Source organism: Setaria viridis, chromosome 9 (genome assembly GCF_005286985.2).
Source record: "Setaria viridis chromosome 9, Setaria_viridis_v4.0, whole genome shotgun sequence".
NCBI classification, from domain to species: Eukaryota; Viridiplantae; Streptophyta; class Magnoliopsida; order Poales; family Poaceae; genus Setaria; species Setaria viridis.
The window spans coordinates 27,922,202-27,993,121 of record NC_048271.2 but is presented as its reverse complement, the minus strand read 5'-3'; the positions used below and the strand labels follow the sequence as shown (position 1 = coordinate 27,993,121).

General features: G+C 47.4%; 3 protein-coding genes and 1 long non-coding RNA gene across 7 annotated transcripts in view; 3 read left to right on the top strand and 1 right to left on the bottom strand.

Moving 5' to 3' along the window:
- Nucleotides 1–10,579: 10,579 nt before the first annotated feature.
- LOC117838987 (uncharacterized) lies at nt 10,580–13,386 on the top strand. 2 transcript variants are annotated; one of them, XR_004636761.2, is made up of 4 exons: nt 10,580–11,000; nt 11,100–11,150; nt 11,239–11,283; nt 11,851–13,386. It is a non-coding gene; the product is annotated as an uncharacterized lncRNA (long non-coding RNA). The 2 variants fall into 2 exon arrangements; XR_004636760.2 differs by having other exon boundaries at nt 10,581–11,000; nt 11,229–11,283.
- A 35,787-nt stretch (nt 13,387–49,173) lies between these two features.
- LOC117837583 (pentatricopeptide repeat-containing protein MRL1, chloroplastic) lies at nt 49,174–62,577 on the bottom strand. Of its 3 annotated transcripts, XM_034717284.2 has the most exons (20): nt 62,202–62,571; nt 61,649–62,057; nt 61,436–61,512; nt 61,091–61,329; nt 60,887–60,950; nt 60,025–60,169; nt 59,815–59,930; nt 59,605–59,733; nt 59,269–59,460; nt 59,010–59,174; nt 58,778–58,918; nt 58,483–58,582; nt 57,497–57,605; nt 57,328–57,419; nt 56,994–57,084; nt 51,177–51,408; nt 51,001–51,093; nt 50,467–50,515; nt 49,831–49,924; nt 49,174–49,634 (listed from the first exon to the last, which is right to left on the bottom strand). In XM_034717284.2, the coding sequence occupies exons 1-20, from the start codon at nt 62,514–62,516 to the stop codon at nt 49,403–49,405; spliced, it is 3,084 nt and encodes a 1,027-aa protein (XP_034573175.1). In that variant the 5' UTR covers nt 62,517–62,571; the 3' UTR covers nt 49,174–49,402. The 3 variants fall into 3 exon arrangements, with proteins under 3 accessions (XP_034573175.1, XP_034573174.1, XP_034573178.1); XM_034717283.2 differs by having other exon boundaries at nt 61,091–61,313; nt 61,436–62,057; XM_034717287.2 differs by lacking the exons at nt 49,174–49,634; nt 49,831–49,924; nt 50,467–50,515; nt 51,001–51,093; nt 51,177–51,408 and adding an exon at nt 54,627–56,800 and having other exon boundaries at nt 61,091–61,313; nt 61,436–62,057; nt 62,202–62,577.
- On the top strand, nt 51,966–52,762 carry LOC140221259 (uncharacterized). Its single transcript, XM_072290583.1, has one exon. It carries the CDS (start codon nt 51,970–51,972, stop codon nt 52,456–52,458), a length of 489 nt encoding a protein of 162 aa, XP_072146684.1. The 5' UTR covers nt 51,966–51,969; the 3' UTR covers nt 52,459–52,762.
- Nucleotides 62,578–69,749: 7,172 nt separating the features above from the next.
- The window catches only part of LOC117840228 (GCN5-related N-acetyltransferase 9), a 1,414-nt gene continuing 243 nt past the window's right edge, over nt 69,750–70,920 (top strand). The window contains exons 1-3 of the mRNA XM_034720696.2: nt 69,750–69,930; nt 70,488–70,620; nt 70,695–70,733. Coding sequence (XP_034576587.2) covers nt 69,839–69,930; nt 70,488–70,620; nt 70,695–70,733 — 264 coding nt within the window. The 5' untranslated portion in view covers nt 69,750–69,838. The remainder of the gene's footprint in view (nt 69,931–70,487; nt 70,621–70,694; nt 70,734–70,920) is intronic.

The window sequence follows — 70,920 nt, the reverse complement described above, 5'->3', positions numbered from 1 at the left end:
ATCATGTGGGCAGAGTCAGAAGTTGTCAGACTCATTGATCACGGGCGCATAGTAACTCTTGGGCAGGTAGTAGTTGCAGCTTTCGGCTATAAATAGATCCATGTGGATGTCGACCCAAACCAAGTTTCTAAGTAGCAATGGATTGCCTTCGGTTGCTTGTGTTTGAGTGTAGAGAGCCATCAAAGAGTGCACCGGTGCTAGAAGATTCCTCGTAGATTGAGTCCACCTTCCCTCCACAGACTCCTGCGCTCGTAGGGATAGCCGTGATGCTAGAAGAATCCTCGTAGGAGGTTTCATCGCGCACCTCATCTTGCAGCTCGTGATCTAGTGGAGTACGTGCTGCAACTCGTGGGTGATAGGTGATGAGTGCCGCGGTCTTTATCCCGCTCTCTTAGAGGTGGAGGTGTGGCCGTAGAGTGGATTGGCTCCGCAAGGCTAGCAAAAGAGCAGCCTTGGTTCCCTCTAGGCGCGTCGCGCGGGATTCATCGTTGCCGTTGTCAAGGTAGTGGCGATGCAAGAGTTCCTGGCGTTGCCTTGGGCAGAGGACCTAGATATGGCTACGTTTTGCGCAGCTTCCTTGCGTGTAGGCCCTTCCCATTGTAGTCGGCAAACCTGAGTGGCCTTGTGATATAGTAAAAGCCTTAGGCTTAAATGCAGCCCGCCAGTAGGCAGTTGCTTGTAGTCTTTGTGTATTCCGAGTACTTATACTAATATGTAACCTGATGATGTATCTTCGGTTCTAAGTAAAGAATTACTTTACGGAATTTTTGTACCAGGGCAATGATCCTTGTTGAGTTGATAATTCTTGAGTCAAGAGTAATGTATTTTGAAGTCATGAAAAGAGCTAATAGCTCGAGTAGTCATCATGAGTTGTTGCCTTGAAGCGAGTACTCGGATGTTGCTATGGGTAATAATGACAAAGGTGTTCTATATTACAAGAGTTTGGTACTTGTAATACTACTCACCTCACAGAAGCAACGACACTACTTCTAGCAACACAACATCTCCGTTGTCACAGACTTCCCCTTGGGAGAAATTCTCTACAATTGGAATGCAACAGGAAGAATCTCCAAGTGGGCGGTAGAACTCAGAGCATTGTCCTCTGATTTCAAGTCGAGAACTACCATCAAGTCACACGCACTAGTTGATTTCATGGCAAAATGGCGGGAAAATCAAGTACCAATGCCGGCAGAGCGCCCAAAACATTGGGTCATGTACTTTCACAGATCACTCAAGCTCGACAGTGCCGATGCAAGAGCACTCTTAATCTCTCCCAAAGGCAAACAACTCAAATATGTCTTGCAAATCTTCTGGGAGGTATCCAATAATGAAGCTGAATATGAAGCGCTTCTGCATGGGCTTCGCCTGGCAGTCACGTTGGAAATCAAGTGATTGTTGGTCTACGGCAACTCACTGGTGGTAATCAATCAAGTTAATGATGAGTGGGATAGCCACAAGGACAACATGGATGCGTACTGCCTAGAAGTACGCAAGCTAGAGAACAAGTTCTCTGATTTGGAGTTCCACCCCATGGCTCGTGACAACAATGTAGCCACGGACATCCTATCTAAGCTTGGATCTGCTCGTGCTCAAGTTGTAGCTAGGGTCTTCGTCAATGAACTACACAAGCCATCCATAGAGGAGCCGCTGCCATCAAAAACCACTGATCGAGGTCACGATGTAGACTGGAGAACCCCTTCATCGACTACATCAAGGAGCACTAGTTACCTCCAGACAAGACAGAAGCAGAACAAGTCTCACGATGCGGTAAAAATTATGTTCTAGTCGGGGACAAGCTCTACAGAAAAGGCGCATCATCAGGAGTACTCATAAAGTGTGTCTCACAATAATATGGCAAGGACATACTTGAGGAAATTCACAAAGGCATCTGCGGCAACCACGCATCCTCAAGAACGATTGTGGGCAAGGCTTTTAAAGTAGGGTTTTATTGGTCTACAGCTCTCACTAATGCCGAAGAACTAGTCCGCTGATGCCAAGGGTGTCAATTCTTCGCCAAGCAACAACACATCCCTACCTACAAGCTGATCACCATACCACCCTCTTGGCCCTTCGCATGCTTGGGGCTAGACATGTGCACCTTGTGCGCAGACACTCATGACTACCGTACAAGTAGTTATCAGGGTAGTTCAGGAGATGCACTAAACAAAATACACACATAGTCAACAGAAACAAAATTTGCAGCAAGACTTCAAATAACTTACATTTCATTCATATCATGTTTATATTACAATGATCTAATGTTTACTTTTTTACACAAAATTACTCAAGGTCTAATTGACTGGCAACTTCCTTAGCGACAGGGGCCACCTCTTGCAGGTACTGCTGAAACTACTCATTAGAACAGTCTTGTGCTATCCCCTCCGCAACTGGAGTCAGGTCCGCTTGTGGGTAGAAGGACTTCACAATAGCCAGCAGCTGCTTCAAGACCGACTCTGCTATCTTTTGGATGTAGCTGGTAATTTTGGTAGGCACCTCCTTGAGTACTTCTGACAGAGGGTGGGGCTCTACACCTTCAGCAGGGGGCTCCACCATATCGGCTATGGGCTGAGCGGCTTCAGTTAGCTCCCTCAGAGCAAGCTTGGTAGCCTCTAGCTCAGCCTCGTTCTCCCAGAAGGTCTTCATGGCATTCACCAAGTTGACTTCTTCATCAGCGCGCATCTTTCGCTCCTTCTCGACAAAGAACGGGGCTCTACACCTTCAGCAGGGGGCTCCACCATATCGGCTATGGGCTAAGCGGCTTCAGTTAGCTCCTTCAGAGCAAGCTTGGTGGCCTCTAGCTCAGCCTTGTGCTCCCGGAAGGTCTTCATGGCGTTCACCAAGTCGACTTCTCCGTTAGCACGCATCTTTCGCTCCTTCTCGACAAAGAGCAGGGCTCCACACCTTCAGCAGGGGGCTCCACCATATCGGCTATGGGCTGAGTGGCTTCAGTTAGCTCTTTCAAAGCAAGCTTGGTGGCCTCTAGCTCAGCCTCGTGCTCCCAGAGGGTCTTCATGGCATTCACCAAGTTGACTTCTCCATCAGCACGCATCTTTTGCTCCTTCTCCAGGCGGTGCTCCAAGTTCTCATACAAAGCAAATAATGTATCATGTTGCTACGTCACCCTGTAGTAGGAGTTCTGCCAATTAGTGGCTCGACCTTGGAGATCTTCCTTGGTTTTCCTAAGCACTACAGGAACAACACAAAACACAATACATTATCGTCAAGTGTAATCAGTACTCGAAAACCAGATAGGGAAGACAAGTTATCTTTCAGTTGATGCTTCAAAGCCTTGTTGCACTTTCGGAGGTGATCTTTCTCTTCAGCGGCTTGCTAGACAATGTTGCGATACTCGGCGGATTGGCCGTCGTACTTCATTAGTAGCTGGAAGGAGTACTCCCGCTCCTTGGCAAGTTCCCACGCGAGTGCCTAAGCTCACTTTGCTGTATCTCCATAACCCTAGAGCATCTCAAACTTCTGGTGGGAGCGTTTGATTAAATCCTACAAAACTGAGCAAGTACTCGTGTCAAGATACGAGTACTAATTTCAAGTTGTGGACGAAGCAGAAGGAAGCTTACCATTGCATATTCGTCTACACGGCGGAACATCTCTATCATCATGGCCTCCCTCTCTATGGTGAGCAACGGGTCAGTGATGAGTTAGATATCTTCCAGATTCACCCCCTCAACTACCCATGTTTCCACGTGCTCTTCGGTGATTGTTGCACCAAGTGGAACCAAGGTGCGGCTGGACGACGGACCCGCCTCAGAAGGCGAGTTGGAGGCCAACACTTGAAGGACTCCAACAACTTCAGCCTCTACCGCTGGCTCGGGGGCTACAAGGGTAGCCACGATGCTAGAGGTCGTCACCTCCGCCGTGTCGGTCTCTATCTCTGGCTCGAGGGCTACAAAAGTAGCCACGACACCGGAGGTAGTCGCTACTATGGCTTCGGCTACTGGCAGCTTGGGGGCTGGTACTAAAGCATCGCTTAGTGAAGAAATTACATCTTGCATTAATGTGGAAACAAGGGATATAGCACATGGAGTTATTGCTGGTGCAGGCTGCTCTTCTGGTGGCAAACTTGTTGGCTTTGGGATGATGTCTTGGACCAAGTCGCTACTGCCATTGGTTGTAGACTTCGGGCTCGAGCCTCCAATTTCTACGCTGGTGGATTTCCTGAAAAAGATAAGTATCAAAAGACACGCTACAAGGCAATATAAACTCACAATCAGTACTCGAATGAAGTTCCAATACTTACTTTGAGGATCTCTTTATTTTCAATGAAGGCTCCCCCGCCAAGCGCATGGGCTTGATAGTTGGTGACGGCTTCTTCGGTGTGGCTTGTTGGATTGCATTCTGGTCCTCACCAGACTTGGTCACTGTCTCCGCCTCTCGGGTTGGTTGTGCGCCGATGGGGTTGACGCTAGCAACAGGAGGTTCTTCGTCATCCTCGATCTTGATGAGCTCCTCGATCGCTGGCAGCTGCTGCTGCACAACTTCTGTAGTCGTCCTCTCCACCTCAGTTAACTCCCTGACTACCTACAATCCACCAATGTCGTATTGAGTAGACATGGCAGTAAGGAATTCACTTACTAGCATTTGATCCTCAGGATCTTGTCCTTCTTCGAAGGTGATTACTGGAAGAGGCACGTCCTCAGCGGTGAGAGGCTTCTTCACTTCTTCGGCGGTGGCACTAGACCAGCCTCCAGATCATCCTTAATCGCACGCTTGGATGACCTGGAGGAAGACCCAGCCTTGTCTGAAGGTCGAGCCTTGATCACAAAATCCTCAGCAGCCTTAGAGTCAGAACTGCTGAAGGAAGAGAATCCCTCTTATTCCTCCTCCTCAACTACACCCTGTACACTTGCAGTCGTGTTTACACATCGAGCGGCGTCAGAGCCATCTGATCTGGGAGGAGGAGGAGCGGAGCAGAACAAAATGTACATCTTCCTGCATGAAGAAGATAAGTCAGCATGTCAACAGAGATAAAAATCAGTACTCAAGGGCTATGGCCACGGGTACTTACACTTTTTGGCGGGTTGGCGGTGCAGAACTCTCGCACATTAGTTGGAATCTCGCTCTCATGCTTGAACAGGCACCTCAATCGCGCCATGACTTCATCCACGATGAGGTCTTCTGATGACATCCGGGATGGATCATTGAGGCCAGAGTAGTCGTACCCCCATGTACACCGCAATTGCAGGGGTTGAATCTGCCTCTTCATAAAACTAAAGGCTACCCCAACTCCTGTCAGTCCTTGCCGCTTGAGTCTAGCTATCTTCTCCAGGAGATCGGGTAGCTGCAAGCTATCTCCGTGGGTAGGATCATCCAACCACCTGTTGTTCCAAATCGGGCGGTGTCCTGTGACCTTGGGAAGCTTAGGCTCGTGGTTGCCGATGTAGCACCACCTTTCCTTCCACATGGAGTGCAAGTCCATCAACTCATAATCCAAGTATAAGCCCTTCGCCTTCTCCCGCATTTGGATCCCAGCCCCGTCGACTACTTTTGTATGCTCCATCTTGGGTTGGGGCTTGACTCGGAAGATTTTGTGGAACAATTGGAAGTGGGGCTGGATCCCCAAGAAAGCTTCACATAGATGAACAGAAATTGCAATATGCAGAATACTATTGGGGTTGAGGTGAACAAGTTCCAGCTTGTAGTACTCTAGTAGTCCGCGGAAGAAATCCGATGTAGGCAAAGCTAAACCATGTTCAATGAAGTGGGTAAATATTACCATCTCGTTAGTATATGTCTCCATTGGCTAGGGATTGTCGTATGCAGCCCTCAAGTTAATGACGTCTTGCCCTTGGAGAAGATTGGCTGCCACCAATGCCTTGATGTCCGCCTCCTTTAGCACAGATTTCTTCCAGGCACATGCGAGCAATGGCGGGGCCGTTTGGTCAGTCTTGCCATATTTGGGAGCCGGCGGCTGGATCTCTTTCTTCTTCTTCCCGCCTTCTACCGCTTTGCTTGAAGTCACTTTCTTCCCCATCCGTGCGCCACGAGGGTCTTCTTTGCATGCGCTCGGGGGCTTAGCGGTGGGGGATGGTTGCCCTCGAGCTTGAGGATCGGGGCGGCGGCGCTAGGGCTATAGTGCAGAAGTTGAAAGAGCAGATAGAACAGGTGAAATGGAAGGGAAGTTTTCCTCCGTTATTTATAATCATAGCGCAGTTAAAATAGTAGTGAGATTACCGGGTACATTCCGTTTTTAAAACGCCCAACGATTTCGCACCTGGCTAACGGTTTCTAATATTTTTAGAAGAGATGAGGTTACTGTTGGCGAACGGTCACGTTAACTAGTGGTTGACCCTTATACCCAAACTAGTCGTGTAACGGCTCAAGGGCTGTGTGCCATGTGCCCATCAGCTAAAAAGGTTTTTTCTTTGGGTTTTAAGGAAAAAGAGATGCAAAATTACAGATTGACCCTCAGCCTGATTCTTCGATTCAACCTAAGGCTCGAGGGCTACTCCATATGGAGTGCGACTTTCGTCACACTTCCATATAAAATTCAAGATGGAAGATTCAAGACCAAGTTAAATAAGGCTGGAGCACATTCTAGCAACATGGCAGTGCTCGAGTACGTTTGAAGACTCAACCTAATGGAGTACTCGAAGAGCACCAAAAACTAGTCGAAGAAGCCTACAAAGGTACTCGGAACTGCTGTATTTGACTAAAAAGTACTCAAGGGCTTGTCGTACATACATCTATGGACCCACCAGAAGGTTTGGATAGTCCTAGATGCAGGGCTGGACACGGAGACGTGTCAGACATGGAGACTACAGTGCAAGACGGCGTGGTCTATGTGGCAAGACAGGAACTAGTTAAGGATTAGGAAACTACTCGTAGCAATTAGAGTAGGACTCACTAGTCGAATCCGACTAGTATTCTTGTAAACAACTGACCTGTAACCCTGCCCCCAGCAATATAAGGCGAGGCAGAGACCCTCTCCAAAGTAATTCAATACAACCAACACACAGGACGTAGGCTATTACGCAATCTAGCGGCCTGAACCTGTCTACATTGTGTGTTCGAGTTCACCTTTGAGTTCCTAATCTCGGCGAGCCCCACGCACTAAACACTACCTCGAGCACCCCCCTCAGTAGATTGCCAGGTCTAAACACTGATAGCTGGCGTGCCAGCTAGGGGCACTTGTTGAGAATCCACTGGCGAACTCGATGGCCCAAGTCATCATCAAGCCCACCATCCCGTTCGAAGCGGGCGCGGCATTCATCTTCAACTCCTAGGTTTGCATCGCAGATGACGCTGGAAGCTTCCACCACCACATCGTGCCGGCCCTGGAGAAGAAGCAGCACACCATCAACCTCTAGCGCCAAGCATTGGAGGATCTGGTCAGGAAATTCGGCAAATTTTTAATTTCTGACCTAGTCAAAGGCTGGGGGATGAGTCCGAGTACAACTCGACTTCTCCCGCTAGTCGGATTGGTTTTCATGAGCCGACACTTAAGCCATCGTGCGAATCAGTCTACGACTCAAGTCCATTCTCGTTCGGACTCCGAAACACGGGTGCTATCTACCAAGCTACCATGTCCAGATCTCAATTCAACTCGGATTGGATTAAGGATCTCGACTACTACTCGGATCCAGATAAGGAGACTCCATTATCAGATCCACAACAGAGCCTGGTGATTACATCAAATCCACAAGGCAAATTTGTCTATTGGCCCAACATGAAGACACCTACTCTTGCCAGGGATGATGAGTCACGCCTTGTCACCTATCTTGATACCCTCCCACACCATGAGGGAACCCCTCTATCGTCCATCTACGAAGAAGACGGCTCCATAGAGGTCATCACGTCAAGTTCAGGAAGCTATTCTCCAGAGCGAGAACTCTTCGCCCTCGTTGCTGCACAAGAAGGCGAGGATGAAGAGCAACCAGAGAGAAATTTGCAGCATGAACGTCACCTAGATAATGTCTCACAGGATGAGCTCACCGCCAACGTAGTCAGAGAAGAAACGAAAGCCTCTTCAAAGTAATTCAATCCAATTGACACACAGGCCGTAGGGTATTACACAATGTAGCGGCCTAAACCTGTCTAAATCGTGTGTTTGCGTTTACCTTTGAGTTCCTGATCTCGACGAGCCCCACTAACCAAAACACTACCTCGGACACCCTCCCGGTAGATTGCCGGGTCTAAACACCGACAACATTGTCTACTTCGATCTCGACAACATTGTTCAGCTAAAGGGGCTCTCCAGCAACTTCGCCTCCATCCTCAATGACATCGTTCAGCTCGAGGGGCTTGACATCGGCATCATTATCGACTACAGCTCCGTCGCTACTTCGGCTCAAGAAGTTTGTCAACATCATCGGCATAGCCATCGACTTCGTCTTCGCTGCTACCTCAACATTAAGGAGCCTCGGTTTACGTCACCTTCATCACTACTTCGACAACATGCAAAGTTCCATTACCATCTTCACCACAAGCACCGACCAAGAGGGGCTATGGCGGGATCATGGAGAACCAATTCACCCCGCGATTCGAGTCTTGCCCAGCGCATGTGAGCTAAGATTCGAAGGCATTGATGGCTTCGGCGAGATAAAGGCAGCAACTCTCTGCTTCTTCTATTTTAATTACATCAAGAGCGATTAAAGATGGAATAACTCCTTCAACTATATCGACTGCATGGAAGAAGCGTGTTCTGCTTCATCTACCCTCGCTACTTCGACCGCATTTGTTAAAGCTGAAGCCAAAAGGCGAAGCTGCGAGGCCGAATTTGAGATATAGAAGACGTCTAGTGAAGCAAGGTCCAGTAATGAAGTAGATGTGCTGGGGGGCATGTCCTCATGGCCGAAGTGAAAATTGTAGCTAGGCTTTTCCCCATAAATCAGCTACTTCGCTTTGTTGTACCAGCCAAACCAAAGTAGCCGAGGGACTATTGTTGGGGAAAAGGGTTTCGCATGGCACCCCCACCTTTCATCTCACTAGTTTTTGATTGTTTTAGCATGTTTAAGTAAGAATGCTGACTTGAGTAAATGACCCAGCCCATGAGTATAAAAGGCGGCCCATGTAAGGGTCGGAAGGTCTAGTTGTAAATTTTGTACCAACTAGGAGTTTGGGAGCTAATTGCCACCCCCATCCTCCTCTACATAAAGGACCCATGGGGTATTGATGAGGGGATTCCCTTGGGTGCACTCCACACTTCCCTCCAAGTTGTGACTCCATCTATCTGTTATATATCTCTTTCCCTGTCTGGTGGAGGCAAATCCCCAACAGTGAGGCCGTAGCGCTGCTGTAGGCTCTCAAAATCGGACTTGCTCGCTTGTGGCTGCGGCGTGGCGTGGCTCGCGTGCAAAGAGAAGGGGGCAGGAAACGTGCAGCCTAGCAGCGCGGAGGGGCTTGCCGGGTGGTGAGGAGCGAGCTACCTCGCAGCGCTTTGAGATTGGAAGGGTCCTATGCTCATTTATTACGAGCATCTTTAGCAACGTCCTTTCCCCAATCCCAACTACCGTATTCGAAAAACCAATCCTCTTTTATCTTTCCATTTTTCCAATAATTATTGGGACAAACCAATAATCCCCCCATTTCTATCAAAATAAAAGGGGAGTTGTGACTTTCCCAATACGGTAGTCGGATTGGGATAACATTATTGGGGAACTGCAAAAACAATTCTCCCAAAAATAATGAATGAGATATTGGGATATCCCAATCAAATAGTTATTGAAAAAAGATTTATGGAAACTGATGGAGATTGCTCTAATGTCTCTTTGGTCCCAATTCCCACCCACCGCTAACAATGCACCGTGTCACACATGCGAGCGAGACACTAATGGATTGTTCATCAATATAATGTTTAGAATTGACTTATATCATATCCCAGCCCCTCCCACTACATTGCACGCCCAGAACAATTTGCATTTACATTGAAGTTAAGCATTCGCAACTTAATTTATATTGGCATAACCATGCAAGTAGTACTTTTGCATTTATTCCAACAAATGAACTTACATTATTTATTTGAATAAATGAAGTTGCATGCATGCAACTACTACCAACTACTACCAGCTCCCTACTTCTTCTTCCTTCCTCCCTATTAATATCTTGTAACTAACAAGTAACCATTCCATATTTAAACTATGTTATCAACAAGGTTATGACTCTAAGGGGGTGTTTGGATACGAGGTGTTAAACTTTAACAGTGTCACGTCGGATGTTCGGATGCTAATTAGAAGAACTAAACATGAGCTAATTATAAAACCAATTGCAGAACCCTATGCTAATTCGCGAGACGAATCTATTAAGCCTAATTAATCCATCATTGGCAAATGGTTACTGTAGCACCACATTGTGAAATCATGGACTAATTAGGCTTAATAGATTCGTCTCGTGAATTACACTCCATCTGTGCAATTAGTTTTATAATTAGCCTATATTTAATACTCCTAATTAACATCCAAACATCCGATATGACGGGTTTAAACTTTAACACCTTATTGCCCTAATACGGCCGGCCGTATTTTTATCCTCGAAACGGCCGGTGCGATCCAGCGTCCATCGGAGCATCCTGCTGCTGTCATTCACCCTATGGCGGGACCCACGCTTAACGCACCGACAAAGTTCCTCTCGTCTCGTCTCCTCTCGTCTATCCAGCTCTCTCTCTCTCTCTCCTCTCTCTCTCTCTCTCGTCATTTCTCCTCCGCCATCAGCTTCTCTCGCGCCTAGGGTTTCACCTGCGTCAGGTAGCTTGGGCCCGCGCCTCGTGCGCCGTCGGTGAGGCGGCTTGAACCCGCACCCATCACCGTGCGGGAGGAGTCTCGAATCTACTCGGTGACACGCACGCCAGGCACCGGCAGATCGCGACGAGACCTCGGCGAGGGCGGCGCGCCGGCGGCTCACCCCGCGAGGTCCAGCATGGTTACCGGCGAGGATGGCGCTCCGGTGAGCTCCGTGACCGGCATCTCCCTCAGTGGATCTGCGTCATCCTCAGCAAGGGGGAGGCAGGACCCAGCACTTCCCATGGGGACGAGTCATTTTCTTAGGAGGTGCGCCCATTCATTTAGCCTTCTTCCTCTAATCTCACCTCTTCCCATGGTGATTTGGCCTGCATAGATCCACTAATCTCCAATTTTATTTGGGTATAGAAGCAGATGAAAGAAGGAATGGGGGGAAGGGAGGCGGCGGCGCACATGAAGGTGAGTTCTCGTTTTGCCCCCTTTTGTGATTCGATCCATATGCACGGTTAAAAATCAATTTAATCTTCTATTTTCGAGGTTGATGCAGTGTTAGTCAAAACTACGTGAGCAGGCAGAGACATGGGATACGGAGGTGAAGTCACATTCATCTAATTTTTAATTGATTTCCACCCTTTTGCTCACAAAATCCCTATAGATCTGAGGTTTTCTCATATTTGTTTGTTTTGTCCTGTGAAGGTGATTCTTATTCGGGAATTTTTTTAGATTGAAATCAGTGCATTGTGTGTGTTCAATTTAGTATTTTACCGAGGGCTTTGGACAACTGATACTTGTCAGGGCATCTCACATATCTATAAAAATCATGCAAGTCTATTATCTGTGTGGGGTTTTCCGTGTTCTTTGATTGGACTGTGCTCATGCTTGTTAGGAATTTCACACCATATACTGAAATACATGTGAGTCTGATATCTATAATCTGTTCTGTGAGGGTTGATGTATTTAGTTGCACTCACATTTTATTTTATTTTGCATATTATCCCTGTCGATGGTGGCCTAGCCAAACCTTGCTATATCTGAATTAAATCTTTCTTTAAGAAAAATGGAAAGACAGGCTTTTTTACCATCATGTACATGTACGATTCTAAATGCAGTATTGTTTTAGCTTGCTTTTTGCTTATCAGTTCCTCACCTAGCACTGCAGGTGCTCATTTCTGATTCAGAAGCCTTGGCACATCTTTGGTTGAACCGTGGGCCGAGCTACTCCATCATGTTCAACAGAAAAGGGGGCTACTCTCATGTTATAGCTTCACCGACATCATTTGAGAAGAATACACTTCCACATGCTGCAGCTCTTCTTGATGTATCCCCTGTTACTGATGTCACTGCAATAAAGGAGCCACAAGTCTGTGGGGTTTGATCTGCTTTTTACCACATCTTTTTTTACATTTTATTCAGCATATGGGAGTTGCTTTCATGTGTACACACGTGGTTTTGGAATTTGGATTGGTCCATTTTATATGTTTTAGGCAACTTACTGTACTTAGATAAGCAAAGTATTGTTATCAGTTAGGCAAAGTACTGTTATTAGTCAGGCAAAATATGTTTTAGTCATATTATTACTGTTCTTCATTTTATTCCATAGTAGCAGTTGGTTCCTATGTTGTTTAGGCTAACATAACCTTCTTGGTAGGCAAAGTATTATCATTTGAGATTATTTGAGGAGTCCTTCATGTTTTGTCAATAGATTTTATTAATGGTTCAAGTGTGGCGAATAAAATCTATGGATTCGCACGTTTACTGCCATGCTATTCTTCAAAAGAGCATTTCTGTATATTTCCACATTTATTTCCTTGCTACAGTACATTCAAGCACTCATGACATGTTTTAGTTCTTAAGATTGTTGGATTCTTGTAAGCTTGGTGTTATGCAATGTTTTAGTTCAAGCTAAATCTTTACTTGCTTTTGGCTACTGTTTCAAACATGTGTTGCCCGGCTGTACTAATTAAGTGCTTGCTAATTAAGTGCTTGGGTTATTTGCATCCTCAATAGTTTAACTCTTTAAGCTTTGTATCTGATGCATGTCTGATTAGTGCTAGCTGCAGGAGCACAGTAGTTATACTTTTGAGGTATACTGTAAACTTAGTGGTATTTGTTGTTGACAACAAACTGCTAGGTACTATTTTTATGCCACATTAGTTACCAACGAGTAACTCCATGGTAAGCACTTTTTGTAACATGACTTATTGACTTGCTTATTGCTGGGATTTTTATTTTTAGGCAATTTATACTAGATCAACAAGCAATTCATTCATTTTAGCATAGCATTTTCTGTTTTGGTTTGAGCATTTTTGTGTACTTTCATGTTTTTCTATTTTTGCTTACTGAATCAATTTTGTAAGCAACTCACGTGTTTAATGAGTGTTTAATGAGCTTGTATTTTTTCTACTGGTTTAATTGCAGTTTCATTTTGTTCATCAGATCATCACTCGGGAGCAGCAAAGTTGCAGCTCAACATCGATTTGATCGTGCGCAGCTCAGTAGTAGTTGCAGTAGCTCCAATCTTTAGTTTAATTATGACAACAGTGGAGCAATCATGATTTTGTAAGCTGGTATTTTTAAAACATTGTGAATGTTTTAGAATTTCACCGGTGAAAATGCCTTAGTATATATTCTAGTTTGCTTACAATTTTCAAAGATTTGCTTTATGAGATGTCAAAAGTTGTCTTTTTTGTCGCAACCGTTGAGTTGAACTGGCATTATTAAGGTGGTAGAAAATATCTAGAAGCAAGCAAGGAGAGGCGGTGGTGCGTGGCTGGTTCCGACAGGAAAAATAACTCTTCTGCGAGTTGTTTTGTCAGAAATGGAAAGTGGTTCTCTGGCTTCCGTTTCTTTTCCAAAAACGGAAGGGTCGTACGGCCGGCTAAAATTACGGCCGGCCGTAAGTTAGCCAAGTCCTATCAACAATGGCTGCATTTCAAACAGTTATATATACTATTTCTCCAATGGCTATATTCTCACAGATTAATTTTTCACCCACTATTTATGCATGAACGGGACCATTCACCTGGTTGCAACAGAAAGTCATTGGACTCCTTTTCCTTGTCATCGCTTCATTCGGATTTGTCAATGTCGATGTAAAGAACTCATCTTGTCGCATTACATCAAGCGCACGTTCAACATCAGGCAGTTAACACGCGGAGCTGATGAAGGGCTGTACGTAGGGCATGTTGGGAATTGCTTCACTTCTAAGTTTCTCCAAGTTTTGTAGCTACGTTTCGAATTCATCTTCCTAAAAACCTTTAGCTCCACAAATACCAGCTCCGAAAAAAAAGTTGAATCTAGGTGTCAACTTCAAATTTTTCTGAGCTCCTGAAAGATTTAGGGTGCTTCCAGCTCCGAAAAAAAAAGTTAAATCTAGCTGCCAACTTCAAAAAAAAAGTTGAATCTAACTGCCAACTTCAAATTTTTCAGAGCTCCTCAAAGATTTAGGGTGCTTTGAAAATACTGATTTGATACTTGGGATCTATTTGGCATGGCTCCACTCCAGAACTCCAGCAACTCCACCAAAAAATCCAGCCAAACACCTCAACTTCAAAACTCCATGGAGCAGCCAACTCCATGGAGCTGTAGTGCAAATGGAGGTGGAGTTTTGGAGCACCTCTTTTGCTACTCCAAAACTCTATTTCGAACCTCCTCGTGGAGTTGGTGGGTAATTACCCACCAATACCACTGGTTACACAAAAAAACGTTTCATTCTATTTCCCCACCCCATCACCGCTTGCCTACCGCCTCCTCGCCGCCCGTTGCTACCCCGCCTGCCGCCTCCCCGCCGCCCGTGGTCGCCCCGCCCCCGTGGCCACCTCCCCGCCGCCCGTGGCTGCCCTGCCCCCGTCACCGGCCCCGTGGCCGTCTTCCCGCCGCCCGTCGCCGCCCCGCCCCCGTCGCCGAGCCCCGTCCATCGCCGCCCTGCCCCCATCGTCGCCCCGCCCTCATCGCCGCCGTCGCCGGTCCCGTGGCCGCCTGTCTCCGCCCCGCCCCCGTCGCCGCCGTCGTCGAGCTCCGCCTGCTGCCTCCCCGCCGCCCGTGACCGACCAGCCCGCCGCCGGCTGGCCCCGTTGCCGCCCAGGCCCCGTGGCCGCCCCGCCTGCCGCTGGCCGGCCCCGTCGCCACCCCCGGCCCCGTGGCCGCCCAGCCCACCGCCGGCTGGCCTCGTCGCCACCCAGGCCTGCCGCCCAAGCCCCGCCGGCCCACCCCGTCACCGCCTAACCCTGCTGCATCCCGGTAGAACGTGGACATCACCGAGCAGAACGTGGCAGGAGAAGAAGATGGGATAGAGAGGATGACAAGTGGGGCCTGAATTGGGGGCAACAATGGTAATCCACACTGAAATCGATCTTTTTTGGAGTTGAGAGTACCCATCTAACCAAACACCCCATTTTTGTTCTGGAGTTCTAGAGTGGAGCTGGCTCCACCTGGAGTTCTGGAGTGGAGCAGCTCTACTCGGAGTTGAAGTCATGCCAAACAGGGCCTTATCCTACAGTTGGGTGGAAATTACAGTACCATGTGTTACGCTTTCTGATTCGTGAAAAAAAAACTCCCTCCCGACTCCTGTCGGCCCCTCACCTCCTCCCGCCATTTTCTCCTATCTCCCCATCTGCCGCACACTGGGCGGCGCTTCCATTGCCCATCTCCTTGCTTCTCCTCCCACCTAGCAAGAAGCTAGCAGCTGCGCTAGCACCTTCCCTTCCAATCTTTCTATGCGCCCAACAAACCAAGCAGCAGCTAGCCGACGAAGCAAGCAAGTACAACACACCAAGCTTCAAATCAAATCACGCCCAAATTAGCAGCAAGCAAGTACAGCTCTTCCCCATAATCAAATCCATACAAGAATCAATCCATGTCACATGCGCCCACTGGAGAAGGGCACCAGGCCACCAGCACCATCTTCCCGTGGAGGATCTCGCCCGCCAGGGCCGGGGCTGCACCACTGCCGTCGCACGCCACGCGCCGGGATGCTTCCCTGTGGGGCGCGGGGGCGCCGGGCCATGCCAAGCGCGCCTCCGCTCCGTCGGGCCGCGCCGCGAGCTGCTGCCCGCGGGGGCGCCGGGCCATGCCAAGCGCGCCTCTGCTCCACCAGGCTACGCTGGCCCGCGCAGCGATGCCACCGCTACCTCCATGTGGGGCCGCGCCACTGCCTCATGCCGCATGGCGCGCCGCACCTCCGTGAACTATAAGCAGCCGTGGTTGAAGAACTCTTCCCATGGACACTGTCGCGTGGGTCCGACAACACAACGGCATAACAGACAATGCACACAAAATCATCCTATTCCTAGAGCTGAGCCCCCGCGCGAGACCGTGAGCAGAGGAAGAGAAGGGGGATAGAAGAGAACAGAGAGAGGAAGAGGAGGGGATAAAAGAGAGAGACTAACATGTGAGCTCATTCATCGTGGGTAAAAATGATTATTCACAATAGATCATCATGTTTCCAGAGCTGGAGTACTAGAATTAGCTAAACATATATAACAACTCCATACTTTCCTAGAGTTGGTGGGTGGAGCTGCAAAAGGATGGAGTTGGTGGAGTGGAGCTGTTTTTTTAGTGGAGTGCTGCCAAACACCCTCTTAGCCAAATAAGTGGAGCAGCTCCATGTTTTTTATATTTGGTGGAGTAGAATTGCAGAAAGGTGGAGTTGGTGGAGTTGAGCTATTTTTTTGAGTGAAGCAATCCCAAACTGCCCATAGAGTAGTACACAGTCCCAAACTGCCCATAGAGTAGTACACAGTCCCAAACTGCCCATAGAGTAGTACACGTTGATAGTGGCGAGCTCATTCCAGCCATAGAGCATCTCCAACAATTCCTCAATATTTTTTTTCAATAATTAGCTAACGGGTAATTATTGAAAAAATGCTAGACAATAATTGTTTTTACCAACTCTCTCAATATGGTAGTTGGATTGGCGAATGAGGATCTGCAGAAGATGCTCTTAGCCTAGAAAAATAGATATCCAAGGGATGAAGCTTAGCTCATAGAGCATCTTCAAGAGTGCCATCTTCAAGAGTGCCAAAACCTGCCAAAAAATAGATGCAAAAATTTTGGTTTTAGAACCTTGCTAAAAATTATTGGGAGTAAAAAAGAACCTCTCACCTAACAGTTTCTAAAAGATTAGCTAAAAAAATAAATGATGCCACATCATCAATCCGTTGAACCCATCTCTTTCTTTTTCACCGAACTAGATGTATGTCCGCTGCTGATATCTAGGTGGTGCAATACATGTGCTAGCACATGTAGCATGATATTGGTCTAAGCAACATACTGTTTTAAGGCATGTTGAGATCCACGAACATCAACAAGATAATAATAGTGTTAAAGCAAGCACGACCATAGCCATATTAGAGGCCAAAGAAAATTGTAGAACAAAATCAAAAGCCTTCTACACCAGCAAATCTTCCAAATCCACTGTGATCAACACTATACCGAATGTCAATAAGAGGGTCATGGACAAAAATATATATGTTTGTTCTTTTTCAGAACTTATGTCCTTGCATTGTGCAGTAAAAACTGTCTTCTCATGTGTATGAGATTCAAATAGTAGCAATAGCAGTCACATCCAAAAGGTTAAACTGTTGTACACTACTGAAGGTGCACAAAACAATAGCCAAAACAACAGGACGATGAAACGGGCATTTGAGCTAATGAGGTGTATCACATGCAACCAGATGCAATGACTTTAGTAAATAAAAAAACAATACCAAAGCATAAAAAGAGTATTTAATTTGTTACATGACCGAAAATCTTTATTCGAATAGCAAAACGAGTCTTTATTCTAGCAGCGGAACTCCAATGACGTCGATGACTCCATTGGTTCATTAATTCCACCATACCCAATTAGAGCAACTAAGTAAGAACTACCCAACATGATATAAACCTAGGTTGATCAAGGTATAGGGGTAAAACTAGGCGCACCTTAAATAGGACCCATCATGTTTAGGAACATAAAGGTGCATAGCATATGTAATTCAACATAAAAGTAAATGTTGCATAGGTTCAAATTGTGATCAAGGATACCACTTGCCTTCCTGAACTTGCTCTTACTGCTTAAATTCTTCAAATCCTTGCTCTTTGAACCCCTCAAACTACGATCCTTCCATGCGCATCAAACAAGTACATACAAGCAAACAAAGAACTAAAATAAGAAAACAATACACCAAACAGTAGCAACAGAGAAAAACAAGATCATAAAACTAATCTATGCGTTAACAAGAACTTGTAGGTGCAAGAATAGTTCAAAACAGATTTAAAACGCTAAAGATATGAAATAAACAAGGTTCATGGGCTTAACTGCGAGAGAACTAAACTTCGAAGGTCTTCCAAGGTCTAAACTTAAACAAATTGAGGGCTAAAACCTAATTAAACATATAAATAGAAGGTCTAATGCGTAAAAGAACAGATCTAGGATAGCGGGTGGGATTTTATAAAAGAGCAGGGGCCTAAACATAAGAAAATGATCTAAATCTAATTAATTTTGAACTAGATGGATCTCGGGGGCAAAAAGAGGAAATAGCGTGGACTCTTTAGCAAAAACGACGTGGTTGACTTGTTTGAGCGGTACCGGACTTCGGTCAGATTAGATCTGACTCGTGCAGATCGGACAGCTGGCGGCTGTGGTAGCGCACAGGCGACGGCAAACGCGGCGGCGAACGGCGGTGCTGCAGGGGACCTCGCCGGAATCGAGCATAGCTCGAGTGGCGGTTCACGGTTTTTGACGGGGATTGGCTCAGGGAGAAGCTGGGGTTACGACGAACCGATCTAGGTGGTTCTCGCTGCGGCCGAGGCAAGGAAGGTGAAGGGTGATGTGGTGGGGCGGCTCGAGCGGAGAAGCTCGACCACGGCGAGCTCGTACACGCAAAGGAAGGCTCGGGAGCGTGTCGAGCCTGCACCAGAGGCTTCCTCACCTTGCGGCAAAGCTCCTAGGGGTCTTCTGTTCATCAGGAAGGCCGTGGCGGCGGCAGACATCGAACGCGGCGGCCTGGCAGCTAGGGTTGAGCTCTAGCGGTGGCGCTGGGTCTCAAAGGCGGTAGGTGCTAGGGTTTTGGTGAGGTTGGGAGGGGTGTTGGCACAAAAAATCGGACAGTGGACCTGACTTTTGCGTCGAGCACACGACATGGGAGAATCCGCTTAACTCCTGTTCGGGTTAACAAGGAAGAATAGATATCAGATTTCAGAGATTCGATCGGCTGGAGTTTCGATCTACTCTAAAAAAACGTATCAGCGGATTGGCCGATGTAATGTAAGGATGACCGGCTATGAAGTAGCTGATAATCACGTAGCAAATGTAAAGGGAACTGCTAGAGTAACCTAAACAATGCTACAGAGACAACACCTGAAACATATCTAATTGGCTGTATGATAATAAGTAATATATTGATATAGCTGATAGTTTGTGCCTCAAGCTGGATAACTGGTGATAAAAACTAAAATAACAGGTAAAACCTATAATTCTAGCAAATATCGATAACTAGTGAATAAATCTAAATGAGACGACAGCGATGCGCCTGAAGTCAAAGCTTAAATGTTACTCGAAACGCGGAACTTACAAATTGGCCGGAGATCAAGTTGATGCAGCCCTGCCAACTCGCACGAACTCATGAAAAGAAAAAGAGTTTGGCAAAGTCGCCGACTTGAAAGTAAAGTTGCGTGAAAAAGTAGATTTGTATTGATGTTTTTTTGATGCCCTTTGCCAGCCTCACGAGGCACCTATTTATACCCTATTACAACTCGTTTCCCAATCGACTACGACTCAGTGTTCTATTTCTTATTCAAAGTAACAAATATTTATAGATAGATACAACTCGCACTGGAGTCGAACACCAGCCAAGCCTCTACAGGCCAATCTTATCTTCACCTCATCACCGCCTTGGCCCATTTAGGCCCATATCAACGCATCGGCCGAGCTATTCTGGCTTCTCATCGGCCAGACCCCATCGATCTCATCGGCTAATCGGCCGAACCACTGTAGCTTTACCGGCCGATTTCTCTAGCCATGGCTTCTTGTTTAGTCGCATCAGCCACTTTCTTTTCCTTTTGACGCCGACCCTGACACGTGTCAAAAACTGGCATCAACAAGGGGTGCGGTGGCGTACGGAACACATGCCCCCCAGTTTCAGAGTGAAACATATCTTTTGCTCCGAAATTCTCTCAACTCCGATTCCTTTCCCCGGAAGAGACGCAACAATAAATGCAGCAAAACCCTCCTTGCTCCCGAAATCCTCTCCTTGATGATTGCATTCTTTGAACAGAGCGCCTGCAGGCAACCGCTCTTTTCGAAATTAGCATAGACGGCGTGGTACAAATTCCATATTTACCCTTCTCCTGGGCTGTCCCACAGATATCCACCCCTTCCGCCGCTTCTTCTTCCTCCGAGCAAAAAGGGTCTTCTTCCGGCGAAACATCCCTCGGCGCAACTTGGCGACCTCGCTCATGCTGCTTCTTGGCGCATCCCGGTGCGCTTCGGTGACTTGCTCGTGTCCTCCGTCGGCCGCACCAACTCCCAGGTTCCCAATGGCGGCACCCACAGCTACCATGGCTTTCATCCCTGAGGTAAGTTTTCTTGGCCCTCCTCATCCTTTCATGATTTTAGGTCCGCTCTTAGTCATTCTTTGCATTTGCTCAGGAACTTAGGCAAAGAATCACCATCCCTATGGCCGATACCCTTGGATTCATTGGCCTTGGTCCATGGGAGACCCTGACCCTACTGATTTGATCAGTTTAGAAACTCACAGGATCCCTTTTAAGCACTCTACCATGGAGTTAGGTAATTGGGTGAATACTTTCAAGTCTTGGCCGAATCAAACTCCCAAATGGAGAGATTGGTTCTTCAGGATGTCAGATTCCAACAGAGTCTACTGGGATGAACGGAAAATCAACCATTGCATAAACCTATCTTTATCCCATATGGAAAAGAATGAATCCCTACTCATTGCGGCATGTTACTTTTGGTCCGACGCTCTTAATGCCTTTGTTTTCGGACATAGGCCAATGACTCCAACCCTGGCCGATGTCCTGATGGTGACTGGTCTCGATGTTTCTTCCGCCGACACACCTTTTGATTTCTTGGTGAAACCTACCCATGAGCTGGAGACGAAATCCATCGGCGGATGGAAGGGCTATATCGAGAAGAATATGAGGACCGGACCCATTACGGAAAAAGAACACACGGCCTTCTTGATGATGTGGCTGGAAAAATATGTCTTCTGTGGCAAATCAGCCGATCCTACTTCCAATACACAGGCTTTGGCCGAAGCATTAGTTAGAGGCACCGCAATCCCTTTGGGAAAACACTTGCTAGGGTTGGTGTATTATATGCTGCATCACATCACCGTGAAGCTATCATCCGGAGAACCTATCGGGAATCCTGGTGGCCCTTGGTGGTTTGTCAACCTCTGGCTCAACTTATATATGAGCAAAATCTTCAAGGAACAGATTGAGACCAAGACCTCCCCAATGTTGAATTAGAGGTCAACCCATTGGCGAGACACCGATGTACTTCCTTTGGTGAAGCTGTATCCTCTTTCCCAGGCGGCAAGCTCGCCCCCCTCAAGAATAGCCGAGCACTTTAGATGCTTTTATAAAGGCTTTAGAGAAGAATTTACGAATTGGTATCCGTATTAGAGAGAGAACCCAACCTTTGAGAATCCTAACTACGTCGACCCGATCTCCAACACCTTTGACGAGGAAATCATGGACACCCTGATCAAGCCTGGGATTCTACCGGCAAACTTCTTTTCTGGGAAGGACACCCGGCTGTGGAGTTGACTACTTGGTCGATCCTGGGTAGTCAAAAGGGGTCCTTTGGGCAATGCCTGTTAAGGTCTGTGTAGTCAACGCACATCCTCCATTCATTGTTTTTCTTGCGAATGAGTACAGGGTTGGCTAACCAATTAGGGTGGAAAACTTCTTTGATAAACCTCGTTGCGAGTAGTTTGGCCAACTCTTTTTTGATTGCATCTCTTCTGTCTTGGGTGAACCTTCGTAGTCGTTATCTTTTTGGGGTAGCTTTGGGGTCAACATTTAATGAATGCTCGATTAGCTCCTTGGGCACGCTAGGCATGTCAGCTAGCTTCCAAGCGAAGATGTCATGGTTGGCCCAAAGGAAACTAACGAGTGCTCTTTCCTATTTAGGGTCTACCTATTCCAATCAGAGCTGTCTTGGATGAGTCGCCAGTTTGGACATCGATAGATTTGAAATCCTTCTCACTTGCTGGTTTCACCTTAGTTGATCCCAACTTGTTCTCTGGGATCTCGAGTTTTGTGGGGCTAAGTTTCTTTGATGCTGTGAAAAATTGTTGCATGGGATTGGATGCTTGAGAAGTCGCTGCAATTTCGACAGCTTTCGTGTTGCACTCGTATGATCGCCTCAAGTCTCCACGTAGTGTTAACTCATCCTTAGGTCCTAGCATCTTGAGTACCAGGTATACGTAGTGTGGAATAGCCATAAACTTGGCCAAGGCTGGCCTTCCAAGTATAGCATGGTAAGAAGTTTCAAAGTCGACAACCTCAAACCTGATGTACTCAGTTAGGTAATGTTCCTTGGTGCTAAAAGTGACTGGTAGGACGACTTGTCCTAAGGGTATGGCGGCATTGCCCAGGACAATTCTGTAAAATGGTGAGTCTGTTGGAGTAAGCATGTCTGTGACGTCGAGGCACATTTTCCTTAGTGTCTTGGCGAAAATAACGTTGAGTCCACTTCCGCCATCGATGAGTACTTTGGTGAGTCTTGAGCCTGCGATGACAGGATCGAGTACTAGAGGGAATCGGCTTGGTTCTGATAAATTTATGCATTGGTCCTTCCTGCTGAAAGTTATGGGTACCTTAGACCATTTGAGTGATGTGGGAGTTGCTAGCTCGATAGCCATAATCTCTCTGAGTACTAGCTTATTGGACCGCTTGGACGCAGTACCCGAGATTTCACCAAAGATGACGTTGACCATCTTAGAGGCAGTTTGGAACTCGCCTTCACCCTTGTCAGTTTTGTTGACCTTGGCTTTACCCTTGCCCTTCTTCTGACCAATGTCCTTGGGAGCTGGTGGTGCGGGTAATTCTTGCATTACTCGGCGCATGCTATAGCAATCTATCGCCGAGTGTTTGCTATTTGGATGACATGGGCATTATTTCTTGAGTAACTCGGTGGAGGAGGGCCCGTCATTGCCTTTGTGTGACCCTTTCTTGCCTGAGTTGGTCATAGCTGCAACGGTGTTGTCAGGTTTGCGCTTATGGTTCTGATTACAAGAGTAGTTGTTTTGAGTATCGTTGTTGCGGTTTCTATCTTGTTTGTGATTGTTATTATTTTCGTGACTGCGGTTGCGATGAGAGCTGAATCTCTCACGTTCTTTGTCTTTTTCATCTGCCCATTGTTGCACCATCATTTTGAAGTCTTTAACAGTGGTTGGATGACGTCTGCCGAAGTCTTGGTATGTTCGACGATTATAGAGGCCATTTTGAAAGCACTTGATGACGTCTGCTTCTGAAATATCGACTATTTGTGGCACCCCGCCCCCCCACCCCCCGGGGTCGGGCCCGCTTACACCTGGCAGCTCTCTAGGATATCAAGAATTTCCTCACAGACCAACACAAGTCTTTTCTACGCACTTTGTCCTCACTCGTGCGCACTCGGGAAGAACTTCCCGGTCGGTCACCCATCCCGAAATTGCTCTCTGGGCCAAGCACGCTTAACCTCGGAGTTCTTTGAGGATAAGCTTCCGAAAAAGAAAGTTGCAACTTGTTGGTATGAGTATTCTATCAATCCTATTAAGCCTTGGGCCAGGATGTCACACTATTGTAGCCTTCTTTTCAAAGAAATGGCGTAGATAGTCGTGAAGTGTCTCACCTTCTTTCTGCTTGACTTGACTTAGGTCAATTTTGTTGCCTGGGCGAGACATGGAGCCCGTGTAATTATTCATGAAATCCTTCATCAAGTCTTCCCAGGAATCGATCGACTTGGGCTTGAGTGACTCGAGCCATGTTAACGGTGCGGGTTCCATGAATATGGGGAAGTGAATGACCTTTGTATCATCATTACCCCCAGCTGCTTGAACTGCTAGTGAGTAGCATCGAAGCTATTGGACTGGATCTTGCTTGCCATCATACTTGGTGATCCCTGTTGGCTTGAACTTCTCGGGTAGTTTAGTCTTCATTACCCGTGTAGTGAAAGCGGGGAAGTGATCATAGTCATTGGCTTCAAGTTCGCGTTCATGGTGACGGTTGTTATTGATTACTTCTCTTAGGTCACTGAAGATTGAGGCTTTGCGATTGGTTTGTGTTGGTGAGGGCTTTTTGCTGAGTTGGTGTAGCTAGCCTCTTCTACATCCTTGTTTCGCCTTAGGCCCTCGCGTTCATCTCTATTTTGCTGTTGGCTATGTTGTCTTGGCTGGCTGATTACATCGTTACTGATTCTTGATGCCTCAAGATGGTCATCGTGGACCGTGATGTCTTTGCTGCCATCTTGGTGGGCCAAGTTGCGAGGGATAGATGGAATCGGTGACTCTTTATCGAGTAGTTTGTAAGCTTGTTCTGCGAGTTGTGCTATTAACTCGTTGCCCCTTTCCATGAGTTGTGCCGTTGACTCGTTGTCTCTATTACGAGGTATGAGAGTTGATATGTGGTTGATTGAGGCGATTGCTGCGAGTGGAGTGTTGTGCTCTCAAGCTTGCACTGCATCGAATGTTCTTTCGAGGTTCACGATAGGGATATTTGTAGCTAGTAGTTGGCGATGATCCACTCGAGCAGCATTGCGTGCCCTTCTTTGATTTCTTTATTCGAAGGTTCCATCCTGCGGGGCGTTAGCTGATGATTCATCTTGTGTAATGTCGTCAAGTTGCATAACTCGTCGAGGAGTTTTCTGATGGCTGCCGCCCATGTCGTTATTTGGTGACGTGATGACGGAAATATCTCTATCCGGGTAGTAGCTTCCAGAGCTTGATGTTGCAATCTCCGTAGTGCTTCCTTCTTCACGGGTTGAAGTAAGCGGGATACCTTCTTGATACGGGAGGTTGTCTATGTGAGCGACAAGGCGCGACTCGTAATCTTGAGCAAGAAACGATGGTGTGACGACCGGCCCCAAATATTCCAAGTTAATCTTAATCCAAGCCCCTGAGAACCTATCTAAGTTTTCCGCGCCTAAGTGTTCAGTTCAACCTCCCGACCGGTCCCGACCCCTGAGACCCGACCCCTCCCCGCTTCGCTCCGGTTCCGATCCCGCCAAACCCAGCCCACCGTCGGATCCTTCTAAGTCTTTCCTAAACGTCCGTTCTATCTGACCGGTGGACCCGCGAGATCTTTTTCCCCCAGATCTTCCGCGACAGGCGCACTCGAGTTGCATGCCCGCTTCAGAGTCTCCCCGCCGCATGGCTCAACTTCTCCGACGCCCGCCGCTCAGCCTCGTCTCTGGCCCGCGACCAAATGGATTCTCGCGCCCCCTTCCCCAATTGCAGCGGAAGCCCCTCTGCAACCTTTCTGCCGCGCCTCGCCTCCCGCGCCCATCATCACACCGCCAGATCCCGGCAACAGAGCCCGATGTTGCCCGTCTTTTCCGTCACTTCGAACACAGTCGCGCCGCCTGGTCTTCGCTACCTGACGATTCCTCCTTCGCTAACCCCGACCACGGCAGCGACAGCTCCTTTCCCCGCCCTGTCAGAAGCCGCCCGACAATCTGTTGCTCCGCGCTCGCCCGCGCGCCCGCGGCTGCCTGTCTTCTCACCTGTGCGCCCTCGATTCTAGCGCCGTTAAACCGGTCACTTCCATCAAATCTACCGCACGACGACGCCCGCCTCCGCCAAATCTCAACCACCGGCATACCCGCTCCTGCGCCGCCCTGACGCCAGAGCCCAATGACCGCTGGCGTCATCCCCGAAGTCCTGCACCACCGCCCTCATCGCTCAATTGCCGCCCAGGCAGAGCACTCCATTGCTTCTTCCCCGGCCTTCGCGCCGCTCCCCTTCTCTCTCTCCCGCGCCACTTCCCTTCTCCCTTCCCAGCCGCTATAAAAGGGAATGCGCGAGCCCGCCGGAGTTCCCTCCGCCATTGCTGCCTTCCGCCATTTCCCTTGCTCCCTGCTCAAGCTCCTAGCACCACACACTAAGTTCTTGAGGAACTCTCCTCTCCGCTCCCCTCCGTTTTCCCCAAGCCACCCAGCCGCTTGCTCCTCCGTGCTGCGTAAGAGCTCACTTGTGATCCACAAGAAGCACCGCCGCTGTCGGAGCACTGCCGGACTTAGCCGTTGTTCAAAGCCTTAGTCCCTCCGCCCAAGTCTGCTTCTCCCGACCCCAAGCTCTCCTTGTAGGAAGAAGGTAAGCTGCCGACCCCAGTCCGCTTCGCCCGACCCCTCCTATCCGCCCGACCCCGGTTTCGTCTCGCCCGACCCTATCTGTTCCGCCGACCCCTATCCGCCTCGCCCGAGGGCTCGACTGTGATCTTTTTCTTCAACCCGAGGGTGTATGTGTAAAACTTGGGAACCCTTCAGCGCTTGAGTCTGAGGATCCCTAGCATACCAACCCTCTAGTTTAAGGATCAGATCACAATTTCCTTTCCAACCCTTACCTCTTGATCTCCACCAGCTCCCTTGAACCTCCCCACCCTCCTGCTCTTTGTCGCGAGTTTCTGGGCTCAGACGTGCAAGTGTTGCTGTTGAAATAACCGTCTATGCTAACTCTTGCATTGCATTCGTGTAGAGCTGCGCCTCGCCGACGGCCTCTACGAGCTGCACCCGACGCCAGAAGACGACGGTGTAGCCGAGCTCCTGCCCCCAGAAGCCGAAGCCGCCCCCGAAGTCGAGAAGTTCTCTTCCTCCTTGCTCGAAGGCAAGTCCCGGTTGCATGAAAACCCTATGTTGTTTTCCAAACTTGCGCATGCCTTCCTTAAAACATGCTTGTGCATTTACGTATAGGAGTTGTTTGAAACCCTAGATGCATGACTTAGTTTCCCCTGATCTGAACACTAGCTGTTGGACCGAGTAGCTGCTTGCTTAACTAGGAGACGGTAAAAGCCAAGTGATTTCCTGTCACTCGCGAGTTGTAGGAGTTGGATGTCTACCTTTCTGTTACAACTATAAGGACGATGGACGGGGCAGGGTTTTGGGTAACTCTCTTTGGTGGTTGGATGATCGCCCCGTCTGTCTATGAAAACTTGCTAAGGCCCGACAGTGGTGGTGTTCGTGATCAAGTGTTTGAAAGTACTAACCTCATACTTAGTATGGGATGAGGAAGCCTAGTACCGGATTGAACCTAGACGTGAGCGGTCGCCCCATTGTTCTTGGAACGGAGTTTCCCCTGCTGGTTGTCGCACGTGGTGGCAAGCGTGGTCACAGAACGGCAGAGGCCGGGTCTGTGGAACCTTGCACCAAAGGAAATGGGCCCGACACGGGTTAGGGGATTGATGGGGAAGGCCGACACAGGAAGCGACCTCCGCGTGCGCAGATGTCGTGAGGTTAGGTTCACCATGCATGGTTAAAGAACTCGAATCGATTCGTCTGCCTCTCACAGTTTGAGACTGCTTGATCGCTATGTCACCCTGAGTAAATGAGGAATCTGATGATGACATGGTTTTGTTGATATATACATATCTTGTTTGGTTCTATGATTGCTTAGAATAGGTTGCAGAAACCTAGACCGGTTAATGAACCTAGAACCGGAACTAAAACTTGAAAATAGGGTTTTACTTAGCGCTTTTGGAAAACAAACCCCCAGCCAAGAAGCCCTGCATATCTAGAAGTGTGGAGTAGCTTACTCCTGTCGGATAAGTCTTGTTGAGCTTAGTAGCTCAGCCTTGTTGTGGCTCCTGTTTTTCAGGTGAGGTTGCTGCTCCCGACCCTTCTCCTGCTGGCACTTGGCCGCCCCAGCTCCCTTCGGGTTGGACGGTCGAGTGGGATCCCTCCTCGGACGGCGAGGAGAGGGATCAGTGATGTTCCGGCTGGCCTCACCAGGACGTCCAACCCCCGACGATTGCTTCCGCTAGTGGTTTTATTTTTGTTTGTCTTTCTGAAAACCTTGTAAGACTCTGATGTTTATTTCGCAACTAAACTAAGTGGTTAAGTTTTTAACTCGGTGGACTTGTTGTACTCTCTGGAACTGCTCACCTTCATGTGAGTCTGCTAAAATGGTCCTGTTCAAGTGGTTAAATCGGAGGAAAATCCGACGGCACTTCGTGTTTACTTGGCTTAGGCATGAGCGTCGCGTATCAGGCGGCTAAATCATGTTTAACCAAGTAGATCCGAAGTGGATCCACCACAGATGGTTTCATCCCAGGCCAATAAACGAATCTGCCTTGCGGGGTTGAAGTAATTACCAAGCCTTGAGCTGGGCCTAATAAAGGGATCTCTTTGGTAGAGTTCGAGTCATAGTTGCAATCCGCGACTGACTCAAGTTCGGATTGGACTCAAGTGAGGAGTTTTTGGAGGACCGCGGCTACGCTGCGGAGTCCGTGTGGGAATCGACTTCGAGTTGAAATCGACTTTTCGGATGACTTGGACGTCAGCCTTTGTGGGCTAGTCCGAATCGGGGTCGAGTCCAGCAACCTCCTAGGGGGTACCCTAGGTGGTCTTTTGTGCGGTGGGTGTTGTCGAGAATCAAGGAGTTGATGGTGACACAAGGAACACGATTTAGACAGGTTCCGGCTGCTAGACCGTGTAATACCCTACGTCCTGTGTGTAGATTGTATTGATCTTGAGTTGTGTTGCTCTTGTGAGCTGCTGACCTAGGTACTCCTCCCCTCCTTTATATACTCCAGGGGGCAGGAGAACTAGTCGGATTACAAGGAGGAGTCCTAGTCGGAGTACTCGGTATGAGTCCTAGTCGGATTATAGGAGAATCCTAGTAGGAGTCCGACTTCTTCCTTCCTTGCGGGTACTGGGTATCTATCCCCATCAAGCCCCTGAGCGCTTCATAGTCGAATAGGTTGCAGAAACCTAGACCGGTTAATGAACCTAGAACCGGAGCTAAATCTTGAAAATAGGGTTTTACTTAGCGCTTTTGGAAAACAAACCCCCAGCCAAGAAGCCCTGCATATCTAGAAGTGTGGAGTAGCTTACTCCTGTCGGATAAGTCTTGTTGAGCTTAGTAGCTCAGCCTTGTTGTGGCTCCTGTTTTTCAGGTGAGGTTGCTGCTCCCGATCCTTCTCCTGCTGGCACTTGGCCGCCCCAGCTCCCTTCAGGTTGGACGGTCGAGTGGGATCCCTCCTCGGACGGCGAGGAGAGGGATCAGTGATGTCCCGGCTGGCCTCACCAGGACGTCCGACCCCCAACGATTGCTTCCGCTAGTGGTTTTATTTTCGTTTGTCTTTCTGAAAACCTTGTAAGACTCTGATGTTTATTTCGCAACTAAACTAAGTGGTTAAGTTGTTAACTCGGTGGACTTGTTGTACTCTCTGGAACCGCTCACCTTCGTGTGAGTCTGCTAAAATGGTCCTGTTCAAGTGGTTAAATCAGAGGAAAATCCGACGGCACTTCGTGTTTACTTGGCTTAGGCATGAGCATCGCGTATCAGGCGGCTAAATCATGTTTAACCAAGTAGATCCGAAGTGGATCCGCCACAGCTGGTACCAGAGCGGTTTTAGCAGTACAGAGAACACAACAAGCCCTAACACTTCTTTGAAAACATAAAAATTGCAAGAAACTTTTGAAAAATCTCGTACGATCGTTAAGGATGACTTTAGTGCGAGAGGCCCTAGGGAATTTTGGGTTGTTTTAGGTGGCTAATATTTTACTTGGTTATCTTGCTAACTCTTCCAGCACTTCGCCACGTTTGTCATACGTGTGCCGAGTTCCGCATCACGAGCATGCGAAGGTTGATAGGGAGTTCTATTCAAAGGACCCTATCCTCGTGGTTGTTTTCGCCCACGTCTATCATACGTGCGCAGGTCCCGTATGTAATCCATACGAAGGTTGGTACGGTTCGATTCCAACGAACCTATCAGCACGGTTGATTCACCACGTCTATCATACGTGTGCTGATTCCGCATCGCGAGTATGCGAAGGGTTATACGGTTCCATTCAAAGGAAACCTATTTCCACGGTTGAGTGCTATCCATGCAGCCTTAAACGCATGGGTGCCATTCCTATAGTGAGCGGTAATGGTTGGGAACGCTTTCGTGGGTGCTGGCACGAAAGGTTCGTGTGTTGGTGTTTTCTGCAGGTACACTAACCGCGTTCGTTTAGGAGACGTTGCTAGAACCGACTAGCTATTATAGGGAGAGACGTACTTGTTGCCTTGCCACCGGCACTGACCGCGTAAGACCCAGGTTTCGGGCAGTTGTTTGGTTAAGAGTAAGGTAGGCCGTGCATGCGTCATGAACAGAAATCTGTAAAGTACCCTTCTCAAAAGCAACCTTGCTCGGAAGAGCTCTTTTTCGGTTCTAAGGATTTCTAGTTTCTTCCAGTTGCTCTCGGTTAAAGCCGAATGCTTCTCTATCCGACCCCTGACCCTTGGAGTCTATCTCACGTGGTTTTGGTTTCTTGGTTCCAGATGGCCGTCCCCGGGCATGTTTTATTTGGAGCGGATGGTACTTTTCAGTCGACCTGTCTGCATTTCGAGGGCTTCCCCTCGATTTTGTGGGACACATTAAAATGGTTCGGGTACCAGTCCCCACCATTGTACGCCGGACAACTGTATTTGGAGCAGGGTATCCAGACGTGCCATGTACAGGCGGTGGTACCTCCTCCCCCTGTGCGGCCCGACTGGCCCTCCTTCGGAATATCAGCCTACGGCCTTGCTCCGGAGGATACTTGGGAGTCCGCCACTCTCCAGCTTCTCACCTAGTTCTGTCAGCTGCATCCCCTGGAGATCACGCTAGACCCTATCGGCCTGTTCCCCACCAGGAACCGGCTGGACCCGGCGTGGCTCGACCGCGTCGGGAATATTGAGGTGCTAGCCACCACGTACTCCATGGTCACCATCTCCACCAACGTCAGATGCATGGCAGCCCTCTATCGGCTGATCGAGCTTCAAGGGAGAGCTATGACCATCTTTGCCCGGACCGCAGTGGATGCTCACGGATACCTCCAGTCAGCTAGGAGAGACATGGTAAGCCAAACCTACCAGCTTATCCAACGGGGCATTCAGATACACGACATGCAAGACCGGATCTCCGAGCTCGAGGGAGAAGTCGCCGACCTAGTGGACGGCATAATCGAGCTGTCGGAGGAGAAGATGGAGATAGAGATGGAGCTGGCGGTTGCCAATGCTCACTTGGAGGAGCATCAAGCTGAGCTCGACGATATGCATGCCCTCAACATGCAACTCGAGGCTCAAGAGGACCCCGAGGAGGATGAGGGAGCGTCCAGCATGGACATCGAAGAAGACGGCGCCCCTTCTCCTACTCATAGTGTCCATTTGTAGATTAAGAGTTACCAGGGACTCATTCTTTGTTGTACTCCTCGGCAGCCTAAATTTTGGAAAGGATCGCCTTGAGTCGAGTACTCCCTGTGTTGGAACACCGCTGTATATGAAGTCAATTCATGAGTCTGGCCTCTAACTCTTGTAAAGTGTTGGAATGATTAGACTAAGTGAGTTGAGCCGCGACCACACGCCGTTTTCTGTGAGTCTGTTCAAGTTGGCCGACCCCGGTTCGCGAGATCGGGTGCGCCGACCTTTCGAGGCAGTCTCCGCCTCGCCCGACCCCCTCTTTAATGTGGATCGTTGCCGACCCTTTTTCTCGGGAGGATCGCCTAGCCCGACCCCGTGGCTTAAGTTGGATTATAGGAGCCTGGGTAGGGTATGATTCGCCCGAAGTTGAGTGCAAGGCTAAGATAAACGCTAGCTAACATGAGGATGAGAAAAGTGTATTTCTCCCCTATGAGGACGTGTGTTGCATTATCAGCAAGAGTTGCATTGGAGAATTTAACTTATACGTTCCATTTGTTGGAGTACTTCTAAGATTGTGAAATTAATGGAACGCTAACTCTTGCAGATGGCGCATCGCACCAGTCTGGTTCTGTACCCGGCAGCAGCGAACAGCGACAGGATCTTCCCCCACCCCCGCCCTCATCTCCACTAGAGGCAATCCTAGCAACTCAAACCGAGCTGCTAAGGCACCTTGTACAAGGACAACAGCAGCAACCCCATGGTGGAAGGGCTCAGCAGCAGCCGCATGTTGCTCGCTATGAGGACTTTTTGGGGACACAGCCCCCTTTGTTTCAGAAGACACAAGAACCGCTCGACGCTGACGCCTGGGTTCGTATGATCGAATCCAAGTTCGAGCTTCTCACCGCCCCATGCCCCGATCATAACAAGGCTCGGTTCGCAGCTCAACAGCTGCGTGGCTCCGCACGGCTCTGGTGGGACCACTACCATGCCATGCTGCCGGCTGGCCATGTGGTCAGCTGGAACGAGTTCAAGACCGCGTTTAAAGCGCATCACATCCCGGAAGGTCTCTTGGAGCGTAAGCTCAACGAGTTCCTGGCCCTTACCCAGGGAACCCGAGATGTGCTGCACTACGCCCAAGCTTTCAACAACCTGTGCCGTTATGCCGGCTACCATGCGGACATAGATGAAAAGAAGCGGGATAGGTTCCGCCGAGGACTGAGCTTGGAGCTCAGAGAAAGGTTGAACCCCATCAAGGTGGACACCTACAATGAGTTGGTCAATCTGGCCATCTCTCAAGAGGATTGCATGTAGGCTCTCAAAGCCGACCAGAAGAGGAAGGCCTCCGTGGCGTTTCCGAGCCAGCCAACCCGAAAGTTCCGGATGGTTCCTCCACAAGCCCCCGGCCGACCCCAGCAGTCAGGAAGGTGGATTGCCCGACCCCCACCAGTAACAGCGCCCCGTATTCCCGGCTTCCAACCACAGGTGCCCCGGCCGACCCCAACATCACCACCCCGCCCTGCAGCTAGTAGCCGCTATTTCACCTGCGGCAATGAAGGGCATTTTGCTAAGGACTGCCCCAGGAACAAGAATCAGCAGCAAGGCCAGAACCCCATGGCAAACAGAGGAAGAAGGCCCAAGGTACAAGTCCAACAAGGCCGACTCAACTACACCAGCTTGACCGAGCTCCCCGAAGGTGCACCAGTAATGACGGGTACTTTCCTTGTTTTAAATCAAGCTGTTGTTGTGTTGTTTGATTCGGGAGCCTCTCATAGCTTTATCGGGAGTAAGGCTAGAGAAAGATGTGAGCTGGATGTCGGTCACACTAAGGAACCTTATGTGATCGCCACTCCAGGAGGGAAGATAGCATCGAATCAGATCGTTACCCTTGTACCTCTCCAGCTAGGTCCCACCCTTTTAAAGGAAAACCTTATCATCCTTGACCTAGAAGGTATAGATGTCATCCTCGGGATGGATTGGATGGCCAGACATCAAGTGGTTCTAGATACAGCCGCCCGAATTCTCTACATCAACTCACCCTTCTATGGCAGTTCTACCTTATCCTTGAGGCATCTTAATTCTGCACTCCCTTGTGCATACCTTCTATCGGGAGCCCATCTAGAAAGCCTCCCTGTTGTCTGTGAGTACCCTGACGTGTTCCCCGAAGACTTGCCTGGCATGCCACCTAATAGAGAGGTGGAGTTTTCCATAGAGTTGATCCCTAGCACCGCATCGATATCTAAGAGACCCTATCGGATGCCACCTGCTGAGTTGGCCGAGTTGAAGACCCAGTTGCATGATCTGTTGGAAAAAGGCTTCATCCGACCCAGCACCTCACCTTGGGGTTGCCCTGCCTTGTTCGTGAAGAAGAAGGATGGCAGTCTACGCATGTGTGTGGACTACCGACCCCTCAATGCTGTGACCGTCAAGGACAAGTACCCACTGCCACGCATTGACGTCTTGTTTGATTAGTTAGCAGGAGCAAAAGTGTTCTCCAAGATCGATCTTCGTTCGGGTTATCACCAAATCAAGATCCGACCCTGCGACATACCTAAGACAGCCTTCTCCACAAGGTATGGACTATACGAGTACCTGGTCATGTCCTTTGGACTCACCAATGCACCTGCTTATTTCATGTACCTCATGAACTCGGTGTTCATGCCCGAGCTGGACAAATTTGTTGTGATGTTCATTGATGATATCCTAGTGTACTCAAAGAGCGAAGAAGAACATGCCAATCATCTTCATGTAGTTCTCCAACGGCTGAGAGATCACCAACTCTATGACAAGTTCTCCAAGTGTGAGTTTTGGTTAGATAGTGTCAAGTTTTTGGGACACACTATCTCCAAGGATGGTATAGCCGTCGACCCCAGTAAGGTACAGGAAGTTATGGAATGGAAGCCTCCTGCCTCAGTGCACCAGATCAGAAGTTTCCTTGGATTGACAGGCTACTATCGGCACTTCATACCGGATTTCTCTAAGATAGCTAAGCCCATGACCGAGTTGTTGAAGAAGGAGGTCAAATTCGTGTGGAACGACAAGTGTGAAGAAGCCTTCAAGACCCTGAAGCACCTGCTGACCACAGCCCCAGTTTTGGCTCAGCCCGACCCTTCTAGGCCGTTTGATGTGTACTGTGACGCCTCTGGCACTGGACTTGGGTGTGTTCTTATGCAAGACAACCGAGTCATTGCCTATGCCTCCCGAGCATTACGACCTCATGAGCTGAGCTACCCAACCCACGACCTTGAGCTAGCAGCAGTGATACATGCCTTAAAGATATGGAGACACTATCTGATGGGCATCCAGTGCAACATCTATACCGACCACAAGAGCCTCAAATACATCTTCACTCAAGCCGACCTCAACATGCGCCAAAGGAGATGGTTAGAGCTGATAAAAGACTATGACTTGGAAGTTCACTACCATCCCGGCAAAGCCAATGTGGTGGCCGATGCTCTTAGTCGCAAGAACCGTTGCAGCTGCTTGTTGGTAACAGCTTTCACCGAGACTCTGTGTCATGAGATGGGAAAACTCAGTTTGGAGATTATTCCCCATGGAACCCTCAGCCACATCACCCTTGACTCAGTTTTGGAAGACCAAATCCGGTCAGCACAAGTGAAGGATGAGGAAATAAAGCGGATCATCAGGAAGATCTCATTAAAGGATGAAGGATATAAGCAATTCCGGCAGGACGAAACTAGAGGCGTATATTATGGAAACCGACTGGTTGTACCAGCCGACCCCAAACTGAGGAAGCAGATCCTAGACGAAGCTCATCTCTCCAAGTTCTCAATCCATCCTGGCAGCAATAAGATGTACCATGATCTCCGTCAAACCTTTTGGTGGAGTGGAATGAAGTTGGAAATTGCCCGGTATGTTTCAGAATGTGACACCTGTCAACGTGTCAAAGCCAGCCATCTAAAGGTAGCGGGTACCCTGCAGCCCCTACCTATTCCCTCTTGGAAATGGGAAGACATCAGCATGAACTTCATAGTTGGACTGCCCCTTACCTCACAGTGATATGATTCCATCTGGGTTATAGTGGACCGCCTGACCAAGACCGCCCATTCCTTTCTGTCCGCACCACCCACACAGTCAAGCAGTATGCAGAGTTGTACCTCGACCGCATAATTTCCCTACACGGTGTACCCAAGACCATCATCTCTGATCGAGGAGTTCAGTTTGTGGCACGCTTTTGGGAACAGCTACAAGCATCCATGGGCACCAAGCTCATCCGTAGCTCAACATATCACCCTCAAACAGATGGTCAAACCAAAAGAGTCAATCAAATCCTTGAAGACATGTTGAGAGCTTGTGTCATCCACTATGACAAGAATTGTGACAAGTGCCTGCCCTTGGCAGAGTTCTCCTACAACAACAGCTACCAGGCCAGTTTGAAGATGGCACCGTTTGAAGCCCTGTATGGTCGGAGATGTCGGACACCCTTGAACTGGTCCCAAGCAGGAGAAAGACAGGTCTATGGCCCTGACTTAGTGGCAGAAGCCGAAGAGCAAGTAAGGGTAATTCAAGCCAATCTCAAAGCTGCCCAATCTCGACAAAAGAGTTATTCCAACAGGCGAAGAAGGCCCCTACAGTTTGACCTTGGTGATCATGTGTATCTTCGAGTCTCCCCGACCAAAGGAGTACAACAGTTTGGAATGAAAGGCAAGTTGGCTCCCCGCTACATTGGCCCTTATGAGATTGTGGAGATCTGTGGACCCGTTGCTTACCGGATCCAACTCCCAGAACAGCTATCGACCATACACGATGTTTTCCATGTGTCTCAACTGAAGAAATGTGTCCAAGTTCCAACCGAGATCTTAGAGCCAGAGCAGCTTTAGGTAGAGCCCGACCTAACCTATGCCGAGTACCCAGACCGAGTTCTTGATCAGAAAGAGAGGCATACCCGGCGCCAAATGGTCAAAATGTACAAGATCCTCTGGAGAAACCACACCGAAGATGAAGCAACATGGGAAACAGATGAGTATCTGAACAAGCACTTCCCAGGCTTTCTATCTCGTCAAGGAGGTAAGAACGGCACACCCCCTTTTGATACCTGAATCTCGGGATGAGATTCTTTTTAAGAGGGGTAGGCTGTGACGACCGGCCCCAAATCTTCCAAGTTAATCTTAATCCGAGCCCCTGAGCACCTGTCTAAGTTTTCCGCGCCTAAGTGTTCAGTTCAACCTCCCGACCGGTCCCGACCCCTGAGACCCGACCCCTCCCCGCTTCGCTCCGGTTCCGATCCCGCCAAACCCAGCCCACCGTCGGATCCTTCTAAGTCTTTCCCAAACGTCCGTTCTATCTGACCGGTGGACCCGCGAGATCTTTTTCCCCCAGATCTTCCGCGACAGGCGCACTCGAGTTGCATGCCCGCTTCAGAGTCTCCCCGCCGCGTGGCTCAACTTCTCCGACGCCCGCCGCTCAGCCTCGTCTCTGGCCCGCGACCAAATGGATTCTCGCGCCCCCTTCCCCAATTGCAGCGGAAGCCCCTCTGCAACCTTTCTGCCGCGCCTCGCCTCCCGCGCCCATCATCACACCGCCAGATCCCGGCAACAGAGCCCGATGTCGCCCGTCTTTTCCGTCACTTCGAACATAGTCGCGCCGCCTGGTCTTCGCTACCTGACGATTCCTCCTTCGCTAACCCCGACCACGGCAGCGACAGCTCCTTTCCCCGCCCTGTCAGAAGCCGCCCGACAATCTGTTGCTCCGCGCTCGCCCGCGCGCCCGCGGCTGCCTGTCTTCTCACCTGTGCGCCCTCGATTCTAGCGCCGTTAAACCGGTCACTTCCATCAAATCTACCGCACGACGACGCCCGCCTCCGCCAAATCTCAACCACCGGCATACCCGCTCCTGCGCCACCCTGACGCCAGAGCCCAATGACCGCTGGCGTCATCCCCGAAGTCCTGCACCACCGCCCTCATCGCTCAATCGCCGCCCAGGCAGAGCACTCCATTGCTTCTTCCCCGGCCTTCGCGCCGCTCCCCTTCTCTCTCTCCCGCGCCACTTCCCTTCTCCCTTCCCAGCCGCTATAAAAGGGAATGCGCGAGCCCGCCGGAGTTCCCTCCGCCATTGCTGCCTTCCGCCATTTCCCTTGCTCCCTGCTCAAGCTCCTAGCACCACACACTAAGTTCTTGAGGAACTCTCCTCTCCGCTCCCCTCCGTTTTCCCCAAGCCACCCAGCCGCTTGCTCCTCCGTGCTGCGTAAGAGCTCACTTGTGATCCACAAGAAGCACCGCCGCTGTCGGAGCACTGCCGGACTTAGCCGTTGTTCAAAGCCTTAGTCCCTCCGCCCAAGTCTGCTTCTCCCGACCCCAAGCTCTCCTTGTAGGAAGAAGGTAAGCTGCCGACCCCAGTCCGCTTCGCCCGACCCCTCCTATCCGCCCGACCCCGGTTTCGTCTCGCCCGACCCTATCTGTTCCGCCGACCCCTATCCGCCTCGCCCGAGGGCTCGACTGTGATCTTTTTCTTCAACCCGAGGGTGTATGTGTAAAACTTGGGAACCCTTCAGCGCTTGAGTCTGAGGATCCCTAGCATACCAACCCTCTAGTTTAAGGATCAGATCATAATTTCCTTTCCAACCCTTACCTCTTGATCTCCACCAGCTCCCTTGAACCTCCCCACCCTCCTGCTCTTTGTCGCGAGTTTCTGGGCTCAGACGTGCAAGTGTTGCTGTTGAAATAACCGTCTATGCTAACTCTTGCATTGCATTCGTGTAGAGCTGCGCCTCGCCAACGGCCTCTATGAGCTGCACCCGATGCTAGAAAACGACGGTGTAGCCGAGCTCCTGCCCCCAGAAGCCGAAGCCGCCCTCGAAGTCGAGCAGTTCTCTTCCTCCTTGCTCGAAGGCAGGCCCCGGTTGCATGAAAACCCTGTGTTGTTTTCCAAACTTGCACATGCCTTCCTTAAAACATGCTTGTGCATTTACGTATAGGAGTTGTTTGAAACCCTAGATGCATGACTTAGTTTCCCCTGATCTGAACACTAGCTGTTGGACCGAGTAGCTGCTTGCTTAACTAGGAGACGGTAAAAGCCGAGTGATTTCCTGTCACTCGCAAGTTGTAGGAGTTGGATGTCTACCTTTCTATTACAACTATAAGGACGATGGACGGGGCAGGGTTTTGGGTAACTCTCTTTGGTGGTTGGATGATCGCCCTGTCTGTCTATGAAAACTTGCTAAGGCCCGACAGTGGTGGTGTTCGTGATCAAGTGTTTGAAAGTACTAACCTCATACTTAGTATGGGATGAGGAAGCCTAGTACCAGATTGAACCTAGACGTGAGCGGTCGCCCCATTGTTCTTGGAACGGAGTTTCCCCTGCTGGTTGTCGCACGTGGTGGCAAGCGTGGTCACAGAACGGCAGAGGCCGGGTCTGTGGAACCTTGCACCAAAGGAAATAGGCCCGACACGGGTTAGGGGATTGATGGGGAAGGCCGACACAGGAAGTGACCTCCGGGTGCGCGGATGTCGTGAGGTTAGGTTCACCATGCATGGTTAAAGAACTCGAATCGATTCGTCTGCCTCTCACAGTTTGAGACTGCTTGATCGCTATGTCACCCTGAGTAAATGAGGAATCTGATGATGACATGGTTTTGTTGATATCTACATATCTTGTTTGGTTCTATGATTGCTTAGAATAGGTTGCAGAAACCTAGACCGGTTAATGAACCTAGAACCGGAGCTAAAACTTGAAAATAGGGTTTTACTTAGCGCTTTTGGAAAACAAACCCCCAGCCAAGAAGCCCTGCATATCTAGAAGTGTGGAGTAGCTTACTCCTGTCGGATAAGTCTTGTTGAGCTTAGTAGCTCAGCCTTGCTGTGGCTCCTATTTTTCAGGTGAGGTTGCTGCTCCCGACCCTTCTCCTGCTGGCACTTGGCCGCCCCAGCTCCGTTCGGGTTGGACGGTCGAGTGGGATCCCTCCTCGGACGGCGAGGAGAGGGATCAGTGATGTTCCGGCTGGCCTCACCAGGACGTCCGACCCCCGACGATTGCTTCCGCTAGTGGTTTTATTTTTGTTTGTCTTTCTGAAAACCTTGTAAGACTCTGATGTTTATTTTGCAACTAAACTAAGTGGTTAAGTTGTTAACTCGGTGGACTTGTTGTACTCTCTGGAACCGCTCATCTTCGTGTGAGTCTGCTAAAATGGTCCTGTTCAAGTGGTTAAATCGGAGGAAAATCCGACGGCACTTCGTGTTTACTTGGCTTAGGCATGAGCGTCGCGTATCAGGCGGCTAAATCATGTTTAACCAAGTAGATCCGAAGTGGATCCGCCACAGATGGTTTCATCCCAGGCCAATAAACGAATCTGCCTTGCGGGGTTGAAGTAATTACCAAGCCTTGAGCTGGGCCTAATAAAGGGATCTCTTTGGTGGAGTTCGAGTCATAGTTGCAGTCCGCGACTGACTCAAGTTCGGATTGGACTCAATTGAGGAGTTTTTGGAGGACCGCGGCTACGCTGCGGAGTCCGTGTGGGAATCGACTTCGAGTTGAAATCGACTTGTCGGATGACTTGGATGTCAGCCTGTGTGGGCTAGTCCGAATCGGGGTCGAGTCCAGCAACCTCCTAGGGGGTACCCTAGGTGGTTTTTTGTGCTTTGGGTGTTGTTGAGAATCAAGGAGTTGATGGTGACACGAGGAACACGATTTAGACAGGTTCGGGCTGCTAGACCGTGTAATACCCTACGTCCTGTGTGTAGATTTTATTGATCTTGAGTTGTGTTGCTCTTGTGAGCTGCTGACCTAGGTACTCCTCCCCTCCTTTATATACTCCAGGGGGCAGGAGAACTAGTCGGATTACAAGGAGGAGTCCTAGTCGGAGTACTCGGTATGAGTCCTAGTCGGATTATAGGGGAATCCTAGTAGGAGTCTGACTTCTTCCTTCCTTGCGGGTACTGGGTATCTATCCCCATCAAGCCCCTGAGGGCTTCATAGTCGAATGCAGCAGTCTTCGAGTAGTCTTAAGATATTCGGCGAGTAGTCTTGGGCTCTTCGAGTACTTCGTCTGAATCTTCAAAGTTTCTCAAAGCTACCATGAGGCTATGGTGTGCTCAAAGCCTTTGATCATCTTGATATTGTAGTCTTCATATATGGAGGGCGGCGAAAGTCGCACTCCATATGGAGTAGCCCCCGAGCTTTAGGTTGAATCGAAGAATCCAGCTGAGGGTTAAAATCTTGAATCTTCTTCTTTCGGCTTGAAAGAAATCTTGGGTGTAGCTTATCAGCCCCCGAGCCTTGAATTGATTTAGTAATCAACTCAAGGATCTTGAATCGTCACTCAGGTCATCATCTGAGTAGTCTCGCAGCGTACAGCCGATGAGCATATGCGCCAGGTGAGCTGTAGGAACCACGCCGAGTACTTGTTGGTGCTTAGCCCCCGATCCTGAGAACTAGCTGAGCCATTGGAGATATTCCGAGTAGTGATTGGTGCCTAGCCCCCGAGTTCGGGAACTAGTCTGTGCCTCTAGAGGCACGCTTAGCATCACGACGAGCGTCGTCGCCAAAGCTTGGCCTGAAAGAAAGGATGCGTACATTATGTAGCATTTTTGAATATTGAAACTACTGAAATTTGTTTAGTGATCAATATGAAATTTTGCAAGTCAAGCTCTTGCTTCGGTCATACGCTTCCCAAATAGTTAGCCTATTGCGCTTAGGCTCTCAGTCTCCGGGTAGCCGTTGCCACTGTGTGTGTGAGACCTTTGTCTCGTATATGCGTATGGGCTTAGGCGTGACAGATGTGCCTGAGGCTTTCACAAAATAAGGCGTATTCTACTCGAGAAGAGTAGTGACCTTAAGAGAAGACAAAAAAGTGAGTAGTCGATGTTGCGACAAAAAGAGCGCGATTGCACGAAAGAGTTTGCTACCCTCCGGCGAGTAGAGCGCGTGTTGTCCGCAAGAGTTTGCTGCCCTCCGGCGAGTAGAGCGCATGTTGTGCGCAAGAGTTTCCGACGAGTAGAGCGCGTGTTGCGTGCATGCGGAAAATAAGCTGGAAAATAAATAGAAAAGTGACTTAGCCCGATTCGTGGATGATTGTCGACGAAGCCGTGATGGTTGTCGATGAAGCCGCGATGGTTGTTGATGAAATCAATTAGTCAGAGGTGATTCCGACTAGTTGTTGACGGTGCGAAGTTTCCCCCAACTAATTTTTAGGCAAGACGAGGAGTAGAAGTAGTCGTCGGCGAGCGTCACGACGTGGTCAGAGTAGTTATCGGCGAGCCGCCCGTCGAAGTAGTTGTTGGCGAGGCGCCCGTCGAAGTGGTCGTAGTAGTCATCCTTGACTAGTCGAAGTAGTCGTTGATGAGGTAGTTTGCGGCCGGATGTCGATGTAGTCAAGGTTGTCTTCGACAGGTCGCCAAGCGCCCTCGCGAAGTTGAAGTAGTCGCCGGCGAGTCGTTGTCGTGAGGTTGATGTTGCAGCTTATGTTGGCATGTAGCCTTCCTAGTGCACGTGCCAAGAGATTGGAGCCTTCTGGTACGATTCTTGGGGTGCACAAAGCAACATAGAGAAATTGCCATGATGCACCGTGAATCAATTTTTCTGGTACGATCCAAAGTGTACATCCTTTGGGTGCACGAAAGCTCTGTAATGTGCCGTGATGCTTGAGTAGTTCTCTGACAGGGAGCAAAGCACCAGAGTCTTGGACTTGCGTGTGATGCTTGAGTAGTTCTGCACCAGAGTTCGGGCTGAATTTTATCTGCTTTACCCACCACGGCAGTAGGGTCTTGTTTATTTCCCAAGTTGGGAGTTGCAAAATTGGCATTTTGCCATAAATACGACACTGTAGCGTTTCGTTTGTATTTGTGAATTATTATCCAAATATTGACTAATTAGGCTCAAAAGATTCGTCTCGCAAAGTACAACAAAAGTGTGCAATTAGTTTTTGATTTCGTCTACATTTAGTACTCCATGCATGTACCGCAAGTTTGATGTGATGGGGAATCTTCTTTTTGTATAGTGTCAAAGTTGGGAGTTTGGACGGAAGTAAACAAGGGCTAGGTTTCCCTGGTCGTGACAACGCTCAAGCACTCAGCTGTAGTTTTGACCGGAAGGAAAAACAGCTTTGCAATCTTCTTTCTGCCCTTGAGAATAGCAACCGCGCGACAACAGCCTGACAGTCTGCTGATTGGTCTGCACCTTGCAGTAGGCCAACCTTGATTCGGACTCGGTAGACGGTGCAATCCCAATCGCTTTGCTATGGTTTGGACTCGATTACCGATCCCTACTTGATTCTTTTTTGACGCGGTGGAATTTCTGAATTTTGGACGGCCGCACATTATTGTTGCGCGCCGTGTCGGTCCTTGGGCTGCTTCTCTCTTTTTTTCTAGGCCCTTGTTTAGGTCACCCCCAACTCCTAACTTTGATACTATGTAAAAAGAAGATTCCCCATCACATCAAACTTGCGGTATATGCATGGAGTACTAAATGTAGAAAAAATTAAAAACTAATTGCACAGTTTTGTTGTACTTTGCGAGACGAATCTTTTGAGCCTAATTAGTCAATGTTTGGACAATAATTCACAAATACAAACGAAACGCTACAGTGTGCTACAGTGCTAGCACAGTGATTTTGACACTCCAAAATTGGGCAACTAAACATGGCCTAGGATCAACGATGCCCGAGTAGTCTCCGCTTCTGACTTGGTTACGGAGTTGATGTTATATCCCCCGCCTTGACCTGCACGCAAGCTGGCCGTTTCGTCGCGTGCTACCCGCGGATAACAATTTGCACGCATGACTTCAACTCGGCAAGTTCGTGTAGAAAACGACTTGGAGTTGTGGTCGGTCTGCGCGATGACTTGATTGCCAGCTCACGCCGACTAGTCCGAGCCATGATCGAGTCCGAGTTGTAGTTGAACAACGTTGACGTTGAAATTCTGGATCTTCTCGGCGAAATCCTCTGGATGAAAAGAGTTTTCGTCGAGATGCTTCTTCTCTTGGTTGTTGATGATGCAGTGTTGAAAGGATCCAGCGCCGTCGGTGATGCAGAGCCAGGAGCCGAAGATGAAAGTTGTTGTCGGTGTTTTAGACCGGCAACCTACCTAGGGGGTACCCTAGGTGGTCTTTTATGCGGTAAGGGCCGTCAAGAATCAAGGAGTCAATGGTGACGCAAGGAACACGATTTAGACAGGTTCGGGCCGCTAGATCGCGTAATACCCTATGTCCTGTGTGTTTGTTTATATTGACCTTAGATGCACTTTGAGTTGTTCTGTTTGAGGGGGGTCCCTGCCCGCCCTTATATACACGGGAGGGTAGGGTTACAAGTCCGAGTCCTAGTCGAGTACAATTACATAGTTCTACTCGGTATGGTCCGAGTAGTTTCCATATAAATACTTAACTAGTCCGAGTGGGATACGCCTATCCCCTTATCTTGATCATGTCCGAGTACGTCCCTTAGTGGGCCGTTCAAGGTCTACCCGTGGGCCTGGGGTGCATGCCCGACAAGCCCCCGAGTACTTTGTAGTCGTGCGCCACAGTCTCGAGTATGTGGGCACCATCCGAGTAGTCCTTCGTAGAGGTTGTAGTGTCTAAAGTGCTCGAGTACTGTCACGTGGCTGGAAGGTACTCTTCTTGTTCCTTTGAGTTGCTTCTATTCCAAGAATTTTATATGGTAGTACGATGACAATCGCACTCCATATGGAGTAGCCCCCGAGCCTTAGGTTGAGTCGAAGAGTCAGGCTTAAGGTCAATCCTGCTTCTTGGTTGTTTTACTCTTGGTAATCTGAAAAAGAAAATTCTGACCATTGAGTACGGTACCCGCAGCCCCCGAGCACTTAGGCGATTTTTGTCGTTGAAGTGGTCAAAACCCGTTGAAAGAAGTAGCCATTGGGTGTTATGGCAATTAATCTGCTTAAAACCTGTCGTTGCGTAACTGACGCTAGGAATATGGAGGTGGCGGAGATATAACTGGGGCCCCCTTTCGGTTAGGGTTACGTTCCACTGTAACAGATCTGTTCTTCTTCTTCCCTAGCTTTTCTGTTCCTCTTTTGCGCCGCCGCGATTGTCCAGCGCCACCGCCGCCATTGCAGTTTTTTGAGAGAGATCCGAGGTTGTCTTGCCCCTGCTGCAGCTGAGATCGTCTCATGCACACCAAGAAGATGGGGAAAAAACCAGAGAAGACTCAGGGCAAGGCTCCAGCGGTGGGCAAGGTGAAGTTGAAGAAGGGAAAGGAGCTAGTGTTGCCGGCGCCGAAGGTGGGGCTGACGAACCAGACTGCACCGCCGCCGCCTGGAGTCACGTGACAGAATTCCGTGATGCGGGAGGCGGCTGTTCAAGAACTTGTCGATGCCAAGCTTCTTCAGCCAAAGGAGGTACTCGAGTGGAGGGCTGCCTTTGGGAACGCCTAGAAGTTCGAGGAGCATCCGAACAAGACGATTATGCTTGCTCACTTTATGGAGTATGGGTAAGCAGATTTTATTGGCTAGAGATGCATGAAGACGCAAAAATATTCGTTTCTACTTGCCAGAGAACAAGAAATATTTCATCAAGAAATTCTATGCCTCTGAATTATAATTTGCAAGTCGATCTATTTGATGTTTGGGGTATAGATTTCATAAGACCATTCTTGAATTCACATGGATATGAACATATCTTGGTCATGGTTGATTATGTTTCTAAATGGGTGGAAGTTATTCCATGTCGGAAAGCATCAAAAGAAGAATCAATTCATATGATCAAGACAATGATATTTCCTAGGTATTGAGTGCCCAGAATTTTGATAAGTGATGGAGGATCACATTTTATGGGAAAAGATTTTGGCAAATGTTTGAAGAAATTGGGGATTGAGCATAGAGTATCTACAGCTTATCATCCTCAAACTAATGGCCAAGCTGAGACTTCAAATAAGCAGCTCAACGATATCTTAAAGAATACCACGCGAAGAGGAGCACCAGGGGAGGCGAAAACCCCCTGAGCCGAACGGCTCTGAGGTGCCTAGGCCGATTGGCTTGGGTCTTTTCTACCCCCGTTCGTTGTCGTCTTCGGTCTATTTGATCTACAGGGCATCCTTTACCCTAAAATTGATTAACATGTGTAAGATCATGGGGTAAAGCCTCTATTTGTCCTCAGGGATGTATGGAGATCCTGATTTGTAATCGTCGAACCTCTTTGTGAGATTAATCTGTTATCTTTCATATCTTGATGATGTACTTTCATGAATGGCTGCCAGCGCTACTTTGCGTTACATCTTTGCTTTCCTAGAACAATCATCTTGTCGTGTTCTTTGTTCGATAGTTGAGTACCCCTGTGTAGTGACTAGTAAGCGGGAGAGAAAGTGTTGGGCATGGTTCACATCCACTCATGATAACACATAGATCTATTTTGTTAACTCTTAGCGATTGCATTTGCAAGTGATCTTAGATCCTTAGGACAAGCATTTTATCTATCTTATGCACACTATTACTCTCTCTACCTGCTTTGATCTAGATTGCTTAGACTAGTTAGATCAATCTCATACACCAAATGCTTTTGGTTACTTAGATTAATACCTAGTTATGCGTGCAAATCCACTTATTCCACGGATTGATAAACCTTGGGGGAGTACTCTAAGGGAAGAGCTACAACTGATCCGTGCACTTGCGGTTCACAAATTAGCATGCTAACTGCCATCAATATTAAGTTCAGAAGAGGCCAAGTCCACAGTGGACGAAGTGCATGGAGAGATTTGTGGATCTCATCAATCAGCCCATAAGATGTGTTGGGTAATTTTGAGGACTGTTTATTATTGGCCAACAATGATGGAAGATTGTTTTGGGTATTACAAAAGTTGCGAAGAATGTCAACTCTGAGCGATGCATTGTGGGCATATCGAATGAGAACTCTAAGTTGATTCTTGTTAACTCCTTCCATGCCGAATGTGTGGCATAGCTATAGAAACACCTATAGATGAAGATTAGCATCCTCCTTGCCAGTGAAAGGTGAACTCTACACCATACTTAGTGTTGGAATATTGATCGCGAACATTCGCCCAATGTCATTCAACACATGGATAGGTAAATTAGTGATATCCGGGATGCACAGCTCCCCAATAGTGCGCTCTGGCTCAGGTTGATCTACCATTGCTAGTGCTACTAGTACTTCTTGTGTGACAGGCGTCACTCTTGGACTTGGTGGTGGTGTCGACTTTGGAGTAGATGATGATGATGATGATTCTTCTGATTCTTCCTTGACAGCTGAAGCTTGTGCTATCTCCAGCTTTCTTGCTTGTGCTAAACGTCTCCTTTTCCTGTAAAGTTTTTTTTGGATCATCCACAAAATTTTCGGTTTGTTGGAGAGGTAGCCGTCCATCTCCTGTTAGCATTTGTGAAAGCAAACACATATATACAAGAACTTTTTGAGATTGAACAAAAACAAAAATATTAAAAAGAAAATACTAAAAAATCATGAACAGAAAGTCATATGTACAGATGCATAGTTAAACTAGAACTTGACTATTAGTTCCCCAGCAACGGTGCTAGAAAAGCTTGTTGACGGCAATTAGCATGCCAATTGTGAACCGCAAGCGCACGGATCAGTTGTAGCTCTTCCCTCAGAGTATTCCTCCAAGGTTTATCAATCCATGGAACTTATAATACAAGATCTATTTCAATTAGCATTGTTAGTATGAATTTGGTGTTGATGAGTGATTCAGATCCAATCTACTAAGTATATATAGATGGATAACAGATAGAGCAGAGGTAACCAATCTAGAGTAACCTAGACTATACATATGTTGTAATTCTGAGTATGGATAGCAAAGCAACATAGATATGATCTTAGTAAAAAGCATCTTTAAATCTACACTTCTGGTCAGGATCTCGAAAACCCTTATCTTACACAAGAAAAATCCCATCATGATCCTCTCTATCAGCATAGGAAATCTAAGGGCATGATCACAAGAACATGTTGTACTCATCGGTAGATCAGGCATGCAAATCCGGTCACCATGACTATATAAACATCCTAAGCAATCTATGATCGACCATATATTGAAAAGCAAGCAAACCCGAAAGAGCATCAAACCATAGGAGATACTTAGATCGCTAAGAACAAGAACGGATCTGTTACTTCACCATGAATAATTGTACATCACAAGATCACCGCCGGGATCCTACCTTGATCTTGATGATCCTAGCTCCAGAACTTCGACGTGGATCTTCCTTGCAGGGTGATCATGTCGCCCAGGGCTTAGCTATGCTAATCCCTAGACAATTGCACAGCCCTCGACTCTTCGAAGTGGTGTCCCTCAAGCTCCTTCTGCTTCTCTGCTGGTTCACGTTGAATATGTCATCTTGGATGCATTGTTCGATGGAGAATCGGGGTATTTATAGTTTGGGGAACCCGTGGTAGAAATTGGAAGGCGAGGGGGCAAAGGAACAACCCAGGCTGATCGGCCTGGGTGAGTCCAAGCCGATGGGCCTGGGCCTTCCTTTTGCCTGCTCGCGCCTCCCTTCGTCTCAAGTCTTCTCAGGTGTTCTGGAATCTTTTTTTCACTTGCATGTCGGCCTGGCAAGTAGATAACTCTGTGATGAGATTGATCTTTGATAACTTTTCAAATCTCCGCTTGATCCTGAACTTATCTAGCCATATCCTTGCAAACTTAGCCCTTAAGTCATCTTGGAGGAGTGCTTGCAATAAACGAGCACGAGACGGGGTCAAAGGACCCTAGGCCGATCGGCCTGGACCTCTATAGGCCGATCGGCCTAGGCCCTTCCTAGGCCCATTGGCCTTCGTCTTCCTCTGGTTCATTGCTTGTTCAAGACTTTATCCAAATTTGATCCATTATGTCTAATTTCCTGCGAAAACAGAATATCCTCCAAAATCTACTGCATATGTGAAAATACCCGATTTATTATGTATGATCAATAGTTTAGGTATTGAAAATAAATAGAGGTAAAAAGGTGTCAATAACGAGCATCAATAGGTAGCAGGCCAGGCCTATCGCGGCCCTAAAACATAGCTAGACCTGCCTCATTGGACAGCCGCAGCCGCCCCATGTGGGATGAGGTGGAAATGGCACGGGATGGCCAGTCGGGCGTAGTGTTTTGCGTGCCTGGGACGAACGGGATGACCAGAACTCCCAGTCGGGAACTGGCACGGTAGCAATGACCAGCCTCTCTGGTCAGTCACGCCTCATCCCCGTTATCATGACGACATCATGTGATGCGACCAGGGGTGCAGGGGCGCCCTCACGCTTACGCAAGACCTTGGCTCAACGACCAAGGTGCCCCGGGAGTGAGCTCCTCCAGGTGGGTTCGAGGGGTAAAGCGATGTGCACCCCGACTGAGGAAGCAGAGTCCACCTCGGTTAGCTAGGAGAAGGATGCTCAACTGACCAAGGGCCCCACTCCTATTGATAGTGTAACCCCCTCCATCCGGGTACATAAGGAAAAGAGGGGGAGGAATAGAGGGGATTCGAAAAAAGACTGAACTACTACTTGTAACCCCCTACTGTAAACTTGAGCTATTGAGCACAATACTAAAAAAGACAACACAAACTGGACGTAGGGCAAGTCGCCTGAACCAGTATAATCCTCCTGTCTTTCAAGAGCTTAAGCTATCTGAGAACTCGCGCAGCAAATCTTCCCTAGTTGACGCTACGACACTAGTGTTCAAGTTTAATCTTCTAATAAACAAGAACAGCAAGAACCAGAATAGGATCAGAATGTACCCTTGGGTGGAGCCATTGCCGAAGGCAGTGTACCACCTGGATTAGTCATACTAATCATGGGATGGCCTCAGTTGATGTAGTCGTACAAGTCAACGAACGACACCAAGAAGTAGATGAAGTAGTTGTAGTTGTTCAGGGAGCAAGCAGCCGTATGAAGATGCTCCCGCATGAAGACGCTCCCAAAAAAACCTAATTGCCTGCTATCCCGTGCAGGACCTTCGAATGCCTGCTAGGAAGAAAGGAAGAGATCTCCCAAACAAGAGTACCTGAGTGAGTGTTGAGGTGTGTTTTCTGGAGGAGGGGTGCCCACAGCCTCGGCAAGGGGAGACGAGCGAGCACGCGTGGGATCACCAATCCTCTCTCTAACTTCACAGACAGTGTACACAAAGTCCACCTAATAAGTTGGTTGGGAGCCTCTTCAACAACATTAACCACTTTTAACTCCCTAACATTTATTAGTGAACTTTAATTCTTTTAATTGAATTATCAAAAATAGGCCAAACCATATATTCCAAACCTTATCATGCGCGACAAACAACGTGAACGAGACAAAAATGCTTCACACACTATAAATTAAATTGTTTTATGCATCCTGTTTACAAAATTTGATGTACTGTGATTTCTTTCTTTTGAATAATCTTTTCACAGATTACTATATAAATGTAGTATTTTTTATTTCTTTCCCTGAACAAACTCTTAAGACATTTTACTATCCTGGACATGTTCTCACAAAGGTTACCGAGATCGGTTGCTGCTGGATTGTCCTGCACTACTCGAGCGAAAGGCTTCTGATGTCGCGTTGCTGATCAGCAATCCCTTTTGCTAAACGCGACGATAGGGGAAGCAAATCAGCTGGCGCGGCACTGGAGGATTTGCTATTCAACTTTGGATTGAACCATCTCCTTAAGGTGAGGCCATTGATCCTCATCCTCCCGTGCGACTCCTCCCCCTGGTATGAAATTCCTAATCGCCTCAGGAGAGAACCGATTGCTTGACCAATTCTGTACACCACAATCAAAATCAGTCTCTTCCAAAATTTATCAGATTATTTCAATGGACAACTGAGATATTGTTTTCAAGAAGTTTCAAGTAGAACATTGCGTTCAAAAAGTACTTAACAGAACTAACTTCCCAAGGTAAAATCACGATCGATAAATGTATATAGCATAAGTATTTCGATAATGGGTGTGATTTCACCTTCCAGATAGCTTTAGTGTTTTTTCTCTTTCATCAATGTCAACCTGTTTCTTTTCTGTGGGTAACAAGATTGTCACGTTTGGTAATCTTGCACCTGCATCACATAAAAAATATTAGAACAGAAAAGCTACTATGGCCGTCCACAAATATAAGCACTTTTAGGTTTCTCCTAAGCATATCTTTAACTTTGGCCAATAATATCTCTATAAGTTATTCCAAATAGAAAGAGTTAATATTTTGATAGTTGGTTTCACGGTGAATCTAGCAGCATCATTTTTTTCATGACAAACTTAAAAATCCTTATATTTGTGGATGGAGGGAGCACAAGGTATAAATTTCTCCAATTTCTTATTGGTGCATGAGGAAATCACAGAATAATCATTTAACCCTAGAACTGTTAACATTTGACTAAAAAAGTATATGTGTATATATATATACACATTCATGCTTTGCACCCACCCCCATCTTGATAAAAAGATGTGGAGAACAACAAATATGCATAGATACTGGATTATGCTCCTGTAAAATTTATTTTAACTGTAAATTATTAATATGTATTATCGGCGATTTCCTTGATTCACTAGAAAACAGTAGCAAAAGCAAATTATTTTATGTATCAAGTACTTTAGTATTCACCTGCAGCGAGTCGATGCTTCAAAGACCTCAATGTTGTAAGAAGAGAAACCTGCAAAAATTAAAATAAAAGATAAAATATAAGAAGATACACTATCAGTTACATAAACAATGCAAAACAAACCACTTTACCCCAATTTTAGCAACAACACAGAGAGACACAAAAATAGGGGAAAAAAGACTCAACCATGGGAAGAAAACGGCCCCTGGCACTATTGCTGGTTCTCACTATAGAACCTTTTTCTTGGGGAGAAACTAATTTCAACTGAGAAAATATGCTAAAATATAGAAGCAAGGACAAAATAATGATGTGACCTTCAATTCTATTTAGGTAAAATGATATTAAAGCAGTTTCACTAAAATGTACTCCCTCCGTTCCAAATTACTATTCATTTTGGTTTTTCTAGATGCATAACTTTTGCTATGTATCTAGACATAATATATATCTAGGTGAATAACAAAAGCTATGTATCTAGAAAAGCCAAAACGAATAGTAATTTGGGATGGAGAGAGTAATATTGCAAGTAGCAAAACTACCTCGGCACTGTAGATCTTTAACTTTCTTGCATCAATAACAATCCTGGTATCTTTCATGGAAATACTTGAAACTGCACCTAATGAAGCAGCCTCCTGTGACCAGAAGCCATGCATCTTTCATTAATACCCGCAGAGGTCGAAATAGAGCTGTTGTTTATTGAAGATAACATGATTACCTCCAGCATCGAAAAAGCACGGATGTCATATTCACCGAATCCTTCAAAGAGTGAATTAATATTTGGATTATGTGGAATATCACAACTTATTCCCATGTTTTCAATGAAACTACTCTTCAGCGAATTGTCATGAGGAAGCCTCAAACATCCCAACACTTGAGATAAAACATCACTTGAAGGTACTAGCCCAGTTGAAACTGCCTCACGATACACCATAATTGCTGAGGAAGTCCTACAAAAAAAAAAAAAAAATAACTTACTAAAAAAATACAGTGTAAAAATAATAAATAGATACAACAAATCTTATTGCAGGAAGTTGTTTAAGTATTAGAGATTGCATAGTTGTTATATGCTTTTCATGTATACATGATTGTATTCCTTGTATACCAAGCCATATTGGCTATATATATGAAAGGTCAACCCCCCTTATTAGGGTGTGTGGTGTTTTCCCAATTCTACCGCTCTACATGGTATCATGAGACCCAGGATCAATCCGATCCTAACCTCCCTTTTTTGCTGCCTCTTTCCAATCCAATCGGCCTCACGACTCCTCGCTACACTGCCTCCCACCCCCGCGGCGATCTGCGCGCCGCCCCCCTCTCCTCTCCGCGGCACCCCTTCTGCCGCACCTCCCCCTTCTTCTCTCCTGCCGCTGATGTCCACGATCTCCACGGCCAATTCAGAGATGTCTGGCACCCTGTTCGCCACGAGGACGTCCTCCTCGCCGGCGCTCGGCGCCAGCACCACGCCTGCCCTGGGCTCTCCATCCATGCCTACCCTTAGCGCCAACACCATGGCCTCCACCGGCGACAGCTTCATCCAGGGCACCGCGCCGCTGCCTGTCATCCACCCCTACGCGACTGTTTCTGTCAAGTGTGCCGTCACCCCGAAGATGAAGAACTCCAACTACTCCAAGTGGGCGTCCTACTTCAAATCCATGTGCGGCAAATTCGGCCTCAAACCGCACATCGACGTGATGCTGCCGCCTCGCCCCACTGATCCCTACTGGGACCAGGCCGACTGCTGCATCCGCAGTTGGATTTTCGGCTCCGTCGACGACTCCATCCTCGACCTCGCCATGGAGCACGACGATCAGACCGCCCACAATCTTTGGGTGGCCATTGAAGCCCTCTTCCGCGCCAACAAGGAACTTCGGGTGATCGACCTCAGCAACGAGTTCCACTCTATGATGCAAGATGACCTCTCCATCACCGAGTTCTGCCCACGCATGAAGACAGTGGCCGACACCTTGCGGGAAGTTGGGCATGGCGTCCGGGACTAGCAGCTAGTCCTCAACCTCCTCCGCGGCGTCAACCCTCACTTCACCAACACGGCTGACGACATCACCAACTCCATTGTCATCCCCACATTCGCCCAGGCCAGGGACATGCTCGTCCTCAAGGAGCTCCGCCTAGCCAACTCCGATAAGGTCGCCACCGGTACGACAATGCTGGCCGCCTCCGGTTCCTCCTCCACCTGCACCAGCCTAGGCTGTCGCTCCTCCTCCTCTAGCCCTGCCCAGAACGCCTCCCAGGGCGCTCGCAATGGCGACCAGAAGCGCGACGGCGGCAAGGGCAAAGGCAGCAGCAGGGGCAAAGGACAGCGGCAGGCCGGCGGCTTCCCCGACCAGGGCCAACGGTCCTTCTCAGCAAGGCTAGCCCACGGGCCCCTGGATTTGCTACAATCCGATGGCTCCGCAGTACTACCAGCAGCAGGGCAGCAGCTACCACCAGCAGGGCGGCGGAGGCTGGCGCAGCCCAGCGTCGAGCCTCCTTGGCACCAATCCACAGGCGCACACCGGCGATGGCTCAGTCCTGGGATCAGGCCGGGCTCATCGCTGCGCTGAATCAGATGGCTCTCCAGAACTCTGGATGGGTCATGGATTCCGGCGCCTCTGGCCATATGTCATCCACGGATGGTATTCTCCCCTCCCGCCTACCTCCCTCCCATTCCTTCATCACCGTCGGTAATGGTCAGGTCATTCCAGTTATATGCCGTGGCAACACCATCCTCCCAACCAGCACGTCCAACTTTCACTTGAACAATGTTCTAGTTGTCCCTTCACTAGTTCGCAATCTTTTGTCTGTTAGACAATTCACACGAGACAACCACTGTTCAATTGAATTTGACGCCTTTGGTTTTTCTGTCAAGGATATCCGAACCAGACACGTGATGCTTCACCGCAATAGCGACGGCGACCTTTACACCATCCCATCAACTACTACCTCTGCCACCCCACACACAAGCCTCGCCGTCTCCTCCACCCTATGGCATCACCGCCTCGACCATCCAAGCTCTGCGGCGCTCGACACCCTTAGGAATAATTCATCCATTATTTGTAATAAAGTAGCTAGCTCCCTCTGTCATGCCTGTCAGCTAGGGAAACATGTGTGGCTCCCTTTTTCAAATTCAAGCTCCTACAGTACTGTTCCTTTTGAACTCATCCATTGTGATGTTTGGACGTCACCTGTTGCTAGCATTTCAGGCTCTCGTTACTATTTAGTACTCCTGGATGACTACTCTCACTACAGTTGCACTTTTCCTCTAGTTCAAGAATCCGAGGTTTCCTCTCACATTGAGAATTTTTGCTCCTATGTTCAGACTCAGTTCGGTATCTCTGTTAGATGTGTTCAGGCTAATAATGGGATGGAGTTCGTTAATCGTACTCTTTCTCTCTCTTCTCCTCTCGTGGGATCCACTTGAGACTATCTTGCACATACACCTCTCCGTAGAACAGCAAAGCTGAACGCGTTCTCCACACTCTGAACATCAGCCGCACCCTACTGCTCCATGCACACATGGCGCCTATCTACTAGGCCGAGGCCCTCGCCACGGCCACCTATCTCCTAAATAGGCATCCTTGCTCTGCTATTTCTCACGCCACCCCGTTCGAGCTTCTCTATAGAAAAGCCCCTTACTACAGCCACTTGCACGTTTCTGGGTGCCTTTGCTACCCGAACCTCTCGGCCACGGCACCACACAAGCTCGCTCCGCGTTCCACAGCTCGTGTCTTTCTTGGTTACCCTTCATCGCACAAGGGGTATCACTACCTAGACCTCACAACTAGGCACATCATCATCTCCCGCCACGTGTTTGATGAGTCATGTTTTCCCTTCGGCCGACAGCAGTCCACTCCTTCCAGTCTCCATTTCCTCTTGACTGGACGTGCCGCGTCGGTGCCCTTCCCCGTGGATGCTCCACCCCGCTTGCCGGTGTTGAGCAACCGCGCTCGTCGCCTCCCCCCCCCCCAAGCGAGGAGGACCCCACCATCATCCTCCGTGGGCCGGTCCTCTCCGGCTCCTCTACGCTATCTCGGCAGGTGCTCTAGCAGCAAGCCCCCATTGTGTGCTCCCTCCCCTCGTCCGTGATTGCAGCCAGGTCTATGATTGGCGACCGGGAGGGGGGGGGGGGCACCAGCGCTGGGCCTTCACCGCCAGCCCCCTGGCAGCAGCAGCTCCTGCCCGTGTAGCGCCTGCCCCGACGATGGCTCCAGCACCGACTCCGACGCTGTCGTCCACTTCGGCTACTGTTCCTGCGCCCGCTTCTGCATCCAGTCTTCATGTGACACACTCACAGACCAAGATGATCCAAAGGGTGTAGTACAGGAACCTTTCCGCCACGACTTCGTTGATTTTGCCTCTCCCGGCGAACTACCATAGCGGGTTGGCCGATGCTAACTGGCGTGCGGCCATGGCTGATGAGTTTCAAGCGCTCGTCGACAACGGAACCTGGTGCCTCGTCCCGCGGCCCCCCGGTGCCAATGTTGTGACAGGCAAGTGGATCTTCAAGCACACGTTCCACTCTGACAGCTCCCTTGCCCGTCACAAGGCGCGTTGGGTGGTTCGCGGCTTATCCCAGCGCCACAGCATCAACTACGACGAGACGTTCAGCCCGGTTGTCAAACCGACGACGATCCCCCGTCCTCATCATCGCCACCTCTCGCGCCTGGCCGGTTCACCAGCTAGACGTGAAGAACACCTTTCTTCACAACCATCTCGACGAGACGGTGTACTATCAGCAGCTCCCGGGATTCGTTGACCCTGCCGCTCCTGATCACGTTTGCCTGTTGCAGAGGTCCTTGTACAGCCTGAAACAGGCCCCGCGCGTGTGGTACTAGCGGTTCACCACCTACATCCGTTAGCTAGGGTTCGTCACCTCCACGTCCGACACATCCCTCTTTGTTTACAAAGATGGTGCAAGTCCGAGTTCGCTATGACGGACTTGGGCGCTCTCCACCACTTCCTTGGCATCTCCGTCAGGTGCTCCGCCGATGGCTTGTTCCTGTCCCAACGCCAGTACGCCCTAGACCTGCTTCAGCACATCGGCATGGCCGAGTGTCACTCCACAGTGACTCCTGTTGACACTCGCGCCAAGCTCTCGGCGACAGACGGCGCCAAGCTCAAGGATGGCTCTGAGTACCGAAGCCTTGCAGGAGCTCTTCAGTACCTCACGTTGACTCGCCCTGACCTGGCGTACACGGTGCAGCAGGTGTGCCTCTTCATGCATGATTCCCGCGAGCCTCATCTCGCGCTGATCAAGCGCATCCTGCGCTACGTGAAGGGCACTCTCTCCTTCGGGCTCCACTTCGGCATCGGCCCCATTCAATTCTTGACCGCATACTCCAATGCAGACTGGGCTGGCTGTCCGGATTCTCGGCGTTCCACCTCCGGCTTCTGCGTCTACCTCGGCGACACTCTGGTCTCTTGATCCTCCAAGCGCTAGACCACCGTCTCCAGATCCAGTGCTGAGGCGGAGTACCGGACTGTGGCACATGCAGCTGCTGAGTGTTGCTGGCTGCGCCAGCTTCTTCAGGAGCTTCACGTTCCGCTTGCCTCAGCTACAGTTGTCTATTACGACAATGTGAGCGTTGTCTACATGACAACAAACCCGATCCACCATCGGCGCACGAAGCATATCGAGATCGACATTCACTTCGTGCGCGAGAAAGTGGCCTTGGGGCAAGTTCGCGTGCTCCACATCCCGTCCTCGCACCAGTTTGCAGACATCATGACGAAAGGCCTTCCTTGTCAGCTCTTCACTGATTTTAGGTCCAGTCTTTGCGTCCGCGATGCTCCTTCTGCGACTGCAGACGGGTATTAGAGATTGTATAGCTATTATATGCTTTCCATGTATACATGATTGTATTCCTTGTATACCAAGCCAAATTGGCTATATATATGAAAGGTCAACCCCCCCCCCCTCATTAGGGTGTGTTGTGGTGTTTCCCCAATTCTACCTCTCTACATTAAAAACTAGATGGTAAACATCCATCTAAGCGAGTATGATGCATGGGTCATGGGGGATGCCGTAAAGATGTTGCTTTTTCTGCTGCTGCACTGATTGAGGATGACACATGACATTCATGAGGGATATCAATTGACTGCATCCATGATCATTCTTCAGGAGTAGACTGCTATATGTCTTCCATTGCATTGCATGTCTACTGGTAACCACACATGATTGTATAGCAGCATGGCTTCCTGGATGCTGAGGTAGAGAAGCCTTTTAGTTAACTCTAGCAGAGCCTATTAATTCCCCAACATTGTGGGCCTCGTAGATCTAGATCAATCCTATCTATTCCCCAACACCATGGGCCTCATAGATCCAGATCAACCCTAGACTGTCTGCGAAGGTGAACAAGAACATTATTTTATAGAACAAAATACATCCAGTATGTAAAGGACTCTGTCAACTATGTACGATTGTTTCATGTCAATTTGGCCCGCAGGGTAATCTAAGTAACTGAACCAAGCATTAAGTTCGATCCAATTACATATGTGAGACTACAAGACAGTCTGGCAAGGCTAGGGAGCATACCATTTGTTGTCAATTTGTGGTTTCCCTAAGCTGAAGTTGACAATAATATTCCCAAGCGAGAGATCACTGTCAAACATTTGTAGACATAAACCTGAAGAGAAGTTGTGTCAGCAGGTACTTTCATCAAATATAGAACAACAGCGGCACAAACAACATATCATTTTTGTCCCAAGCAAGTTGGGATAGGCTTGTTATCAAATATAGAAGTGGAACAGATAAAAGGACTCCGAGCAGGCATACACATAAGAAAAGGGGTACATAATTAGGTTAAGGAAACAAAGAGAATTCAAGTGCTCCTATACAGTAACAAGAAAAGGGGGGGAAATAACCTTACCAGTCAGAGAACCAATAATGGTAGGATTGATGCCAATGCCATCTATTTTTAATTGTTCAAACAAATCCAAACCTAGTTGTGCTTCACCGTTTCTACATGCCAGCTGTTAGTAACTGAAGAGTACCATACACTTAATTTGAAAGGTACAATTCATGCTCAGAATCATTACCTTTCGCAAGCAACAAATAAGACAGAATATGTTATCTCATTTGGACAGATTCCTATTCCTTTCATCTCATTAAGGACATCAACAGCCTTTAGGACCTGATCACCATCACCTGCAGTTCATTACATGGTTAATAAAAAGCATAGAAGCAACATTATTAACATTATTTTGAATGTTAAAAGGACAAGGTTCAAATGAAAAGGACCAGTAGCTATTATGCATGTTTCAGACAATGAAAATCCTATCGATGCACCTTATTATGATTAATGCACCTTATTATGATTAGGACAACTAGCTAGCCCTCAGACTTGGAAACTAACTTGGTAGATCATTAAACTCTAATGAAGTTCCCACTTCGATCTGTAAACATGAAAATTACAGCAGTTATGTCATAGTGGCTTTTCACTAGATACTGTGTGAGTGTGATGCCACTTTAGTTTCCTTACTGCATTGACACATCAGCATTTTTAGCTAATTGAAAACATGAAATAGTTTAAGTGACAGTTTGCATACTGGCAATTCTTAAAGAAATGGTCTAGGTAACCACCTAGCCACTAGGTGGTGGCAGTAGTTAGGCTGCTGCCTAGGTGAGATCAAGTAGACATAGCAGCCAGTAAATTTTATCCTTGCCATGCTATCAATGGCAACTCCTCCCCCTGCCATTCTGCCACTGAGATATCTTTCTCACCATGGTTTATCCAATCCTCCTTCGTTCTTCCCCTTCCCCAGCCCCTTTCCATTTCATAGGCAGGCTAGGCACTAGTCTATTAGGCCCCAACACCACAATAGTACCAAGTGATTGTTTTCCCATAAGACCTAGAAGTTTTTTAAACACTGGACACCAGACCACATATGAATTTACTATTTAAATTAACAACCTATGTAGCATTGTTACAAGTACAGGGACATCTAGTCAATTTTCTTTCTTAGAGAATATATAAGTAGCAAATGAAAATGTTTTTATCATTTCTATCTAGGAGTGTACATACACAGAGAGGTGATCAAAGCATTCATCATTGAAACAGTTGGGGTTAATTTGATAGACTTAATCTCCTCGTATAGCTGCAGTGCCTTCTTCCAGTCCTTTGCCTGAAACAGTGGTCCTCAAATCATGATGAGCTAAAAGGAATCTTCATAATATATCAAAGGATTAAGGAGAAATAGGAATGTAGCATGAGATAGAGTTACCTTTGGAAGTTACTTGTTATTTACAAAATCTAGGGCTACCTATCACATTTAAATCGTAAATGTGCTTTTCACACAACAGTTTACACAAGAACTTACATTGCAGCAAGCACCCATTAATGAACTGTAGGCAATTGTTCCCACGTGTAATCCTTTTGCTCTTGCATCTTTCATTATTTCAAACGCGGCATCCGCCCTCCTAGCATGGCCAGCTACATCAACTAGAGCACTCAAGAACATCTGTAGTTCATGAAATAAAAAAATAAAAAATAGAAGATGTAGAAAGCGCATAAGGTTTTCATGCTTTAAGGTTAGCAGTAAAAAATAGCACCTCATCAGGTTTTACTCCAATCTTGTTCATATCTTCATATATCTTCAGTGCAAACCCTAAATCACCAGTCAAGCTACAGCTTCTCAATGCGATTGTGTAAACTTCTGGGGTACCCTTTATATTGTACTCCTGAAGCATTTTGTACACCTCACGAGCTTGATCAGCCTATACAAACAAAACGAACACAACTTTATTTTGGATACAGATGCTATATGTTCGATTTTGCATTTCCTTGACAATGCTTAATCTGTAAAGCCACCTGGCCTGCCTGAATACATGTTTTCATCAGCGCTCCAACAGTAACATGATCAGGAAGTATTGGTCCGGATCCTTTTGATTCCGAAGATTCTGCCATCATTTCTGATAAAACATCAAACGCCCGAGCCACAGCACCAGATTCACCGCATGCACTGATCAAAGCATTGAAGACAACTCGATCTGGCTTCACCTTCTACTGCAAGTATGACCCAGTAAGTTTAACAAGTATGAAAACCTTATACAGAGTAATAGATTGCAAGATATCTCCAGTCACTCTTATATAGCCAAAGTAAAAGGAGCACATCTAACATAAATCCATCAGACAGAACAATATCACCTTTGAACTCATAATCCCATAAGCACCAAATGCTTTTGCCACTTGCCCAGCTCTAGCACAGCCATCAATTAATGCACTGTATGTGTTGACATTTGGCTCTATACCAGCACTGACCATCTCATGGAAGACCTAAAATGTAAATACAGCATGTATATTAATAAATTTTAAAAGGAAACCACCTATATATAACTTTGTGATTTAGTTATGCACCTCAAACATGGCATCAACTTTTCCACACTTCGCACAAGTTGATATCAGTGTTGTGTAAAGTTTACAATCAGGTTTTAGCCCAGCTTCCTTTAGGAGCTCCATAACTTGGAGTGCTCCTGTAAAGGTAAAAACAAGTACATATTCCATGGTTCTGAGTCAACTCTGGCACATCTGTCAAGGAATGCTAAAACTTCAAGCTACAGAAGTTACCATCAAAATCTTGTGAATTAGCACACACGGACAAAAGCATATTGAAGGTACTTATTTTCGGGTTGTCAATCAAAGTGCAGAAGCGAACAGCTTCCAAGACAGCCTTTTGCTTCTTACACATACTGAAAAAGCTGGCATGGTGAATCTGAAAATGAATGGAAATCAGGAGCTTGAAGATATTTTATAGGGAAAGAAGTAAATTAGCCCGCTCAACTCTTGAAGTATGTAATTTTAACCTTGGTCTATGTAAAATGAGAGCATATAACCCCATGAGTCCATAATCAGCCTAGTTTTGGAATGTTGTATTTTCCTAGTGGGCACTAAATTGCTGAACATAGCATCTTGGTAGTTAGTGGTATGTCATATGCTACCACCATTCTCATCTCTTTGTCCTATTAATCATCAATGGCAAGTCCAAAACATCACTGGGAGGTTCCAGATCTTTGAGCCGGGCAATGGAAGGTACACAACAAACAGGTAAACACAACTAAGATCTGGATTCTGGAGCTCCTATTTTCTTTCTCACCAAAAGCATTACATGGCTTTGACCAGCTGCTCAGAGGTCAGCAAACTCTACATGTGGTTCCCCATATGTTCCTATTTTAGTTTCTGCCTTCAGAGCTGATTTAGCAATTACGTATCAAAAATTGTTGACATGCTGTATAACCAAGCTGATTTAGGTTAAGGGGAATATTCGCTCCAGTTTCGATAGTTGAACGATGAATTAGGCAATTTCATAGTGCAGGACTAAAATTAGACAATCGTGGAATCAACATATACTCTTACCCATTACAAAGGCTAATTGTAAAACTCATTCCCCTCAAAAATGGAAAACTATTAAGCTATTGGAAAGGTTATTTACCTTCTTCATATCAAGCAATCCATTTTGCTCCATGCGTTCTAACAAGTCCACACAGTCCTTCAACCTGAAAAATACCAAATGGATGTTTCAACCAAAAAAATTACAAATGCACAATGTGCATAATTTGAAATTAACACTGCATGCAGAAAGTTATGGAGTTCTGGGCTCAAAAGTGTCACAGTGATTATCTACCAATTATGATACCTTCCATCAATTAAGAAACTATTGTATATCCTTGAGTAATCTAATGTATCCTTCGTGCCCTTCAGTCCCCCTCTCTTTGCTTGAGTGAAATTATCTGGATTCTCCTTGTTTAGTATATTGGAAATGCTAAAGCCTGTGACTGGTGAATCATCATGGTCCTTCACAGCTTTCTCTTGTTTACTCACAGGGTCTTCCCTTAAGCATGCAACTGGAGAAAACTGACCTGAATATAGAGTATGCTTCATAGAAGATGGGCCATAATCATTAAAGAGGTGATATGAAAAATAAATAAATTATTTCAGCAGACTAAGTACCAAGAAGAATACATGAATTCCAAAGTTAGACCTGCTGGGGAATAAGAGCTCCCTGCATTTGAGTTGGTGAATTCAATCCATTTCCTTGGTTTGAACAAATTGCGGTTGCTGGCCAGGGGAACAAAACCGAGATGACATTCTGCTATTCTTTTGAAGGACGAAAGAGATGTAAAATCAAGATGTTCCTCTTGATCACTCTGATTGCATCCAACTAAATTAGCATCCGAGGCATCCATTTGCTTACCAGTATGACCTTGGCTATTTTGCATCACTTCCTGATGTCCTGAAAGGGATAAAAATTGATAAGGTAGCCCAGCTACCCGGCCCGTACTGTTAGACAAATACTTGGTTTTATCTTGTCCTTCTGATACAGAATCTGGCATCACAGGAACACTTGTAACCTTTTCGATGGAACAATTTGCAGTTGCAGTTGAGCAAATAACTTCTGGTCCAGAAATATCTGCTGATGTAACCGGAGGTGCCAAAGGACTAATTACAGAACAAGCCTGTGTATCAACAGTCATTCTTCCAGAAACGCCAAGCTCTGGAAGCCCACTATCATGAGTTGTCTGTGCTGCACAGTTGCTGTCATACATTGTTTTTGATGCACCAAGGACTTTATTTACAATGCTTTTGCCATGTTCATGTAAAACCTGCCAGATTCCAATGTTCAATCAGCAGAATTCTCGAAAAACGAAAAACAAAATTCAAAACTCTGTTATCTGGAAGATGTAACACTAAGTCAGGGACTGCACAAAAAAGCAGCAATCCACGAAATGTCCACTATTTACGCTCACCTCCGGGGAATCCCCGTGCATCGCGCTGCGCCACCGTAACCACACCAGCTGCAGGGCAGCGAGGAGGGTGACCGCCGCGACGCTGACCAGCGAGGCCCCGCCCAGCAGCACGTCCGCATGGTCCGGGCCCGACGCGCAACAGGTTGTCCTACAGCGGGCGCGGGAGCCGGGGCCTAGCGGCGGCGGCTGGAGCAGGAACCCACTTCCGCAGCCGTGGCGGCGGGTGGAGGGGCGGCGCAGAGGGAGGTGGAGGAAGCGCGGCGGGGCGGCCAGCAGCGGGAGGAGCACCGCTGGGGCAGAAGCGGAGGCCTCCATTGGGGAGAAGGGGGGCGGGAGTGGCGGAGCGAGTGAGGTTTAGTAGGATGATGATGATCCGTTGGAGATGACGATGGGTTTTATCCGGATTTTGCGAGGAATTGTGGTATCGAGAACGTTGCTTCGGGCGCTAGATTTCCTCCGGTTTTCCGCTCCGCGCCATGGCCCACGGCACCCCGCCAGTTTTTCATGCACGACCTGGAACGGAGAGCCAGGGTGCGTTTCGGGATTTTTTTTATTTTTAAACTTTTTTAAAAATATTTTTATAAAAATCCGTCGCAACTAAATTTGCACAGGGTAATCCTTTGCACTGGCGCGGCAAAAGGTGCCAGCGTGGCGTGGCGCGGGAGGGCGGCCAACGTGGCGATGACGTGGGCAAGCGGTTATCGCGCTAGCCCACCTGGCGCGGCAGTGCCTGGGTATGAACCACGCACCATCTCCCTCCTCCCTCCCTTCTCTCTTCCTTCCTCTAGAAACACCTGAGCCCAACCCCAAGCACGCGCTGCTGGCCCCCGCCACCCCGAAATCCTCCAAATCTGTCGATTTCGGTTGGAAAAAGTAGTGGGAATCAATCACCGCTTCATTTGGAAGGTATCCCAACTTTTTCCCTTGTTTTACCGTTCCATTTTGTGGATCGGAGGATGTTTAGGTGACCTAGGGTTAGATTGTTGATTTGATGTTTTGATGAAATACAATATGGTTATGTGTCAGATGATGCTTAGTTCATACGCACTAGACTTTCTGCCCGCGATATTGATGTGTATAACTTGTTGCATGCTTCGATTTAGTTAGATATTCATGCAATTTTGTAGTGTACATGGCATTGGTAGGTTTTTTTACAATATTTCCAATTAATATGTTCAATATCTTTATTTCGTAATAAACTTGCTATAGTTTTTCGGTAAGGTGTTTGTATTTTGTAAATGGATTGTTTAGTTCATATGTTTGATGGTGGGATTGTGAAAGAAAACAGGGAGTTTGAAAATATGAATGAGGCAGTGGAATTATTCGATGCTCCTCTAACTTTTAAAGATTTAGTTGACCATGCAATGAGAAAGTATGGATGTAGAGTGGATGAGATGACATTTAGAGGTCGTTTTGGTTGTGGGAAAGCTAGAGCTCATTATGTTCTTATGAACTTGGCATCCGATTCAAATTGGAATCAATATAAGGATGTAGTTCAACAATCAAATGTTGCATGTTTGGAGGTGGTAGTTGAAATTTTTCGTATACGTGGTCCAAATGTTGCCTTAAGATATAAAGTACCGATAGTGAATCGTAATGGTACCCAAGAGTTAGAAATTTTGCAGCACGATTTAGGTGAAACACAATCTGATTTTGGCTTGGCCATTGCGAATGATGATTTTCCCAATGATACTTTTGAGCGGGATGAAGCAAATATAGATGATGATGACATATCTATGGGTTCCGAAGATGGTGAATTTGAGGATAATGGGGTAGAAGATGTCGAGGAAGAGGAGGAGTCACAATCTCAGAGTGATGGGCTAGAAAATAAGGACGAGGAGTCATAATCTGAGAAGGATGGGCCGCAGGTCAACACTGCAACCGTGCATGATGTCGAAGCCATTGGTCATATGGACGAATGTCTTTCTTACACTCATAACGAGTTGCGGTTGTTGAAAGAATGTGATGTCGAACTGCCCTCCGTTCCCAATGATAAGGACATAAGTATGGTACACCAAGCCATATGTGAATCTAGTATGGTGAATTCCGAATGGATATTCTTTAGTGAGAGTCCAGTGATTAAGACGGGAATGAAGTTCAAAAGTTTTGAGGAGCTTAAGTTTTTCTTGGCTGACTACGCTTATTAGGCCTTTCAGTGTACACTCTGACAAGAACCTAAGGTATGATGTCATGTGCAAGCAAGGATGCCTTTGGCGTGTATGGTCTCGGCTAATTACAAGCATCGGACAATGGATGATTTCAAATGTTGTGCAACCGTATATTTGTCGTTCTTCACTGCCGAAGCGAGTGCATGCCCAGTGCACAACAAAGTACCTTGGGCGGCATATCCTAGGCATTGTCCGTAAAGGTAGCGAGACATCGGTGCCTTCCCTCGTGGAGTCCATATTTACCTTTAGTGGATACCGTGTCAAGTATTCAAAGCATGGCGGGCAAAGCAACACGCCGTTGCCCTACTATGAGGGGACTGGAAGGAGTCCTATGGCATGGTTTCTAGGGTACTCACAGCTATGACCTACTACAATCCCGGCGTTAAATGGTTCACTGACTCGTGCGGCATAATGCAGCCTGACAATGGTGTTTCGAAGCACGTGCTCCTAAGGGTATTTGGCGCTTCCCTCAATGTAGTGTATCATTTCAACATTGTCATCCTGTGATACTTGTGGACGGTACATTCTTAACGGGGAAGTATAAGGGTACACTACTGATGGTAGTTGTAGTAGATCAAGAACAGCAGCTTGTGCCTCTAGCTTTTGCCTTGGCTGAGAGTGAGAACAACGACAGTTGGTCATCGTTCGTGAAACTCGTTCGGTGACACATACTTGGACCATCACGGCAAGTATGTATGATCTTGGATAGGCATCATGGGCTCCTAAATTGTGCGAACGACCACATGGATGAGTTTCCACCGCTCATGCATAGGTGGTGCACGAGGCACTTTGTCACTAACATGTGGCGTCGACAAAGGAACAAGGAAGTGATTGCAAAGTTCAAGATATAATTTAATAAGATGTTAGAAGATCTAGTGAAGGACTTGAATGATGATGCAAAAGAATGGTTGAAGGGTGAAATGGAGGATAAGGACAAATGGGCGCAGACTTTTGATGAGGGAGGGATGCGTGGGGTATTATGACCACGAACTACTCGGAATCCCTAAACGCTGTTTTCAAAGCCATCCGAAGTAGGTCCGTATCCGGAATTATTGAATACTCCTTCAAAAAATGCAACGCCTACTTTGTGGACAGATGGCAAAAGGCACATGAACTATTGAATGAAGGTCATAGGGCTGGGAAGGTTGCAGATGAACATATATTAGAGGCTGAGCTTAGGTCCGTTAACCAATTACCAGAACCGTACGGGCTAGAAAGAATGGTATATATTATAAGATGTTCTGGTACTACTTTGGGGGTGAGAGCCATGGAGGCCGACACTATAGAGTGGATCTCAATGAAGTTTCGTGCACCTTCAACGTTCCTCAATTTTGGCACCTTCCATGTTCACACTTCATTACAGCTTGCAAGGCAAAAGGTCTTAACTATGAAAGCCCCTTGTACATGTCACCCTTGTACTTTAGGGAGTACACCATTAGAATTTGGGAATCAAGTTTTGAACCTTACCTTGATCCGTCACAATGGCTGCCATAAGAAGGGCTAGAGTATGTCCCAAACCCCAATTTGAAGAGAAACAAAGTAGGTAGGAGGTAGAAGAAGCATTTCAGAGGCGACTGGACGGGTTGGACGAGTCGCAAGGAGACTTTCAACAGATTATGGAACTGGCGATTTTTATGTGGACAAGTTGAAAAATCGTTGCTCGAAGTGCCACAAGTTCATTAAGAATTGCATATGTCGCAAGAAGAAATCTAAGGGCAAGAAATTTAGGTTGAAAAATAAAAGTCAGTGTTCTTCCAACATGAGGGTAGTGGCGGAGGTCGTATTTTGCATGGTTATCATTATAGCATTTATTTATAGTAAATTTTCATTGTTACTCTACTTATCATGCACTGAACCATTTTACTAACGAATGTTGTTTATTCTTTTTTAGGATGGCGGCCCTAGCGTACCCACTCCTTGAGGCTGCGTACGACTTGCAGCACTGCGCCTACCTCCTCTCCAACCTCCACGTGGTATTACATATTATATGAATGAGCTTATGTGCGATTTTTATGTATATTCACCCTCTAAGAACAAGAGTTTAATTAGGCTAATATTTCTGAATCATGTGTCCAGAAGTTAAGCTTAATGGAAATTTAAGCATACATTTGGCTTTACATTTTATTTATCCATGAGGCTAGAAGTGTAGAAGAATACTGCCCACATTTTCTAAATTGTTTAAGCTCTCGGATGAACTAGTTCATGCATGAAACCATAGGTAAGTAAAAATTAACAAAGCATTAAATTAGAAAAGACAAGATAATATTTTCAGTTATTGAAATTTGAATTCTAGTCTATACATTTCATTTATTCATATCCTTTCGGTTGAAAAGTGTATGGTATGATGCTCTTTAACAAATGTAGTCTTAGAGGAGAATTTAACAAATGTGCTGCTCCTTTCTATAGCTTAGAGGAGAATTTAACAATTGTAAGGATAAAAATTATATGTAGTCTTAATTACCTTTTGGGGCTAGCAACACTCATGTCTCTCAAATGCAACTGGCCATTTACATTTATGTAAGGGAACCCTGTGACATTATAAAATTTACTATTCAGTGTCTATTGTTATTTGTAGTTGAATGATTATATACCATTTCATATGATACCATTTGTTTCCATTTTTTGCAAAGAACCTTTTCCATCTAATTCCATTTCCTTATATGGTAAGAAATAATTTTATTTCCAATTATTTGGTTGTTTTGCAGGAATTGAAGCCATTACGGGTGCAAGTGCACTCTCCACTTAGGTGGGATGAGCGCTACGCGTCGTACCTACAGAGAGCAGGATTTGTGGACATTGCTGTTCAGGTTGTTGCGGGTCTCCCTCCGATGGATGGACCCTTGTGGACCGCCATGGTCGACCGGTGGTGTCTGGAGACTCACAACTTCCACCTCCCGTGCGGTGAGGTAACCGTCACCATGCAAGTCGTCGCCATGATCCTCGATCTTCCACTAGAGGGGCATCCAGTAACGGGGATCATATAGAGTGAGAATTGGCGTGACATGGTAGAGGTGCACATTGGGATTAGGCCTCCTGAGCCTGAGGAGGGAGACAACTTGAAGAAGACCTCTAGTGTGAGCTCCGCATGGTTGAGGTAGTAGTTCAGCGTGTGCCCTCCAGGAGTAGATGATGAGGTTGTGCAGAGGCACGCTCATGTTTGGCTGTGGCACTTTGTTAGTAGCTTCCTACTACCTGATACAACTGGGAACATAGTGTCGTGGATGGTTCTTTCAATTTGGGTCAGGATTGGGGCAACATCCGTTTATACAGTTGGGGCTCAGTGGTGCTTGCGTGGCTGTACAGGCAGCTGTGTGAGGCTTGTAGACGCACTACAAGGGATTCAAATGTTGGAGGGTGTGCGTTTATGCTACAGATCTGGGTTTGGGAGCGAATGCCTGTGGGTCGACTTTGCCGTCTTCGCGTCGAGGTAAAACACTACGACGACTTCCCGTTTCCACTTTGCAGTTCTGAAAACTTCTGTACCTTGCTAGCAATCGGATTCTTTTGAATTTTTAGAATTAGCATTGAGAGGATTCTTATCCCACATTCGTACATGTGTGGAAGCATGCGCAGCCTATATGTGGCCCTTTAGAAAGGCGCTACAAGTCCTACACAAACGAGTTTGACGTTGTCACACAGAACCAGGTAATTTGGTCACCATAGTCTTTTTGAGCTGAATTGCATATATTCACCTATGAAATAACTTTTGTTTTTACAAAATTTTGAAGATTGAATGGCAACCGTACAGCCGTCAACAGCTGAGCGAGATCATATTTTCACCTATGTGCAACAGAGACAGGCAGTTGTGAGGTCCACGACTCCAATGATCTTGTACTACTTCGTTGAGATGCACATGCCGCATAGGGTGATGCGGCAGTTTGGTAGGATACAAACGTGCCCTCCCATGGAGTTATCGACTTCGCAGGCATTGCATAGGTATGCAGGAATCATTACCCACTTCTTAGGCATTACATAGATATGCAGGAATCGATACACGTATGTAACATGTTAGGCTAATAACTTGCAAAATTTGTAATGCAGGATCAACCACAAGAAGAGGTACAAGGAGAATGATTGGAGGGTGAACATGCTGAGTACCTGCTTCGGTGGGAGAACAGGTAAAGAAGTGATCCTGATGAAGGGCCGTACTAGTGTGCAGGACCAAACAGGGACTACATACGATTGTACTGTGCTTCCACAAGAAATAAGGTGAAGCCATCTTGGAGCATTGAGCCCATTGAGGATGCACCGTTCGACTCCTCCGATGACGTACTTGACGAGTACGACACGATGACACGCTTAGGAACATAGCCTGAGCGTGCACCTCTCCATGACTACATGGTAAGATTCTAGTTTGTCTATTACCGTTCTGAAGGTATGTAATCATAGTACCGTAACATTGATAAATCATGAAATCAAAACTATGCGTGCAGGGACAGCAGCTTGCAAGGCTTGCAAATGAGGCGGGCGTGGTCATGGAGCATGCAGTCAGATCCAGTGATGGTGTGGTTCGTCAGTTTGCAGAGGTACAAGCACATCCTAGTTTGCATTGATCCCCGTACTATCTTTGTAACCCTCTCAATATGATAATGGTGACTCTATGCTGCTTAAATGTTGCAGAGGGTTCGAAGAAGCTGCAGGCGAATGGCCATCAAGATGAATTGCATGTCAGCCACCGATGTGCAGCACGGCGGGAATGACCAGGGCACTTCTTTAGGATCACAACGTACTCCTCTCCACCACAGTAGCGGTGGAACCTCTATGACCCCCCCAAGGAATGCATCAGCATCCAATGCTCCAGGACCTAGCAGGAGGTCACGAGGCAAGGCACCCGCGTCCCCTGAGGCAAGTGAGGAGTCTGAAGGTAACGAGTCCGAGGATGAGGACCCTACCTATGGTGAGCATATGGAGATGACCGACTTGTTTGATGCTCCACCTCTGACTCAGACGCAAGGACAGTCAAGCCAGGTAGATTCCTCACTTTGCCCTAGTTGTATTCTCAATTGCTAAGTTCAGTTCCCAAAGAGTCCTACACCTTGATGATTTTCTTTTAATTTTTCTTAGGCACCTGCAGCTCCAGCCCGGAGGCCCCGCCGGCATCGTTCCTAGGACTACACCGACATTGGCAGCGCCAATGTCTTGCCCACGCATCCAAGGAGGGAGCGTCGCCCGAGGGATCCTTTTAGCCCTCCGGATCAGCGGCGTCCACGACAATGAAATTTGCATCTATGAAGTGTTTTGCGCTAGGTGTTGGAAGAATATGTTGCAATTTGAGCCGGCTGTGTGTAAAAGATAGTTGCAATTTATTGAACATGTGTTGCAATATAATACTATCTTGTTTGATTTGTGTTGTAAAATTTGTATGTTGCATTTTAAGGCAGCATTGGTCGTGGTGGGGATGCAACCTGCACGTGATGGACAAGCAACAGGTACATTTCTTCTTTTTTTCTGGTTGACATTCTTGACTTTATGCTGAGGCATATGTCTGCACTTGGATGGATGAATGACCAAGATGATATGCAGCTGGCGGAGATAGAGATTATGATAGCTGAACATAAGAGGTACCTTCTCTATAACACTGATCATGTCATTGTTTTTACCATCTCTGACATCTTTTTGAACTTATACCATTCTGTTCTGTGGACAGTTCATGTATACATTTTTACTTGGCTCTAATAATGTAATGTGGGCATCTTACTTGGTTAGTTATGATGTGAATTTTTTTTGAGAGATCAAACAAATAGTTGCAGCTATTGCTAGTCCTTTCAATTTTCAGTTGTCACTTTCTTCGCTATCAGATCTGTAGCATACCATAGTTCGTAATCTGCAACTATGCGATAATCTAGCGGAATTACGCTATCGCTGGGCAACTCATTTGTACTGCAAGAGACAGAAATTTTACGTTGCATGTGATGTTCTGTACCTCTTGCTCCAGGGCCCTGGTCCTGTAAACTTCTAGAATGATCTTTATGTAGGGACATAGCAGTTGAAACAATAATTAGATATGTCACATGAAAGTAAAGTAGATGCTGACCTGAGAACAGAACGGCCAATTTAGCAGGAGATAGTGATACTTTCTGCTTGTGCTAACTAGAATATCCACTTTTTCTTGTCGCAGCCGTGGGAAGGGAATTGGTCAAGAAGCAATCTTACTGATGATGGCATTTGCAGTAGAGAAATATGGAATTCACACATTCAGAGCAAAAATTAGTGAATCAAATACGGCATCCCTTAAGCTCTTCAGAAAGTTGGTGAGCATCCCTCTTTTCACATATTCTCGTTTGTTCTTGTTGATCATAATTATATTTCTCTGGTTTGGATACAGGGCTTCAAGGATGCTTCATACAGTGTGGTGTTTAAAGAGGTATGTATCATGACAATCTCACTTTTGCAAAGAACTTGTGCCATTATAAAGAATGTTTCTGCTAAACTACATCACATCTCATCGATATTGATGTGCCCTCGAGTCTCAGCGAGTTAAAAAAAAATGTAGTATTCCTCCACTGAAATAGCACAAATTACTTCAAATCCATCTTGAAAAAGAACATCAG

Bases quoted from the DNA above. Each gene is read 5' to 3' on its own strand.
- LOC140221259 (XM_072290583.1), top strand. From the start codon at position 51,970: ATGGCCTCCACCGGCGACAGCTTCATCCAGGGCACCGCGCCGCTGCCT.
- LOC117837583 (XM_034717283.2), bottom strand. From the start codon at position 62,516: ATGGAGGCCTCCGCTTCTGCCCCAGCGGTGCTCCTCCCGCTGCTGGCC. The intron at 62,058-62,201 runs GTGAGCGTAAAT...GGAATCTGGCAG, and splicing joins TGCACGGGGATTCCCCGGAG to GTTTTACATGAACATGGCAA. The intron at 59,461-59,604 runs GTGATATTGTTC...TACTTGCAGTAG, and splicing joins ATGGGATTATGAGTTCAAAG to AAGGTGAAGCCAGATCGAGT.